We start from the raw sequence: 60,948 nt of genomic DNA, 5'->3' as shown, positions 1-60,948 counted from the left end.
AATTTTTTTAAAATTTAGGGAGATGTCAGAGTAGGGTGAAATGCTACAGGTTCAGGCCGGTTCGCCTGAACCGGTACTTAAAAATGCTACTGGTTTGCTGAACCGGTAGTAAAAAAAAAAGTTCCTTGCTTTTTTGAAAAAAGGTCCTTACTTTTTAAGCATTTTTTACTACCGGTTCTCCAGAACCGGTAGTTAAAAATGCTTTTTAAAAGTTAAAAAAAGGTTCCGACGATCACACACTACAGCTGTGATTGTCGGAACCTTTTTTTTTATTATTATTTATTATTGCAATGCTCTCTACATGGGGCTGCCCTTGAGGTGCACCCGGAGGCTGCAGTTAGTCCAGAATGCAGCTGCGCGAGTGGTAATGGGAGCCGCTCGAGGCTCCCACGTAACACCACTGCTCCGTAGTCTGCACTGGCTTCCTGTGGTCTTTCGGGTGCGCTTCAAGATCCTGGTTACCACCTTTAAAGCGCTCCATGGCTTAGGACCCGGGTACTTACGAGACCGCCTGCTGTTACCGTATGCCTCCCATCGACCCGTACGCTCTCACAGAGAGGGCCTTCTCAGGGTGCCGTCCGCCAAACAATGTCGGCTGGCGGCTCCCAGGGGTAGGGCCTTCTCTGTGGGAGCACCGACGCTCTGGAACGAACTCCCCCCTGGCCTACGTCAAGTGCCTGATCTTCGGACCTTCCGTCGTGAGCTAAAAACATACTTATTTACTCAAGCAGGACTGGCATAAATAGTTGATTTTAAATTGGGGTTTTAGAGATTTTAAATATTTGTAAATTTTTTAAATTATCGGCTATTTATTAATAGTTTCTTTTAATTTCTTTTAATTGTATATACTCTGTATTTTATTTCGGCTGTACACCGCCCTGAGTCCTTCGGGAGAAGGGCGGTATAAAAATCTAAAAAACAAACAAACAAAAAAAACACCTTTTTTTTAAACCTTTTTAAAGCATTTTTTACTATTGGTTCTTTTTGGTGCAAACAGTGCGTGCTTGTCGCATAGCACACATAGCACACATGCGCAGCCAGCGAATTGGTGGCAACCCGGTTCAGATTTCACCACTGAATAGGTACCATGTAATCTGGAATCTAAATCTAAATTCAGAGATGAGGAAGACTGTAGTTTTTCAGAGGAACTGTTCTGCTTGATTTCAAAGCTTTGCAACTGATCCAGGCTTGAAGATCAAGTAGCCCTATGCATGAGGTGTGGTTCACAAGAAGTAATAATGCTGCATTATTTTTTTCCCCATTTAAGTTGCAGGATGCCATGAATTAATATGACCACCTGACCTTGTTCGAAAGAGCTCTTAAAACCTGGTTCTTTCCCAAGGGCTAGAGTAGATATTAGGCCACTTGTATTTTATATGGCTCTTTTTAGAGATTGAGGATTGTATTTATTTCGAAATTTATTTGCTGTCCATCTCATGTCCAATGACTCAGGGCAGCTTACAACATAAAAAATATGTAATGTGCAATGTATATGTAAATATGTATTAGATGCCACCCAGAACAGCAATCGGGTTGGGTGGCCTAATATATATATATATATATATTGAGAAACTGAATGTATCCAGAAAAGATAACCGCTGTGGTGAGAGATAAAGTATTAACTTAGAAGAGCGGATTGAAAAAACTGGGATGTGAAGTGTGCAAAACAGAAAATTGTATATTGTAGCTGATAAAAGATGAGAGACAGATTTCTTTTGTTGGTCAGAGGCACGACTAGAACCATTTGGAGATAAGATTACAGGAAAATGTGTTTCAGCTAAAATCTAAAGGGGAAATTTAATAATGAGAAGTCTATAGTAACAAAGCAGGCTGCCTACCTCCAATCATGCTAGAGATCTACAAGCAGAGGCTGGAAATCCTCTGGAAACCTGGCAAGAAATCCTTATATTGCAATCTGCAAAAAAGAGATGGCTCTCCAAGAACTCTTCCAATTCTATGATCCTAAATTCTGAAATCACCCCATTCCCATTCCCTGTCAAAAAAAGTAACATGTAATTTATGGAAGCCAATGATCTGTGACAAATCATTGCACCTTAAGAGTTGTTCAGATGACTATATGAATATCCAGTGAAATCGGGATGGGTGAGGACCCTGTATGGCCTGTAAAAAAAAGCCAGAGTTTATTGTAAAGGAAACCAGCAAGATCATCTTAAATTATACAGAGACAAAAAAAGACAATGTAGGTCTTAAATCAGATATTGAATGGTTTGAGTGCTTGTAAAAATTAAAGAAGAAAACCTTCAGAAGAAAATCGTGTTCTGTCGAAATGACTTTGTAAAGATCCAAAAGTCAGTCTATTGCACTCTGGATCCATCTCCTTGAAATAGTTAAAAATAATAGAGAACAGTTTCATCCTTCCGATGAACCAATTCCATTATTGCCAATTCTCCTCATCCGCTCGGGATTTACACAACAGATTTCAGTGCCAACGATTTCATCCTTACAAAATAGGATTATGCACGTTTGGATGGGGCAGTTCAGCAAACATTTGAACAAGCAGCCATTGTTGTTATGTTGATAATCCATTCTGTGTAATGGATTAGTCACCCTTTATAGACTGAAGTAGACAATCATAAAAGAAAACAGGCTTTATTTTAAACATGAGCTCCCCTGTGGAAATTTTATAAAATTATCCTATGAAGGCAACTTGAGGAACTTTTCATATAAGTCTCTCTTTCCTGTAGTGACACCTACTGGCAAGTCACTCAAATAACAATATTCAGCTGTTCTATATTGGAAGAGTGCACAACCCCCCCCCACACTTTTTTTTCACCCAAGAAAAGCTCTGTAAAAATTGACCTCAGACTGTACTATAATTGCAAAGTGATCAACAGTGAGCTACTATATTACCAACTGATCCCCTCTACCTATAAAGCATTCACCAATCTGGAAGTAAATCTAAACTGAATTCAGTGTTCCAAAGTGTTGTTAAATTAACTGTCACAATCCAAATAATATTGTCAATTAAGAAGTTTGCTTTTACATCATTTATTCAGTTTATATAACTGGTAGGGAATCATATTGCTTATAAACTCGTCTCTTCACACATTCGGGCAGGAATATTGTAATGTCGGTCATCTTCTGTTATAAGGGTTACCATGGGCCAGGTTTCTTCGGGATCATTGGGATAAAGAGTGATGAATTCTTCTGTTTTGTACTTATACAATCGGTAAACCTGGATGGTGTGTTGCAAAGCATAGGCTAGGAGAAACATTTCAACCTAAGAGACAGGAGGGAGAACAAAATCTGATGTTATAAAAAGACAAACATTGAGGCAGTTTTGATTTAATTGAATAAAGCTAATGGATTTCCTCATGTTTTCAGACTACTGATCTACATAAGAAGCTATACACACAGTGTCAATCATGCAAGGCTCCCCATTGATCTACTTATATGTGCATATAGTTAAGTTTCTAATAATCGCAAGAAGAAACCATCTCCTGTATGTATGTGCCTGAAGTTTTATTTATTTCAAATTTAGGCGAGGCTAAATAACTTGGCGTCTTCTGCCTATTTTGACTTCAACTCCCATCAGTCTAGTGTCAGCATTCCAGAAAACCCCCCAACTCCAAGTAAAAACTCTGAAGCAAGCATTTTTCAAAGTTCCATTTACTAGAATAGGTAAACTGGCACATCTGGGAAAACCCGAATCTGAGAGGTCCGGGTTTTCCTTCAGTAAATCAAACCCCCAAAACCATCCCCTCACTCCTCATTGTGTCAATCACATGCTCCAATCACCATCCGTCCCATCTTGAGACAGCACTCCGACCAGGATCGGCCTGACCTTGACCGACAGGAAGAATGCTATTATGTCTAAAGACAACCCCCCCCCTCCTACTTTCCCACACATGAGAAGGTGGCAGCACGGAAGCTTCTGGCCTAATATGGCTTCCAAAGCTGACAGTAAGCCAATAATGGCAAACCTTTTAGACACCGAGTACCCAAACCACACATGCATGCCCAAACTGAAAGGTGCGTGCGCGTATGTGCTGACATGCATGCATGAGCGGACATGTGTGCAGACGTGCGCATGCACAGCAGAGACCTGAAGACCAGCTGGCCAGCAGGAGGTGGAGCTTCCCAATACTGGCAGCGTGGCAAGAGGTAAGATCTTTTTCTTTTGTGAGCTTCTGTTTCGTCGTTTGTAGGGAAACAGAAGCTTATGAAAGAAATGCCACGGAGATCTGACCTGGGGTGACAGCGCACGTGCCAACAGAGTGGGCTCTGCATACCACCTCTGGCACGCGTGCCATAGGTTCGCCATCACGGGTCTAAGCAATACGCTAAAGGAGAAAAGACTGATAATTTTAATCCAAAACATCTGGTGCAGTGGTGGGATTCAGCCAGTTCGCACCACTTCGGGAGAACCGGTTGTTAACTTTCTGAGCAGATTGGTGAACTGGTTGTTGGAAGAAATCAGTGGGGCAGAGAACCGGTTGTTAAATTATTTGAATCCCACCACTGATCTGGTGGCTAACAAAGCTATCTACCTTAAATTCTATTAAGACTCTATGAACTTCTGAAAGCCAACTCCCCTTCAGTTAACACTCGGATTGGAGACCTTCCCTACAGGGTCTTCTCACCCAGATCTTTGTCTTTCTATAGCTGCAGCTCTGCTGCTTCTTTATAGCTCCTTATGTTGCACTCCACTGATGCTTTTTGTTAACCTCAAGCTTTTCTTTATCAGGCTTTCAATTCTGTGTGTTGTTTAACTTTTCGTTTTCTCTGGCCAAAGCCCTCAATCATTTTTTAACAAGTGGGAGACTGCAAGCTCACTGATCTATTTGTAACTGCCAAGGAGTATAATTAGAACACTTTCTCATGGGCTGACCTTTACAATTCCACCTAGTTGTAAATTGTCTAGAATCCAACAATTTGGCTCCCATTCTCATCCACTGGCTCTCATACAATGCATCATTTAGAAGTAAATGCTTCAAAGGTTTTGTGATAAGCAGAACCCAAATAACTTTATAGTACATAAAGCTACCCTGTTTCCCTGAAAATAAGATATCCCCCGAATTAGGCTTTTGAGCACATGCCCTAAAATAAGCACCCCTGAAAATATTTAAACGCATGCGCAGCCGGTCCCTACCATTTCCTCTGGTTTCCTCCACGCACCGCAAAATAATAAGACCTCTTCGAAAATAAGGCCAAGCGCTTATTTTGGGGTTCAAAAAAATATAAGAGAGGTTCTTATTTTTGGGGAAACACCGTATTGTTAGTAAACCATACAACACTTAAGACAAACAATTCCCACACTTAAAAAAAAAAAGAACTGATAAGCAATGCTCTAATATCTCTTATTCAAATAGGCATGAACACACCAGCTGCTGTTCACACACTGAATAATGGCTTTGAGGTACATTTATACAAAGTCAGGCAGATTGACTACACAGAGGGGGGGAAAAGTTAAATGTACTGAACATGCCTGCTCATTTTGTGTTTGTTTTTACTTCCAATCAATCATGGCAATCTATTGGCAAAACAAATTTCATACTCATATTCTGATCCTTTGCTTTCTTTAGAAAATTTAAATTCACTTTTAATATAATAAACTAATACTCCTGAAGTAGGAACTTTGCTCCTGTATAAATCTTGACAGTTACAGCTCACACAACTACATGCAAAGTCTCCCTACTACAGGCAAGAGAGAGTGCTTCAGGGGTGTCATCAGGATTATCACTCTTTCAATGTTTGGTCCTTCTAAGGTATTTCTAAGCTAATATACTCTTTTGTACATTTTAATCTCTGCAAGGATTTGTGATGATTTGTAGTATTGACTTGTAACCAGCAAGATCTTTATTGGCACATTTAAGTGTAGAAATCTGTGCCAGGCAGTTTTCTTTGCTCTGGTACTCAACGTTATAAGCCTTTGGATAATTTTTTTATCTCTAATCCCGAGAGGGATTTCAACAAGTATCATCTTGTTACAAGTACCGATTTCCCCCCCCTCCCATGAAGTCACCAAGAGATTTAGAGCAGCATTATCAATATGCTGACTCTGTACCATGCAAATATCATATAAATTAGAACCACACTGTGCAGGTTCTAAAATGTCTGATACAATGGACTGGATGGGGACTAGAAACTGAGCCTACTGAAACAAAGACTCAGAGAATGTGCAGTTCCTGAATCTTAACGTTGAATTTGTTCAGGAATAAAAGATATCTAATTTGCAGAATACTCCTAGAATGCCTTGCTTCAAGAGATCCAGGTGGTTACGATGACATTAACACCTTTTACAACACTAAACATATACGCGATGTATTGTCATTCCAAAACGAAATCGCTTAGCTGCAATGACTCCGACACCATAACGTCGCCTCTTGATTGCTATTTTGTGCTCCGTGAGGGGCTGCCTGCATGTACGGTATGAAAATAGGAACAAAAACTACATTCAGCTTGAAGACTGCTGTTCTGTGCACATGGTCACCTTGAATACTGCGATGGATAAAATTGCACTGTGGTCAATTTGCTACAATGTGTAAATTTTTGGTATGAAGTTACAAGGTCTTAACTTGGAGACAGAATATTGGAGACTTCTGCTTCCATTTAGTCTTGCTTATAGTTAGGCCACATCCTGGTATATTTTTCATACCTGGAAACTATCATGTGGTGCTTATTCTCTGGAACAGCATCTCAACAGAATTACCCCATAAGCCAATCTTGTTCTAGGTCAGATGTATGCAGAAGATACTTCTATTCACTCAGCATCTGATTATATTACTCCTGGCCACTATTATATCCTTCAGCTTATACTCATGCTGTATTAATGGTGCTTTTAAACACTGATCCATAAATCAGATTACAGGCTAATCTGATAGAGACTCCAAATCTCTATCTAAACTGGTAAATTGAACTGAATCATCAAATCAAATGTATATGAAATTATTCAGTGACATGGACACACTCTTAGATATATGCTTTTTCTGAACTGAATTGAACTAATTATTTGTATTGGATTAGAAGTGATCTCTACTGAATACTGGGAATATTTTACAGATAGGTGGCATTAATTTGGTGTTTATATAACATTTTCCCCCCTTATCGGACAGAATGGAGAAAAGGCAGATGTTTATAGAATACTCAAGAGGTTATCAAATGAACTAGGCCAGGTGTCAGCAATCTGTGGCTCCAGAGCCGCATACAGCTCTTTGGGCCCTCTGTTGTGGCTCCCTGTTGGGTGATCCCACCCCTCACTCTCCCCTCCCAGTCACTCCTTGCCTGGACTGAGAAGGTAAGGGCAACGGCAGGGTATGGAGAAGCAGCAGCCGGGGCAGAGACAGAGAGATACAGAGAGGGGGAGAGAGACGGGGGAGACAGAGGCAGGGGAGGAAGGGAGGGGGAGAGACAGAGATGTCAAAAGGGTTTTGTGGTTCTCGGTGTGGTGTTTTTTAACAACCAGTTCTCTGCCCTAAGGACCGGCTGGGTAGGTGTGGCTGGGGTGGTGGTGTCATGTGACTGGTGGAAGTGAGTGACATCGAGTTGGCCATGCCCACTCAGGTTTTATGGCTCCCGGTGTTTTCTTTTCTGTGGGAAAAGGGTCCAAATGGCTCTTTGAGTTTTTAAGGTTGCAGACCCCTGATCTAGGCCAATGGCTGTACAAATTTTTGGCAGCTCTTTAGTTTGAACTCTGGTGGTGATCAGGCCTTCTTGGGTTCTGTTAAGTTATTGTCGGCCTCATTAGATGAACCAGACAGGAATCAACATCAGATGAGCTAAATCCGCTTTATCATAAAGCTACACTGACATAATCTGGTAAACCTGAAAGGACAATTCTCCTTTACAGTCTGAAAAATTTTATGTGCGTGTGTGTGTGCATTTTCTGAGCCTTGCCCTACCCACTATCCATCTGCAGACTATGCTGTCTTTTATCTGACTTTTCCCTTGGGATGGCTTTTCACCCATTCTCCCAAGGTCTTTCCCAGATTCTGTTACAGCTATTGACTGTACTAGATTAATCTTTAACGCTATAGTAGGTATTAAATCTTTGATCGATAAATGCAAGGATTGTGCTTACCTGTTCAAGGCCTCCTGTGTGACCAAGTTGATTCAAGTGGTTTTCCATTAATTGGGAAGGATTGCTAGATGTGTCTCGAGCAAACAAAAGCCAAGAAAACACGGGGACCTCTTTGCCCTTCTCACTGTCTTCATACAATTGAATGGCAGTGGTCAGCATAAGAAACTTGACTGCTTCATAGAGCTTGTATTCTTCTTCTTCACTTCTGAAAAGCTCATCACAGGCTGCTTGCCTCTCTACAAAGGTCTTTATGTCACTCATATTTTTCCACTGCAACAGGAAATGAACAGTGACTAAGATAACTGGGATGAAAAGATGCTCCTAGTGAAACTGAGACCCTTCAATACAACTGGTATTCAGACCTTGTTTTGAAGCCCATCAACTACTTAATCTTTCTTTAATCAATTGATACCCTTGAATATTCTCTGAATATGCTGCAGATGAATTCATTTCCGACCCATTAATTAAGCTATTTAAAATGTCCAAACAGAGGAGAAAAGGAGGGAAAACCCTTCTAATTGCAATTTATCCTTCTCCAATTATTGTGAATTGTCGTGATCAACTATAACTACTTTATGAAATATATCTCTTATTAAAAAAGGCAAGTACCTAATATATTGATAAGAAACTCCATATTGTTAAAGACAGCCTGATTTATCATGATGAAATGCAGAAATATGTGTTGCAAAAATATGTGTTGCAAAAATTATTTAACATTTAAATTGTCTATGAAACACATGAGATTGATTTCTAAGCAGTTTTTATGCAGATCTATTTTTATGTTTATACGCTAACGTTATTCACGTTTTTCAAAATGCTTTTCGAGATACTTTCAAAATAAAAATTCAGTTGGATGCACATCAGTTAGTGTGCCATAGAAAATCCAGTCTTGACATTATTTAATAGATTTATATCACCACCATTTCAAAGCATACCTGTGCAACTATCAGTGACTTTTGGTGACCTTTCTTGAACACAAGGAATTTAAAATAGATTTCATTATGAAAAGCCTGCCCTAGGATTGGACAGGAATGTCCAATCTGTGGCACAAACTCAGGTGTTTTTCAAGACAAACATATTTCTACTCAGCAATACAAGAGTGGCTGTAGGACCATGATAAATAAGGAATAATCACCCGTACTTTCTGCATTTCATCTCTCTCTGACAATCCTGCCCTTAATAATTATACTTACTATAGATTTATTAATCCAGAAAAAGACCAAATTTATTAGGATGAAATGCAATAATAATGCAATGTTTGTCTTTAAGGTGCTACACAATTCTGATTTTATTGCTAACTAAATTTATATTTGGAAGAGAATCTAAACAACCATGTAACAAATAAAGGGCCACCCAATTATGTTCAACACATAATATAATTAATTATAATCCAGCTAATTAACTATGGAACTAGTTAATTCCAACTGCTTTACTTTTTACATCTTTTGAAATCAGGTTGTATAGACAAGACCACTAATGTGCAACTACTTTATTTTCATACATCATTTCTCATACCTTTCTTTTTAGTAACATCAAACAATCTTTAATTTCATCCATCAGGCTTTCCACTTTACTTGGCCATGTGTGCCTCAGTCGCCACTGAGTGATCCATTCATGTCTGACCACCAGCTTCTCTGGTAACTAAAAGGTTCAGATATTAAATATTAACATATGTTAGAAAGTTGAAAAATGATTAAGTATCACATTTTTAATTAAATTTCTTCTTCCCAGAAGCCTAAAGCTATTTAATAAGCCATCTAAAAGTTTTTTAATGCATAAATATTCCAATAAACATCTATGGCTGGTGAACAAAATGCCAAAGCAGAAATGATATTAAGTCTGCCTATGAAATAAAGTGGTTGAATCTGAGGCCTACCAATATCAGGTCTTCTTTCTGAAGCCACTGAGGAAGGTGACAAGCTTGGCTGAGTGCTTGAAATAGTGTCGCCCGTAGAGCACAGTAATTATCTCCTCGCACTCTTCTTATTGAAATAAATTTATGTGAAACAGCTTCATAGCCCTGTATTAAAAATAAAAGTCATAATCGGATAGAGAGGATCCTAACTCAACACAATATTGGAGTTGTAGAAGTTACCTAAAGTTCTAAGCCAATCCTCAACATCTGCCAGAAGTTAATAATCACTCATTAGCCTACAACCGCTAACTTGTTCCTGAATACATGCACTATGACTATATCATCCATATGTCAAGTTTGGACACCCTCCTGAAATAATGTAAAATAAAATAAATATTTAGAACTTGGTTGAAATCTTGTGAGATTTGGCAATCTACACAATCTGATTGAATTGTAGACATTTGCATCATTATCATCACACAAATTCAAATCCTGGCACAACATCCTGAAAAGACTACTACTAATGTTACAGCTTCATTTATACAATCATAAACAATAATCTAATTCCCAGTTTAGACTACTGGAAATGAAGCCGGGGAACCCTTAGAATCACATCTTCCCCTCCTACTTCAACTTTTCTTTTTGCATGTAAAGAGAAGATAATGACACGCTTTAACCGCATGAATTCAAAGAACCTGAGCTTCACTCTAAGCTCCTTTAAACAAGGCAAGATAAAGCAGCAATTTGATACCAGTTCAAGTTAGTAACAGTTTAAATATCCTGGAAGAGAAATCTTGTTATGACAAAAACTCTGGGAAGCGATGGTGAGTGAGCTATGCTAAAGAAGTAGATGAGGCTGTAAATAAGCACTTCTGATCAGAGATGTTTGCCTGATCCAGCAAGACTCTTTTTCTATTCCTATATCTTTTTTTTAATCCCATCTTTATTATTTTTTATAAATAATTCAAGGCAGTGAACATAGCCAATACTCTTCCCACCTCCTATTTTGTCTGCAACAACCCCTCTGAGGTGTGTTAGGCTAAGAGAGAGTAACTGGCTCAAAGTCACCCAGCCGGCTCTCACATCTAAGTGGGAATAGAATTCATAATCTCCTGGTTTCTAACCTGGTACCTTCACCACTAGATCAAATTGGATCTCATACTTATTTTACTTGAACAATTGTTCTATAGCTAACTTGCATAATTGGTCTACATCAGTGTTTTACTGAATTCTGGGAGCTGAAATGGGCATATCCTAATGTTACCAAATTTGGTAAATATTGCTCTATATTTTGCCTATCCGCTTCAAATAGAATTACAATTGCTAAAAAAAATCCCCACCCATTTCCAAAACTGGAAACCCCAGAGTTGTCTTTTTACATATTAAAAACAAGATTTAATTCTCATCTATTATGTAAATCAAAACTGATACAATTCTTTATGATGCATTAGCCATTTCCTGTCTTTTTCAAATTTGCAAGATTCTTAAAATGCCCAGGCCAAGATCATGCCTGGATTATTTGTTGGGCCACTTATCTGCAGTTGTGTTTGCCTGTCCCACAAGATCTGGAAGAGTGGCTATACTTCAAACTACCTCTTTAAAACCATGTCATCTGTGTCATTGCACCTGGAATAGTATCCCTGCCCTAAGATTTGGATGGACATGTGCCTGTTGGCTTTTGCAAGGCTTTAAATTCCCACCCACCCACTCACCCCGAGCATTGTGACAGAATTTTGAATAAACCTGTCTGAAAAAATGGTTTTGCTTTTTGTAACTTAAAGTCAGTCTTTGACTCCTGGAAACTGCCTAGATAAGTCCCTGTAGGTTTTTTGGGGGCTAAGATTTCACAAGTGGTTTGCCATTGTTTCCTAGGGATGAGACAGATTGATTGGCCCAAGATCACCCAGCTGGCTTTGTGCCTCAGGTAGTACTAGAACTCAGAGACTCTGAGTTTCTAGCCTGGTACCTTAACCATTATATTAAACTCCCTCTCCTGAAAAATGCTTTGGCCTCAATTTATGTTGTTTTATGTATTGCTTTCATGGTTTTTATGTTCAGGCTCTATCTTTTTCTGTGTGTTTGAATCCTCCAGGTGGCCAGAGATGCAATTTTAAAACTGGGTGGCTACATAAAATAAATAATAAGTGCCTTATAACTCATCTGATCAGAGCAATTTCTCCTTCAAGTCTGAACAAAAGGAATCCAATCACAACCATATCTTTTGCAAACATAAGCCACACCGAAACATTATAATAAGAGCTGGGTGCACCTTGCTATTTGCATGCAATAATTCATATACAGCATCTTTGTACAAAATGACCATATAAATTAGATTAAATCTAAATTAAAGACGATATCTTTTACAACTTCCAAACATAAACTTTATTTTTCAATCTTAAAGGTAAAGGTTCCCCTTGCGCATATGTGCTAGTTGTTCCTGACTCTAGGGGGTGGTGCTCATCTCCGTTTCAAAGCCGAAGAGCCAGCACTGTCCAAAGACATCTCTGTGGTCATGTGGCCGGCATGACTAAATGCCAAAGGCGCATGGAACGCTGTTACCATCCCACCAAAAGCGGTCCCTATTTTTCTACTTGCATTTTTTACGTGCTTTCAAACTGCTAGGTTGGCAGAAGCTGGGACAAGTAACGGGAGCTCACCCGGTTACGCAGCACAAGGGATTCGAACTGCTGAACTGCTGACCTTTCGATCGACAAGCTCAGCATCTTAGCCACTGAGCCAATTACCCAAAATGCAAAGAACTTACCCATGATAAACAATTTATATATTCTGTCTTTTTTGTAAATATTAATCATTGAAGTTTCATTTGTATATGTCTATATTTATTACCAACCGACTCGTTGGTTCTGTCCCAGGCGTCTGATGGACCCAGAGGGGTTTCTGACGGAGCTTGGGCCGTTTCCTAAGGATCTGGCTCACGGCTCGGCTGAGGAACTTGTCGCTGCCTGGGAAAGGGTGGCGACGGGGGCCTTAGACCGCGTTGTGCCTTTGCGGCCTCTGACCCGGCGCCGATCTCGACCAGCCCCTTGGTACTCTGAGGAGCTGAGAGAGATGAAGTGCCGGAAAAGACGCCTGGAGAGTGGTTGGAGGAGAGTGGTTCAGCCATTCTGAATCTGATTGAACACTAGTAAGGTCGCATATTCAGACCTATCTAGTGGCGATAAGAGCAGTGAAACATGAGTATTTTGCCGCCCTTATTGCATCGGCAGATAACCGTCCAGCCACTCTGTTTAGGGTGACCCACTCCCTTCTCTTTCAGGGAGCTAGGGAGGACCCCTTGCAGGGACATGCTGAGGATTTTGGACAATATCTGCACGATAAAATCGCTCAGATCCGGGATGGGCTGGACTCAGATTGGGTAGATTCGGATGGGATGATGGAGGCAGATCTTGGAGACATCATCTGGGAGGAGTTTGACACTGTGGCTCCCGAGGACATGGACAGGATACTGAGGAGGCTGAATGCAACCACATATTTATTGGACCCGTGTCCCTCCTGGTTGGTACTGGCCACACAGGAGGTTACATGAGGCTGTCTTCGGGGAATTGTTAATGCTTCTTTGAGGGAGGGTGTCTTCCCTACCACCATAAAAGAGGCGGTGGTGAGACCCTTCCTCAAGAAGCCTTCCCTGGACCCAGCTGTCTTAGCAAACTATCGTCCGGTCTCCAACCTTCGCTTTGTGGCGAAGGTTGTTGAGAGTGTGGTGGCGCAGCAGCTCCCTTGGTACCTGGATGAAACTGTCTATCTGGACCCGTTCCAGTCCGGTTTCCGGCCTGGGTACAGCACGGAGACAGCATTGGTCGTGTTGGTGGATGATCTTTGGAGGGCCCGGGACAGGGGTTGTTCCTCTGTCCTGGTCCTATTAGATCTCTCAGCGGCTTTTGATACCATCAACCATGGTATCTTGCTGCGACGGCTGGAGGGGTTAGGAGTGGGGGGCACCGTTTTTCGGTGGTTCTCCTCCTTCCTTTCCGACCGGTCACAGACAGTGTTGGCGGGAGGGCAGAGATCGGCCGCGAGGCGCCTCTTATATGGGGTGCCACAGGGGTCGGTTCTCCCGCCTCTTCTGTCAACATCTATATGAAGCCGCTGGGTGAGATCATCCGTGGTTTTGGGGTGCGGTGTCATCTGTACGCTGATGATACGCAGCTGTACATTTCCACCCCTAACCACCCCAACGAAGCCGTTGAAGTGATGTCCCAGTGCCTGGAGGCCGTGCGGGTCTGGATGGGGAAAAACAGGCTCCAACTCAACCCTTCCAAGACCGAGTGGCTATGGATGCCGGCATCCCGGTACAATCAGCTGATTCCATCGCTGACCATAGGGGGCGAGTCATTGGCCCCCACGGAGAAGGTCCGCAATCTAGGCGTTCTTCTGGATGCATGGCTGTCATTAGAAGAGCATATGACAGCCGTCGCCAGAGGAGCTTTTTATCAGGTTCGCCTGATACGCCAGTTGCGTCCCTTCTTGGACCGGGATTCCCTATGCACAGTCACTCACGCCCTCGTCACTTCCCGCCTGGACTACTGCAACGCTCTCTACATGGGGCTCCCCTTGAAGAGTACCCGGAGACTCCAACTGGTTCAGAATGCGGCCGCGCAGGTGATAGGGAGCATCTCGAGGCTCCCATATAACACCTATCCTGCGCAGGCTGCACTGGCTTCCGGTGGTCTTCCGGGTACAATTCAAGGTGTTAGTTACCACCTTTAAAGTGCTCCATGGCATAGGACCGGGCTATTTACGGAACCGCCTGCTGCTACCGGTGGCCTCCCATCGACCAGTGCGCTCCCATAGGGAGGGTCTCCTCAGGGTGCCGTCGGCCAGACAATGTCGACTGGCGACCCCCAGGGGGAGGGCCTTCTCTGTGGGGGCCCCAGCCCTCTGGAACGAGCTACCTCCAGGGATGCGCCAACTCCCTGACCTCCGGACCTTCCGATGCGAGCTGAAAACTCTTTTATTCCATCGCACAGGACTGGCCTAATAGTTTTTAATGGGGTTTTTATTAGTTTTTAGAATTTTCAGCCAATTTCGAATCAGTCTTTTAAATCTGTTTTTTAATTTTTGTATCTGTTGTTTTTATCAGGCTGTAAACCGCCCTGAGTCCTTTGGGAGAAGAGCGGTATAGAAATTGAAATAATAAATAAATAAATAAATAAATAAATAAATAAAACTATGTTTTCAAGAAAAGAACAATCTGGATTTAGATCCTGAAAAGAAAAATTCCCTGTACAGAAAAATAGGAGAACAGACCTTCCGAATACATTCAGCATGGGATGTGTTTCCTCGCCACTCTTCTTGGCAATAATCCATGATATCTACTTCAGGTTCAATACTTAGCTTATTTTCTAAAAAATCTAAATTTAATGAAGACAAGAAAATTACGTTTAAGTTAAACATCAGGAAACTCTACTCCACATTTCTTTCAAAAGTAATTTCCACCGGCTTTTCCATCAGTTTCAGATTCCCTGTATCTGGAAAGTTTGAGCCTCCTTAGAATAAAATACATGCATTTTTCATCTGTCAATGTAATGTCTTCTAAGTGTTCCCATTTATTTGCTAGTATAAGGGTGTTTCTTGCGTATAGATGCAACAAATATTAAAAAAATAAAATGATGGTGCATGCACCAAAAAACATGTCATGATAAAAATCCAGAGTCTGGTTTTAAACATTTCAATTTCAATATTACTCATTTAAAAATTGCAATATTTTATGTATGTGTAGGTATACATACTTTTGCAGCAAGAGTACTAATTAGAAATGGGTGCTATGAATGACAGTTGTGCAGATCTTTGAAAAAGTACTTTCTCGGTATTGAAGATGTTCATGAAATACCTCTTTGAAACAGCCTTGCAAAGCGGTCATTTTTAAACAGTATTAAATATACACGGTGTATTAAAGTCATAGACAATATAAATTAATTGGAATTGTTTTCTCCTACATTTTTATGAGTTTGACACATGACTTTTGAACATTTTTAAGTACAGTAACTTCAAGTGCTATTAAGTCTGCTGTTAAGAAGCTGGACAGCCACTTGTCTGAAATAGGGTCTCCTGGTTGAGCAGGGGGTTGAGCTAGAAGACCTCCAAAGTCCCTTTCAGCTCGATTCTGTAACTTACTTTTTCTCTGACACTGACAAATTCTAATGTGATAAATATCCTTTAGATTAACTACTGACCAATTCAATATACCTTGTATATTTGCCTAGAAATGTGATTATTATTTAATTACCGTATATACTCGAGTATAAGCCGATCCGAATATAAGCCGAGGTACCTAATTTTACCACAAAAACTGGGAAAAACTATTGACTCGAGTATAAGCCGAGGGTGGGAAATGAGGCAGCTACTGGTCAATGTAAAAAATAAAGATAGAGCCAAGTAAAATAACATGAATATTTATTTGAACGAAAAACAATAAAAGTGCAAAAGGGGGTCCCCAAAAAGAATATGGTATCAAAAATACAGTATCTTTAAAAGTAACAGCAACCAAGCTAACGAGCTAAAATCCTCAAAACTGGAGTTCTCCTCCTCATCATCTGTTTGTCCAAACAGAGCTTCAGCTACTTCAGCTTCTGTGATGTTATCCGCATATCGTTGTCGTCATCACTGAGTTCACAGTCGTCATCATCACTGCTGTCACTCTCATACAATGCGCTGTCTTCACTGCCATCCATAGCATTACTAATGCCACATTTCTTGAAGGCACGTTGCACCATGTCCTCTGGAATATCTTCCCATGCATCACGAACCCACTGTGCTATTAGTTCTATGTCTGGCTTTCTCAGATTTCCAACTTTTGTCAGACGAGCTTGACCAGATGTCATCCATTCATGCCACATCCTTCGCACATGGTCCTTGAAAGGTTTATTTAAACTGACATCTAGGGGCTGCAATACAGATGTAAGCCCACCTGGAATAACGGCCAAAGTGACTTGAGATGACTTTGCCAATTTTTTTATGTCATCAGATGTGTGGGCTCTGAACATATCCCAAACTAACAGTGATCTTCTAGTCCAGTCCCCACTCCTCAAGCAAGAGATCCTATACTGTTTCAGACAAAGGATTGTCCAGTCTGTTCTTTAAAAACCCTCCAGGAATGAAGTGTCCAATAAGGTTCAAATTGCAAGTACGGTAGTCCTCAATTTAAGACTGCAATTGAGCCCAAAACATTGTTTTGTTATTTTCCCTAACGTGTATGTATCCCCTGCCCCCATTTCGTCAGGCTGCCATCAAAGCGAAGCACGGCTGAATATTATTATTATTATAATAATAATTATTATTATTATTATTATTATTATTATTATTATTATTATCATCATCATTATTATTATTATTATTATTATTATCATTATCATTATTATCATTATTATCATCATTATTATTATTATTATTATTATCATTATCATTATTATCATTATCATTATCATTATCATTATTATCATTATCATCATCATTATTATTATTATTATTATCATTACTTTTATTATTATTTTATGATGAAGATGATTTTTTTGCATTGGACAGAGCGAGCTACAGTTTACCAAACTTTGTATCTTTTAATGAAACGTGTTAGTCTGGAAGGGACTGTTTGAACTCACAAAACACTTGCAACTTTTAGTTCCGTGCTGAGGATTTTGGAAAGCAGCCCAGCAATATTTATTTATTGCTCGGACTGCTCTTATTTTCACTCCCCTTTTCTTTTCTTTTCCTTCCTCCTCCTCCTTCTCTGCCTCTCTTTCGTCCCCCACCTCCCGGGATCCTTGCGGGTCGAAGGTTCTGCCCTGCCTTACACCAGCCGCCCACCTATGCCAAGGTCTCCTGGCTCTTTCGCTCTCTGTAAGCAGCGGCTTCTCGGCAGCGTCGCCCCCTCCCTCCATGGATCGGCTCCTTCCCCAGCACTGAAGGCATCCTTAGGAATACACCTCCACCTCCAGGAAAATAAAAGAGGCAGAGAAGGTAAATCGCCCGCCCGTTCGGAAAGGAAGGAGAGGACTCCAATGGAAGAAGGAGAGGAGAATTACCAATAACAAACACAAAGCGCTGGGTTAGAGGTGCCTTGTCATGTACAAGGAGATCAGAGAGGGCAACCACCATGAAACAATAATCAGACTCAAAACGGGCTGCTTATTTGCCATTTGCTCTGGGTAGAACGGGTTTTTTTAAAAAATTGGTTTGGAGAAGGAAAGCTAATTTGCTGATCTGCGCGAGGGTCGGTTTCTTTTGCCTCCTTCTTCTTCCTCCTCCTTCTTCCCACCCTAGCTTGCAATGCCCCATCTCTCCTCCTCCTCCTCCTCCTGCCCCCTCTCGGGGAGAAATTGTTTGTTCTTGCCAGATTTCTCCGCTTTCCAAGAGGCTTTTCTTTTCACCTCTTTCTCCCCACCTCCCCAATTTCCATAGGGGAAAACCCTGGGGAAAACTTGGCAAAAATAAAATAAAATAAAAAGTACTGAGTGCAAATGTTTTTTTTATACTGTAGTTGGAGTTTTCCACGCTTTCTTTCACATTCAAGGCAGCATTCTCCCCCATCCTCGCTGCTTTTCCAAAACATGCTTTGAAACCTTTGCATTTTATTGGGATGTATTCAGTGACAACGCCCCTCCGCCCCTCCGAGGCGAGAGGAGGACAGTAAGAGGAGGCGAGAGTGACAAACAAATAAAGAGAGTTCTTCTCGCCTTGGCGTTTGACACACTCGCCGTCCTCTCCAAAAGCCGAAATTGAGTGCGGCGGCAGTGGGGTGGGTGGGTGGGTGGGGAGGCCGCCGTGAAGTGCCGGCTGGGGAGCCGGGATTGAAGTGCCGGCATGCTTTGCCAGCTCGGCCGGCTCGTTTTGGGCGGCGGCTGGCCTCGGCGTTTTCTTCCGCCGCTTTTGATGGCGGCGGCGGCGGCGGTGGTCGGCGGAGGCGGAGGGGCGTTCGACATTTTCGCCTCTCACTCGTCCTCCTCTTGCCCGCGGTGGGGGCGGAGGCGTTGTCACCCTCGCCCTCCTCTCAGCCGAAATTGAGTGCGGCGGCAGGGGAGGCCGCCGTGAAGTGCCGGCTGGGGGCCAGGAGCCAATCCCGGGCTCCCCAGCCGGCACTTCACGGCCTCCCCACCCCCACTGCCGCTCGCACTCAATTTCGCTTTCGGAGAGGAGGCGAGTGACAAACGCCAAGCGAGAAGAACTCTATTTGTTTGTCACTCTCGCCCTCCTCTCCGGCGAAATTGAGTGCGAGCGGCAGGGGAGGCCGCCGTGAAGTGCCGGCTGGGGGCCAGGGCCAATCCCGGGCTCCCCAGCCGGCACTTCACGGCGGCCTCCCCACCGCCGCTCGCACTCAATTTCGCCGGAGAGGAGGCGAGTGACAAACGCCAAGCGAGAAGAACTCTGTTGTTTGTCACTCTCGCCCTCCTCTCGAAAGCCGAAATTGAGTGCGGCGGCAGGGGAGGCCGCCGTGAAGTGCCGGCTGGGGAGCCCAGGAGCCAATCCGGGCTCCCCAGCCGGCACTTCACGGCGGCCTCCCCACCCCCACTGCCGCCGCACTCAATTTCGCTTTCGGAGAGGAGGCGAGTGACAAACGCCAAGCGAGAAGAACTCTATTTGTTTGTCACTCTCGCCTCCTCTCGAAAGCCGAAATTGAGTGCGAGCGGCAGGGGAGGCCGCGTGAAGTGCCGGCTGGGGGCCAGGGCCAATCCCGGCCCCCAGCCGGCACTTCACGGCCTCCCCACCGCCGCTCGCACTCAATTTCGCCGGAGAGGAGGCGAGTGACAAACGCCAAGCGAAGAACTCTGTTGTTTGTCACTCGCCTCCTCTCCAGCGAAATTGAGTGCGGCGGCAGGAGGCCGCCGTGAAGTGCGGCTGGGGGCCCAGGAGCCAATCCGGGCTCCCCAGCCGGCACTTCACGGCGGCCTCCCCACCCCCACTGCCGCTCGCACTCAATTTCGCTGGAGAGGAGGCGAGTGACAACGCCAAGCGAGAAGAACTCTATTTGTTTGTCACTCTCGCCCTCCTCTCGAAAGCCGAAATTGAGTGCGGCGGCGGTGGTCGGCGGAGGCCGCCGTGAAGTGCCGGCTGGGGGCCAGGAGCCAATCCCGGGCTCCCCAGCCGGCACTTCACGGCGGCCTCCCCACCCCCACTGCCGCCGCACTCAATTTCGCTTTCGGAGAGGAGGCGAGTGACAACGCCAAGCGAAGAACTCTGTTGTTTGTCACTCGCCTCCTCTCCAGCGAAATTGAGTGCGGCGGCAGGAGGCCGCCGTGAAGTGCCGGCTGGGGGCCCAGGAGCCAATCCCGGCCCCCAGCCGGCACTTCACGGCGGCCTCCCCACCGCCGCTCGCACTCAATTTCGCTCGGAGAGGAGGCGAGTGACAACGCCAAGCGAGAAGAACTCTATTTGTTGTCACTCTCGCCCTCCTCTCCAGCCGAAATTGAGTGCGGCGGCAGGAGGCCGCCGTGAAGTGCCGGCTGGGGGCCAGGGCCAATCCCGGGCTGGGGAGCCCAGGAGCCAATCCCGGCCCCCAGCCGGCACTTCACGGCCCTCTCGCCCTCCTCTCCGGCCGAAATTGAGTGCGGCGGCAGGAGGCCGCGTGAAGTGCCGGCTGGGGGCCAGGGCCAATCCCGGCCCCCAGCCGGCACTTCACGGCGGCCTCCCCACCGCCGCTCGCACTCAATTTCGCCGGAGAGGAGGGCGAGTGACAAACGCCAAGCGAAGAACTCTGTTGTTTGTCACTCTCGCCCTCCTCTCCGGCGAAATTGAGTGCGAGCGGCAGGGGAGGCCGCGTGAAGTGCCGGCTGGGGAGCCCAGGAGCCAATCCCGGGCTCCCCAGCCGGCACTTCACGCGGCCTCCCCACCCCCACTGCCGCTCGCACTCAATTTCGCCGGAGAGGAGGGCGAGTGACAAACGCCAAGCGAGAAGAACTCTATTTGTTTGTCACTCGCCTCCTCTCCAGCCGAAATTGAGTGCGGCGGCAGGAGGCCGCGTGAAATGCCGGCTGGGGAGCCCAGGAGCCAATCCGGGCTCCCCAGCCGGCACTTCACGGCGGCCTCCCCACCCCCACTGCCGCCGCACTCAATTTCGCCGGAGAGGAGGGCGAGGTGACAACGCCCTCCGCCCCACCGCGGGCAAGAGGAGGACGAGTGAGAGGGGCGAAAATGTCAACGCCCCTCCGCCCCGCCCCTCCGCCGACCACCGCCGCCGCCATCAAAAGCGGCGGAAGAAAACGCCGAGGCCAGCCGCCGCCCAAAACGAGCCGGCCGAGCTGGCAAAGCATGCCGGCAGCATTTGCTCGCCCTGCCGCCCAGCTGTTCCCGAGGGCAAAAAACCCTCTCCCTGGGTCGGCTCTGCAAGGGTAGACTCGAGTATAAGCCGAGGGGGCGTTTTTCAGCACAAAAAACGTGCCGAAAAACTCGGCTTATACTCGAGTATATACGGTATTTATTCCATTGTGGAATTCAATTTGTTTGGCCTTTATTATGTAATTTTAGTCTTTATTCCAAATTTTTACTTTGTCAGCTGCCCTGAGAAAAAACATTGATTTTGAAGGGCAGCATAATCTACCAATTTTTGTTTTAAGTCAACAAATGCTAGGTGTTGAGTTTATGCATTATCCAGCGTAGGCCTTATCCCATAAAGAAATAGCTTTGAAATGTACCTGAAGCATCTGTCCCAATCTCAAGTAACACTTTCTCTCTCTCTATTTCATCCGCATCACGATACAGGTCCTCCTCACTGCAACAACATTGATATATACTTCACGTAACAGGAAAGATTGAATTCATAGATATCTCTTTCTCAGCAAGAGGAGCTAGGCAGCTTTTCCCAGGCAATAGTTGTCAATTAAGGTGGTTGGTGCTGCAAAACTGATTTGGAAGAAAGGCTTCAGAACTCATGCAGCACCCCCACTCTTCTGCTCATTAAAGCAACTGAATCATTTTTCAAGCTTCTGCCCAAACTTGGAAACAAAAAAGAGATGACTTGGGTGACAATTAAAGCAGACCCATCTTTTTTTTCAGGCATATGTATAATTTGGAGTTCTTCTAGAGTATTGAAGAATTTTTCCCGATCCCCTCGTTTAAATCCATGTATAATGGGTATTAGGACAGCACATACTTTGAAATCTATTCAGAAGTGCTTTGGAATGTACATAAATGCAGCACCTCTCTTATCAATATGATATATGTATACATCCGAACTAGACTGTGTTGTTTTTCTGGGTCATATACATGTGTGTTTGTGGGTTATGCGTAATTTTTTATCATGTTTATGTAGTGTATATTGGAAGTGGTTACCCTTTGAGAGCTGAATGCAATGAAATCTCATTTTAATGTATGCTGTTTAGTGTACATTTAAAATGACAGTAAAGTTATTATTCTATTCTATTATCAATTAAAGTAGCAATCTCATTTTTCAACTGCTTCTGAATTATTTGCGAAGTATGCATAACCATAATATATATATGCATTGAAAAAGAGAGGGGGGGGACTCCTTAAACACATTACAAGTACTCCAAATTATATATCCTCAAAAGGAAATAATTTGAAGCCATACCTTTACTCCTTGGGACTTTAAAATCTCTAACAGATTGTTGCCTCCCAGATTAGAATGCATTTTGCTGGTGATTGCAAAACCTTAAAGGGGAATTAAAATTAGATTTTATTAAGAAAGCAGCTAATATCCCACCAAATATGTACAAAAATATAATAATGTTGTCCTAGTAACCTCTTGGCACAATAAAATGCCTTCGATCCAAGGAATGGGAAGGAAAATGATTTCGCGTTTAACTTTAATATAACCTCAAAATCAATACCAGAACATTGGCACTTCTATAGTATATTTGGAAAAGCACAGAAAAAGTACCAACCTAGAAAAGAAGCCCTGGTGTTCCACTCTTAGGGTATTTGATTGTACCCTATAGTGGCTGTTCAGTTAATTCAGAGCAACTGAATTACTCCCAATCAATTAAAATAACTCCCAATCAATTAAAATAAGAATACATGATATTCTGAATGCGGAAGCCAAACAACCCTATTTGTGCATCTGAAAAGCTTTAACAGAATATTGCATAAAGTATTTTCCAGTTTTTACTTTTGGTGATAGTCCTTTTAAATATATCAGATGAAGAAGAAAAAAAACATTCTTATTTAGTTCCAAGGAAGTTACAGGAAGATTAATTTTCCCACAAGTAGATTTAGGGTATTTTGGATGTTACTCTTGCAACGTTGTGTCATTTGAAATCAGTTTACTTCTTAAACTGTATCACCCTATTATTCCTTTTCCCAGTCTCAAATTATGTGATTAGCTCACCAAAAAAAAGAAAAAAAAACTGTTTTACACAAGCATCTCGGCAGTGTCAGTCCCAAACTGGTTCCTTGACTCACAAACAATAACAAATTGCATCCTTAACACCAGTTTAATAACCACCGCTTTAAATAAAACTTTCCCAGCCTGCTAGAAGATAGAATAACTCCCAATAATTTTAGTTAGCATATTAACTTGATATGAAGCTTAAAAAATAACTTGGATCTAGGCAGATAGGATAGAAATGAATACTGAGAGTAATAATTCAAATATTGTTGTAATAACCCACAACAGTGGAGTTACATTGGTATTTTTCTAACCTTCCTCTAAGCTCTCTAACTCTTGTGCAGGAAAACCAATTTTATTTTTGTTGCGTCAAGCTACTGCACAAACTCTTGCATAGCATCCCAAGTTATATGGAGGTCCAACATGCCTGTATCACCAAAAAAAAAAATCTTCCATAGTTCTCAAAGAATACTCTCTAAATATTGAGAAACGTATCTCTGAATCCAATCGTGCTTCACTTCCTCCTCCTCATCCTCAAAAAAGTTAATTTAGCTATTTTCAAAGGGAAAAAACAATAACAACAGCCAACTTGGTGTCAAAGTGTTATCATGTGCATCAGATAGTAAAGGGAACATAGAAACTACTTACAGGAGTCTAATGAGCAAACTGCAAGGATGCTCAAGGGTAGGTGCACCATCACCATCAAAATGCATGCTAAGTCATCCCACTGGGCAGAAGAAGACAGCAATCTGTGATTTTTAAAGACTTGAAAAACAAAAGTAGCTTTTAGGTTTCACAGGCTGATACTCCGCTTCTTTGTCTAAAAGCCTAAACCCCTAAAGAAGCACCTGGGCTCCTTTTATCAGCTGTTGACTTCAGTGTTCACCAATTTAGCATTCTCCCATCCACTTTGATCTTCACTGGAAAATTCAAAAGTTGCAGTCCAATGTATTTGGACGGTTTTTGACAATTTTGATTAGCCAGTTGTGAAGTACACCAGTGGCAGGATGCTCTGATGGTCATAAATGGGCTCCTGTTGCCAAATACCTAAACAGCAAATACATGCCTGCAGGGACACTGTGCCAGGTCATAAAAGCAAGGATTGATCATAAAGTTACATTTTTAATGCATCACAACCTCAAATGGTTGCTAAACAAGACGGTTGGCAATGTGTATTTAGAGGTGTGTGTTTATATCGCTGAATAGACATTACCAACCATCTAGTTTAGCAACCATTTGAAGTTATGATGCATTAAAAAGGTAACTTTATGATCAATCCTTGCATATATAGTCAAACACACACATACACACATATGGCAGTTTGATGAAAGGAACTCTCGGATATAATGCTAGATCAACAGTAAGTATAAGAATAGTGTAAAGAACAGCAAAATATAGTTTTCTTTTGGCAACAGTTAATTCTTGATGATCTTTAGTAAACTGAACATTAGAGATAACAGACTGTACAATAAGTTAGACATATCACTATTGCAGAAATTTTGGCCACAACTGTTTGTGGAGGCTTCACATTGTCTTATATTTCTTTATTTTTGTAGTAATGGCTTTGAGAACCTTTGTATTATGGCTCAATGTTTTGGATTAAGACAAAACAAAAACAAACAGGGTGTCATACCGCAAATCTTTACCATGAGGTGACTACCTCATCCTATATAGCTTTACCAGTCATTAAAATACTAGTAATTACTGAAAGATCATAAAGAATTAGAATGCCAAATAGGCAGACTTACTTAAAATGGAGTTTTCCCCCCCAAGTCTAATCCCAACATAGAGAAATTCAATAAAAGGAAACAAAATTAGACAAATCTAAATCAATTTTAGATTTAAAAACTAGGCTTCAAAGGAGTTAGAACTGCAAGTTAAGAAATAAATACACTTAATAATGGTCTTAAATATAATAATGGGGATGTAGAAAGAATTTATGCAAGAAAGTGGAGACAGAAGCTCATGTTTCTTGTTTCTTTTTTGTAAAACAGCCTGCAGGCAGCCAACATTTTGATCTTACCATCGTATAAACCACTAAAATACTTCATGCATGTATTAAGCACCTGGAAAACCTCCATTAACAAAGTCACAAACTTTGAAATATACATTCAGAAGAAACGTAGGAACTCACAAGTCTACAGAGAACTCCATTGGGCAAGGGATGATTGATGCAGACAGTTCTTTCCTTTTGAGATAATTGTCTTGATGGACTAGAGATGATTTCAAGACATCCGCTTGACCCCTCTGCAAGTGACATGCACTATCTTCATTGGCAATTAATTTGTGGCTGATGCTTGTGCTTGACATTTTATCACAAGGAGGGCCTTTTTCTTTTTTGCCTTTAGAAAACGATAGACTAAAAAACCCTTTTCTCCGTTTCTCTTCAGTAATAACTGGAGGCCCTGATGCCTTCCTTGCCTTTGGCTGTGTCATCCCAGGGCTATGAGAAAAATAGGCATATATGTATGTGCTGCATTAATTATACAATTAAATTTAAGGCAAATGTTAGGCCTCTGAGGAGAGGTGCTTGGCCAGACCTGACCAACTAAATCCCCCAGGTTGATGATGGTCAGATGCTTCTCACTTTGTCACTCACTACCTTGTGACTAATTCCATGCAGGAGGCTTAATGGACATCCATTGTATTGCCAGAAATGACTAAAGGTAGAGACAGAGATATGGCTAGAAAATATTCCATTACAGGAAAGTTTACCATTTTGAAATTTATATGATGGTTACTCTTCATATGATTATTGTAAGAAAAATGGGGAAACGAAAACAAAAGTTTATTACAACTGAATATAATTTGATTGGCCTAGGAACAAGGAACAAACTAGGAACAAACTCAAAGTCTATTATCTAAGATGCCGCTCAAGCTTTGGAAAATTAAACTTGTTTTTATGAGTTTTAACTTTAAAATCAGTGCATATTTTATTAGCCATTCATATTTCTTAATAAGCAAAGCAGCTTTCTCCAACTTATTGTCCTCAGGTGATATTAAACTACAACTCACAAATGCTCAGCCGGTATAGTCAATGATATGTTGGTTAGAAATTTTGCAAACTGTAGTCTAATACATCTGGACAGGAATAGATTGAAGGAAGGTGGCTATAAAGCAGTAATATTAAGAAAAAAGAACAAGACAATAAAAGTAAACTAATCCTGTCATGAAAAAATATTACAAAAGTTTGTTTTCCACATATATGTCCTTCTTTCCTTTGGCTTTCACTTATCCAGAAGAATAAAATAGACCCTTTCTGCTGGATTGGGTGTCCTACAGCATTTTACTAATCCATGATGATTATGCCCCCAAAAAATACAAACATGTTTATGAGAGGGCAATTACTGCACAATATTTAATATTACTATTAAAGCTTTATCCCGCCTATCTATCTAACATCAATTCAAGGCAGTGAATGTATCTAATCCTTCGATCTCCTATTTTACCCATAACAAACACCCTGTAAGGCTGAATTGGACTAAGGGAAAGTGACTTGCTCAAAGTCACCCAGCTGGCTCAGCTGCCATTCTATAAATAAGGGGTCCAAAGAATTCAGCAGATAAGTTTATTTAAATCATTCAGATCTGAGATGAGAAGAAAATCTGATAAAAGAAACAGCAAAAAGTATCCCTTCCCATAAACCCTGGCTGTTGTTGTTTTTTAAAAAGTGGTCACTATCACTTAATGTACATTTCCTCCCAAAGCAGAATATACTGATTTTTTTAGCAATAAAAGCAGAGCTTGTTCTTTAAAGGTACTACTTCATTTAGCTGCTGATGGAGCTTACCTTTCTTGGATGGATGGTACCTGGATGTTACTTAACTTAAATCGCTTAGTGTCATCTGTCACCATGGTACTGTGGGGACCAGCATAAACTCGACTCTCTGAATGAGATTTCTGCTTCGTTAGTTTATTCTCATCTTCTGTCACAGCAATTTTTCCATCGTCAACTATCTTGCATAACAATTCATCTTTATCTGTGCTCATCTCTAGAGGGTTGGCCCAAAGACTAATAGGAGAAGATCGGCAAAAGAGGATTTTAAATAGCTTACAAGGGGGAACAAACCAACCAGTCATAGATATAGGCACAGTAATGAACACAGGGAGTTAACAGGGCTCCGTAAAATAACAACCGTGTAAGTCTTTGGGGAACGTAAGGGAGCCCCAAGAAGACCAATTAAAGTTACTCTAATGGGAAACTGTAAGTAAGCCCCAAGAGGACCAAGGAAAGTTACTATTAAGTAAACTGCGTGTTACTGAAACCGAGGACCTCGTTGCAAGGACTACGCGAAAAAGGAACGAAATGGGACTTTAAAAACTCAAGATCGGAATGGTTAGCTGTTCGTTTGCAAACGTCCCATTAGACGCAACGGGCAGGAAACTTGCAAAAGATCAACGGAGGGGTTCCGAGACCCCGACTTACTCACACGACCTTTAAAGCGCTACCCGAATGGAAACCGCAGCTTAAGCGGAGTATCTGTAATATTACCTTTTATTGCAGTAAGTCTCGTAGTATCGAACGACACCAGAAAGGAACGCACGGGCGTTTTGCGGAATTGCTTTTGCTTCCGTATTCTCTATAGACTGCCGAGGCTAGACATATACATAGCAGAGCTCACTTCCGAGTTCGCTTTGACTTATCAAGAGGGAATTTACTATGTAGTTTAAAAAAAATCACAACCCAGCCACGAGCATAGCTAGAGTAGGAAATATAAAGCGTGTCTGCGATCTCCACCACGACATCGCCAGATATAAATCAGACTGGAATCCTTGATCTTTGCAACAACGTTGTTTTTTTTTAAAAAAAGCTTTCCTGCAAATTACAACGGTCCAATGCACGAACCTCATGTTTTCCTGGGACCGGAAAAGAATGGCATTGAACCCCACTATTAAGTATTAATACCATTATTAATTTTATAATTTATTTTTATAAATTATTATCATTATTAAAATATAAATTATTATAATTATAATAATTTGTGATTATTATAATAATTACTATTAAGTAGTAAGTTAAATAGCGTTTAGTCCAGGTTTAGAGCCTTTAAAATACCGGATTTTAGGGTTTCCTTTTCATTGGCACAACTCCTATCCCCACCCCCCCCAAGAGAAATACAAGTCAGTTTTTATTTTTATTTTATTCTATTCTACAACACAGGATGAGCGTTCCTTTTAAAGCGACCCCTTTGCAACTTTCCTCTTTTCGTGGATCTATATGATTTCCGCATTCACAGCTACCTCTTGTAACCCTCCTTCTCTGACGTCTGAGTTGCAGCTGTGCCAGCTGTTCCTGAGCCCTGTTAGGGTCGGATTTTCCCCGATATAAAGGATTTGATTTGATTTTATTTGGATTTGGGGGGCAGCTGGCACCCTCTCTTTGGCCTTGAATCGCAGCAGCTTTCTAGAACAGGGATCTCCCAGCTTGGCAACTTTAAGATTTGCTGGCTGAGGAATTCTGGGAATTGAAGTCCACAAATCTTAAAAGTTGCCAAGGTTGGAGACCCCTGCTCTAGAGACTGAGTCGGAAAGGAATTTCATTTGGAAAGGCAGCTCCTGGAGGCAGAGTCGAGCGCTAGAAAGCGTTGCCCTTTTCCTGGCAAAATTCTTTACCCGCCTCCTGGAATCCATCGCTTGACCCAGGGGTGAAATCCAACAGGTTCTGACAGGTTCTGGAGAACTGGTAGCGGAAATTTTGAGTAGTTCAGAAAACCGGCAAATACCACCTCTGCCTGGTTCCAGAGTGGGGAGGGAATGGGGATTTTGCAATATCCTTCCCCCAGGAGTGGGGAGGGAATGGGGATTTTGCAGTATCCTTCCCCTGGAGTAGGGTGGGAATGGAGATTTTGCAGTATCCTTCCTCTGCCATGCCCACCAAGCCCACCAAGCCACACCCGCCGAACCGGTAGTAAAAAAAATTGAATTCCACCACTGATGTAAACCAAGAGTATAAAACTCCCAGCAAAGTCACTCAAGATGTCAAGGCCAGCTTGCTTTGCTAAAGGGAGCTTAGCTAAAGGGAGATGGCAATAGTGTTTTTTTGGGGGGGTGGGGGGAGGATGTTGGAGGTGGAGAATCATTTTAGCAAAAACGAAAAAGCATCAATTTGTTCTGCATGGCAAGAAAGCATGCAAACCACTCTTGTATTTTACCAAGAAAGCTGCATAGAAAACTAGGTAGAAAATATAAAATTTCCTCTTTGGATGGCATTCTGCCTGCTGCTTAACCCCCTCAGGTTGGATGGTGCTCTGCCTGCCACTGTGGAAGAGCTGAGGCTCTTAGAAGGATCATAATATTTTTTATGTCAAGGCTGGATTAAAGTAATCAAGATGCCTGGTTACTGATGATGTTCTGAATAAAAAAAAATTGCAAAGAAAACAATAGTGGGAGCATAGAATGTAGGAAGCATGAACAAGGGAAAACTCAACATAGTGAAATATATGAATCAACTGCATATTGATGTTTTAGGGATCACAAGTTGACTGAATACTTCCATGCAAACAGGGCACTGTTTAGTATTCCGGTTATAAAAAACAAGGAACACCATAGCTTTCATAATTAAGAATGGTATAGCAATAGCACTTATATACCACTTCAAAGTGCTTTTACAGCCCTCTCTAAGTGGTTTACAGAGTCAGCATATTGCCCCCAACAACCTGGGTCCTCATTTTCCCTATCTCGGAAGGATGGAGTTAACCTTCAGCCTGGTGAGATTCAATCTGCCAACTTTCAGTCAGCTGGCAGTCAGCAGAAGTAGCCTGCAGTACTGCATTCTAACCACTGCACCACTGTCTATAGCAGGGGTGTCCAAACTACGGCCCGCGGGCCAACTGCGGCCCGCGGGTCAGTTTTTATTGGCCCGCAGCAAATTCTGGAAGTATAATTTAATATGGCCCTTTTAAGGCCAAGTAGGCTCATGCTCCTCCCCATGGGCGGGAATAATGAAGGAGGGGCAGAGGAGGCGGCAAGCGGAAAGAGGCTGCTGGTCGTGCCTGCCCCCAGCAGTTCTACCTCGCCTCGGGCCGCCTGGCGAGGCTCTCGCACCTCCCATGTCGGACACGCGTGGCGGCAGTGACAGCCATCGAGAAACAGGTGAGGAGGCGGCAAGCGCTGAAGAGGCTGCTGGCCGTGCCCGCCCAGCAGTTCTATCTCGCCTTCCTCGGGCAGGAATAACGAAGGGAGGGGAGGAGGCGGCGGCAAGCGCTGAAGAGGCTGCTGGCCGTGCCCGCCCAGCAGTTCTATCTCGCCTTCCTCGGGCCGCCTGGTGAGGCTCCTCGCACCTCCCATGTCGGACACGCGCGGGCGGCAGTGACAGCCATCGAGAAACAGGTGAGGAGGCGGCAAGCGCGAAGAGGCTGCTGGCCGTGCCCGGCCCAGCAGTTCTATCCTCGCCTTCCTCGGGCAGGGAATAACGAAGGGAGGGGAGGAGGCGGCAAGCGCTGAAGAGGCTGCTGGCGTGCCCGCCCAGCAGTTCTATCCTCGCCTTCCTCGGGCCGCCTGGTGAGGCTCTCGCGCCTCCACCCCTTGGGCAGGGAATAACGAAGGAGTTTCAAGTTCATACCAAATACAAAACAAAGTTAAGATTGGTGTCCAAACTTGTCTTTAAGACTTGTGGATTTCAGTTCCCAGAGTTCCTCAGCCAGCTTTGCTGGCTGAGGGACTCTGGGAGTTGAAGTCCACAAGTCTTAAGGGACCAAGTTTGACACCCTGGCCAAGATGAATGAATATGAAACATTTTCCCCTTAAATGAAGATGATATCCACATATTGTTGCTTTTAGTAGACTGACTGTATCCATCTGTATTGTAATGTCCCAGGTTTTCAGGCCTCTAATATAGTCCTAAATATTTACCACGAGTCATCAGAAATGGCAGCATTGAAGAAACGCAAGATAGCAAGTGAGTGTAGAAGATTTCAAACACGGTGGGAAAATGAATATTTCTTTAAAGAAATCAACGGAAAGTGTGTCTGTTTTATTTGCAATGAAGATGTTGCCGTGATGAAAGAGTATAATGTCCGTCGGCACTATGAGACCAAGCATCAGAGCTACGCATCGTACACAGGTGCCAAACGAGCACAGAAATTCAAGCAAATGGCAGCTAGCCTGCAAGCTCAACAACAGTTTTAATTTCGTGCTAACAAAATACAGGAAAACGCCACAGCAGCAAGCTATGAAGTCGCAAAACTTATTGCCCAGCATGGCAAACCGCTCAGACGGTGATTTCATAAAGCAGTGCCTCATCAAAGTCACAGAAGTAATGTGCCCGGAAAAGTGCAGGATTTCAACAATGTGACCTTATCCAGAAATACAGTGGTGCGGAGAATCGAGGACTTGTCAGCTAACCTGAAACTTCAGCTGAGAGAGAAAGCTTGTGCTTTTGATTTTACCGATAGCATGCGATGAGAGCACAGACGCCACAGACACCGCACAGCTTTTAATTTTTTTGCGGGGAGTCGATGATAATTTTTGCTGTACGGAGGAGCTGCTTGATATGATGAGCCTAAAAGGCGCAACGACGGGTGGAAATATTTTTGACGCTGTGTCAGAGGCAGTTGAAAAGATGGAGCTTAAATGGGACAAGCTCTGTGGAGTAACAATGGATGGAGCTCCGGCCATGACGGGTGAGCGCAAAGGAATGGCATCCATGGTGTGCGTCAAGGTAAAAGAGAGCGGAGGTGAGGCTGTTAGGATGCACTGTATAATCCACCAAGAAGCACTGTGTGCCAAGACTGTGCAGCTGGGCAATGTGATGAACACTGTTGTAAAAACTGTCAACATAATTCGAGCTAGAGGACTGTACCACAGGGAATTTCAAGCTTTCTTATCTGACGTGGATGCTGAATACGGGGATGTACTCTACCACTCTGATGTGCGCTGGCTCAGCCGTGGCTCTGTGCTGCAGCGGTTTTATTCGCTGAGATCAGAAATCGACAATTTTTTGAAAGAGAAGGACCGACCTCTTCATGAACTGAGTGACCCTCTGTGGCTGGCAGACCTGGCATTTTTAGTTGATCTTACTCATCATCTGAATACACTGAACAAGAACCTACAAGGCAAAGAACAGCTGGTATCACACCTGTATGCGCACATGAAAGCCTTCTGTGTAAAGCTCCGCCTGTTTGAGACACAACTACGAAGCTTTAATGCTGTACACTTCCCTGCGCTGTCTGAAATCAAGTCTGCTTTTCCAAAGGCAGACCTTTCTGCTAAAAAGGAGAAATATGTTTCTGTAATTACATCTCTCGTGACAGAATTCAACCAGCGTTTTCAAGATTTTTCTGTCATTGAAAACAAATCAAGCTGTTCTCGACCCCTTCCTGGTGGATGCAGAAGAAGTGGAGGAGAGTCTGCAGTTAGAACTGATTGAAATGCAATGTGATGATTCTCTGAAGAGTCAACATCAGCTTCTCTCCTCCTGACTTCTATCAGAATTTGGATCATGCCAAGTTTCCTCTGATGAGACGCCATGCAAAGAATGATGAGCCTGTTCGGCTCAACATACATATGTGAACAAACATTTTCTCTGTTAAATCAGAACAAAAGCAGACTGAGATCCAGAATGACTGATAGCCATCTCTGTGAAGTCCTTCGTGTCTCAACCACCAAACTTTCTCCTGACATCCCAGCCATCCTTCAATCCAAAGGACAGCATCACTGCTCCCACTGAGAGCAATGTTCTTCACATTATAGGCGAGTTAGAAATACACACAGTAATCATGTGTCAATATGTCACCTCTTGTGTGTGGCCCGGCCACACATGAATTTACTAGGCTTATATACTGTTTGTTGTCCAGCCGCATGCCTTTCTGAATAATTATATTTAAAAATATTACATTAAAATCAACATAACACAAACACACACGTACACAAACATAGAGATACACATGCACATATATATAACTCACACATATAGTATACTTAAGCCTAAACTGTGCATAGGGACTACCCAGACGGCTGAAAAAGTGATTTCTGACAGGTTCTCACACTTTTGACTGGTCCTCACACCTACAACTATCTTTACATTTTGCACCCTATCTTGTAACCGTGGTGAAGAGAAGCAGTTGTGAAATGAGTGATATGGTTGTTAAAAATGCTGCAATGGAGGAGCTGCTTGATATGATGAGCCTAAAAGGCACAACGACAGGTGGAAATATTTTTGACGCTGTGTCAGAGGCAGTTGAAAAGATGGGGCTTAAATGGGACAAGCTCTGTGGAGTAACAACGGATGGAGCTCCGGCCATGACGGGTGAGCGCAAAGGAATGGCATCCATGGTGTGCGTCAAGGTAAAAGAGAGCGGAGGTGAGGCTGTTAGGATGCACTGTATAATCCACCAAGAAGCACTGTGTGCCAAGACTGTGCAGCTGGGCAATGTGATGAACACTGTTGTAAAAACTGTCAACATAATTCGAGCTAGAGGACTGTACCACAGGGAATTTCAAGCTTTCTTATCTGACGTGGATGCTGAATACGGGGATGTACTCTACCACTCTGATGTGCGCTGGCTCAGCCGTGGCTCTGTGCTGCAGCGGTTTTATTCGCTGAGATCAGAAATCGACAATTTTTTGAAAGAGAAGGACCGACCTCTTCATGAACTGAGTGACCCTCTGTGGCTGGCAGACCTGGCATTTTTAGTTGATCTTACTCATCATCTGAATACACTGAACAAGAACCTACAAGGCAAAGAACAGCTGGTATCACACCTGTATGCGCACATGTAAGTTTCTGTGTAAAGCTCCGCCTGTTTGAGACACAACTACGAAGCTTTAATGCTGTACACTTCCCTGCGCTGTCTGAAATCAAGTCTGCTTTTCCAAAGGCAGACCTTTCTGCTAAAAAGGAGAAATATGTTTCTGTAATTACATCTCTCGTGACAGAATTCAACCAGCGTTTTCAAGATTTTTCTGTCATTGAAAACAAATCAAGCTGTTCTCGACCCCTTCCTGGTGGATGCAGAAGAAGTGGAGGAGAGTCTGCAGTTAGAACTGATTGAAATGCAATGTGATGATTCTCTGAAGAGTCAACATCAGCTTCTCTCCTCCTGACTTCTATCAGAATTTGGATCATGCCAAGTTTCCTCTGATGAGACGCCATGCAAAGAATGATGAGCCTGTTCGGCTCAACATACATATGTGAACAAACATTTTCTCTGTTAAATCAGAACAAAAGCATACTGAGATCCAGAATGACTGATAGCCATCTCTGTGAAGTCCTTCGTGTCTCAACCACCAAACTTTCTCCTGACATCCCAGCCATCCTTCAATCCAAAGGACAGCATCACTGCTCCCACTGAGAGCAATGTTCTTCACATTATAGGCGAGTTAGAAATACACACAGTAATCATGTGTCAATATGTCATTTCTTGTGTGTGGCCCGGCCACACATGAATTTACTAGGCTTATATACTGTTTGTTGTCCAGCCGCATGCCTTTCTGAATAATTATATTTAAAAATATTACATTAAAATCAACATAACACAAACACACACGTACACAAACATAGAGATACACATGCACATATATATAACTCACACACATATAGTATACTTAAGCCTAAACTGTGCATAGGGACTACCCAGACGGCTGAAAAAAGTGATTTCTGACAGGTTCTCACACTTTTGACTGGTCCTCACACGTACAACTATCTTTACATTTTGCACCCTATCTTGTAACCGTGGTGAAGAGAAGCAGTTGTGAAATGAGTGATATGGTTGTTAAAAATGCTGAAATGGGCATAAATGTGAGGATGGTCATAAGTGTGAGGACTGGTCAAAAATTACTTTTTTTAGCCCTCTGAGTAGTTTCTATGCCCATAGCCACATCCACTCAGTCACATGAGCAGTTAGCCACGCCCACCAGTCACATGACCACCAAGCCACACCCCAAAATAAGCCACGCCCATCCCCCCCCCCCGGTGGCCCGGGCCTTTGCTTATTTTTCTGTATTTGGCCCTCACTCAAAAAAGTTTGGACACCCCTGGTCTATAGCTAGAGTAGTATTGGGCTACGATGCAATTTAATTCAAGGTTATGTTCCAAACATTGATGCAGAAAAAGAGGAGGGGGATGTGTTTTATGGTCAAGTTTAATCAGAAATCGGCAGAACGTTCCAGTAAGATATGCTGCTTGTGGTTGGAGATTGGAATGCCAAAATTGGAAATAATAATGAGGAAAATTGCTGAGCTAACTGACCTAGGAAATTGAAGTGAAGCAGGAGAACAATTTATTGATTTCTGTTATTCCAATGATTTCTTCACAACTAACATTGTCTTCAAACAATTAAAACAACACCTTGATTTGACGTCATTAGATGGTGTACAAAGAAATCAGATTGATTATATTACTGCTAAAAGGAGGTGGGGGAGATAAGTTAAAGCATAAAAGACATGTACAGGTGTTGACTGCGGAACAGATCACAAATTGCTCATGTGCAAGTTCCAATTTAAGCTAAAGAATGCCAATCAATTTCTACAATATAATCGTGAACATGTACCATATTTTAAAGGAAAACACTAGAAATTGCATTGAAATCCTGAATGCAAAACCTATACACCAGGCAGCCATAGTTTGGATAGAACACGGTGAAACAGGCTGATTCCAGGTTTGGAAAGGAATGATTGTATACTCCCCCTTATTTATTCACTCAATGTGCTAAATATATTTCAAGGAAAGCTGGATTGGAAGAAGATGAGCATGGTTTTAAAATTGGAGGAATAAACACCAATTATCTATATTATGTTGATGACACTACTCTGAGAGCTAAAAAGGCATTTTCATTATCTAGTATAATAATACCAATGATATATCCATACTGACCAAAATCACAGTGATGCAGACAATGGTTTTCTTTATGGCAATCTACGGAAATGAAAATTTCACATTGAAAAAATAAATAGGAAGATTATTGGCACTTTTGGTCTTGGAGAAGAGATCTGAGAATATAAAGGACAACTAAGAAATAAACAAATGGATCATTCAACAAATCAACCCTTATTAAAGGCACCAATGACCAGCATCAATGATCATACCTTGGATATACAGTAGTAGTCAAAATTGTGAAAGCTTTTTGGGAAAAGTGTATTTTTGAGGTTTGATGGCTAATAACACCACTGTTTTGGGAGTAGTACCATAAAATTATGTATCAGTGGAAAGATAATTTAATCAAGAGTAAATGCAACAATGTTTGTTTAATAACCAGAAAAAGGAAGCACAACTTGCTTAGATTGATATCAGGTAGCTTTCCTTCATCTGATTGTAGCCAATGAGCATGAGTGTTTAGGGAGCTAATCAGGTATCTTGTTGTTTTGGCAATGAGCCAATCAGATCACAGTAGGATTCAGTTATTGATGTCATGTATTGAAGCTGAGAGGAGGACATTTGTCAAGGTGTTATGTGATCGCTATCAAGTTGGTTGGGGTTTTTTGTGTTCTTTTATTTAGTGAATTTGTAAAACGTAATAAAATTAAAGTAATGGTGCAAAGAGTTATTAAAAGTTATTAAGCCTGTTATTAAAACACAGCTGCCTGCAATTACTGCAGGTTCTAGTCCCACCAGGTCCAAGGTTGACTCAGCCTTCCATCCTTTATAAGGTAGGTAAAATGAGGACCCAGATTGTTGGGGGGGCAATAAGTTGACTTTGTAAATATACAAATAGAATGAGACTATTGCCTTACACACTGTAAGCCTCCCTGAGTCTTCGGAGAAGGGCGGGATATAAATGTAAACAAAACAAAAAAAGAGTTGACTGGTCTCCCAGAAAGCAATATAAAATAGTATTATTAAGTGAACAAGACTACAAAGCCTTGTATAATTTCTCTATATAGAAATTAGGAGAAAAATTGGTGGAAACTTAACTAAAGGTGGCATTTCTAAGTTTTTGAGGACGTACAAGGAGACTCAGTCACAACAAAACCACACTGGTATTGGCAGGAAAAGGTGCACAACAGCAAGTGATGATAGAAGAATTAAGAGACTGTGCCTACGTGACAGAAGAAAATCTTCCTGGTGTATACAAGATGAAATGGTGCAATGCAATGTGAAGTTGAGTGCAAGGACTGTTTAGTGCAGACTGCAGGAATTTGGCTTAAAATCTAAAATTCCATGAAAAAAGACACTTTTATCTCTCAAGCAAAGGTTGAAAAGACTAAACTGGGCTAAAACCCATGTTACCTGGACAGAGGATATATAATTTTATGGTACTACTCCAAAAAAAGTGGTGTTATTAGCCATCAAACCTCAAAAATACTGTACACTTTTTCCTGTACATATGTTAATGAGGGCCTTATATAAATCTAATGTTGCTTATATAGCTGGAAACATAAAAATATATAGCCCACTAATTCAATTTCACCTCTTTCATATAGAGACAGTGGTTTCCCTCTAAAACTGCCAAGAGTAAGGCATTGAAATGAGCTCCTCTAAGGGTCTTTTGTTTAGTAATGCTAAATAAGAGGGAGTGGCCCTTCCCAGCATCCCCAGCACACAGATTCACAGCTATCAAACTTTTTGGATTAGATCTCTGTTCCTCATTGGAGAATTTAATCCTGTTTATTCCGCTAGGGATTTAGAAGTAAAGCTGCAATCTGTACTTTATCTTCAATTGTAGAAGGCCTCAAAACTATGTCATTATGGTTAACAGTGTCAAGACCCAGAGGCTAACATTAAATTAATAATTAAATTACTAGGGTTATACTCAGGGGTGGGTTCTACTTACCTTTACTACCGGTTCGCAACGGGATCACGCGATATTGAAAGAATGTGACTTATTTTATGAAGTCCTTTATGATTAATTTGGAATCTAAGCCTTTGTAAATTTATTACACTGCCTTCCTGAATGCAGTGTAAGCAAAAGCACAAAATAATTATTCAGGCCAACTGAGACTGTATATAGAAGTAGCTGTATGAAAGAGCATTGTTATGGCTCTAAGCGACAGCTTGGGAGAATGGTGCTCATTTTTGTAACTGAATAGAATCAAACCATTAAATTGACATGAAAACCAGCAAAGAGTGAAGTTACAGCCTCACTTGACCTTTTTCTGAATAGGAATTCAAGCAGAAATGCCCCTTAGACGATTGCATTGAACCTGCATGCCGGTTTTATTGTGAACGTTTTTATTAATCGCAATAGTTGTCCTATTGATGAAAAATAGCTCTAGCTTCTGTTACAACCTTTCTCCGGGGATCAAGTCAAATCCTGAGTTCAGATTTACAAAGAATACATGTAATGCCTCTGGGGAGGGTAGAGGGTGCTGGACTGTTTCTCTGCCAGATATAAAATGTCAATCAATCTATTTTAAAGTCCCAAAAGCAAGTTACAAATATGATCTAATCTTGCCATTAGATAAAACAGTATAACAAATTAAATATTTAACAAACATTACATAATCCATTTAAAATACCAATCAATAGAGATTTTTTAAAAAACTATATCTTGCTTTATAGTCATAATTAAAATCAGGCTGTTGCCACTATATTATATGTTTGATTTGTAAGTAACCTTTTTAATTAATCTGATGGATCTCTTTCTGGTTTGGATTTTAAAATAGGACCGATCACTTCTTCCCGAAGAGTCTTATAAAATTCGTAAATATGGTCCATTGTTTCAGAATCAATAACAGTACATGGAGAAAAGCTTAGATAGATGGGGATTTTTTTTTTAATCTACCATATAGCACATTTGATGACAACACATTTAATCTGGAAATTAAAGCAAGGGAAGAGAAATGTGATTTCAAATTTGCAGGATTGTGTTACTGTCATGGTATTGGTGTCTTGTCTGCACTACCTCAAAGGGCTGACACATCTTTCCAGTACTCATATTCTGAGCCACATCTTTCCAGTTCCTTACAATAGCAAAAGTGTAAGGGTTGTGTCACCTTGTTCTCCTTTTGCTTCTCACTGAACAACTGAGAGGGATGAGCAGGTGATATATGAACAGGAAGGATTCGGCCACAAGACAAGTAAAGATTAATGGAATACTAGAGAAAATACATTGATGGAGTTGGTTATAACTGGTAACTAAGGGCAGTGGTGGGATTCAAATAATTTTAACAACCAGTTCCCTGCCCTAATGATTTCTTCCAACAACCAGTTCACCAAACTGCTCAGAAAGTTAACAACCGGTTCTCCCGAAATGGTGCGAACTGGCTGAATCCCATCACTGGCTAAAGGTTGATTTGGATATTGGTTAAGAATGACCCTATAGAATGGGAATTTATTTCCATGCTTATCCTTAGAAAGATCAACATTCAGAACAGTAAGCAAACCTATCACTTTTTTGTAGTCTAGCTTGAGTCTTTCGGTATGCAAAACTTTTATAAATGGCATTAGTAAGTTTGTGTAGGTTTATATGAATGACAATGTATTTCCTCAAGTTATTCTTTCTTGATATCCAAACAAAATAAATGAACCAGATAAAATTTCTAAAAGCCTACAATTCCAACTGCGTCTGCTGTTTCCCAATCAAGCAGGGAGCTATATCAGTCTCTGGGCATTTGACTTGTAAAAGGTTGGGCTTTCTACAACAAAAACATATTTTCTGTTTTCATCTTGAGTCTTTTTTGTTTAAAAAGGCAGAGACCTGACCCCCTCAAGCTGCTTAATTTCCATAATGTTTGGACCATGCCACCCTCATTTTTCATCTACATCAAAGCAGAGAACAGAATGATGATTCTGAGCATGGCAAAGCATCAGTTGATATACAGATGTCATTAAGTCTATATTGTTATATATTGTAAACTATGTTTACAACTATATCGGAGCTCTTCTTAGAATTGGGTCCTTATGCTATTAACTGGAACTTAATGAGGTGCCATCTTGTCCTAGTAAGGTATAGATGAAGTGTAAAAGAAGAAGTAGCCCATATCGGCATTTCCCTTTACAAACTCTGTAAATTGCTAAATACTGGATTCTAGTGCTTGTTCAAGAAATTGTAAAATAACCTATTTTGTAACAGAATACCGGTGAGACACTTTTTTTCTTTTCAAATATGTTTTCATTGTTCGACAATGGCTACTTTTGCTGCTATAAGCCAAAGCTTAATGAGTTTTTTTATTTAGCAATTTTATTTCTTATACTGACTGTTATGTATTTAAACTTTAGGAGGGAAGTTTGGGCGGGAACAAGCACGTTGCTGATTGGCTGATGCCTCAGCCAAAAGAGTATTTAAAGAAGGGTTTTTGCTGTTGGTCTTTTGCTGGGTCACAATAAACTAAAGAGCTGTTGTCACTTGTGTGGTCTCCTGCCTTGTCATTGCCCAAACTTAACATTGGTGACGAAGGTGGGATACTGAGGCAGCGAGACCAGGAAAAGAGCTGAAGGAGTACGGATTCGCAAAACCCAGCCAGTATCGGAAGCGGTTACATAGCCATGTCCAGCTATACACCGCCAGCGCCATTTGACCCTGCCAAGGAGAAATGGGGGTTGTACATGGCTCGTTTCGAGTGTTTCCTCGAAGCAAACGAACTACAGGGAGTCTCGGACAATCGGAAGCATGCTTACTTCCTGAGTCACTGCGGACCAGAGGTTTTCGATACCGCCGAGTCGCTGTCGGAACCAACGCCGGTACAGTCGGTACCATGGCAAACGCTGCAAACGACACTGAAAGCACACTACGCTCTGGTGCCGTCGAAGTTTGTTCAGCGTTTCGAGCTAAGACAGCGAGTTCAGTGCGAGGGCGAATCGATAAGCGTGTACATGGCCGCATTGAGGAAAGCCGTGAACCACTGTGAGTACCGGGATTTGGATGACTCCTTACTGGAACAACTCATTTGTGGGGTCTGGGACATTCGTTTACAGAGGCGGTTGCTGTCCAAAAGCAATCTGACCCTAGTCCTGGCCCTGGACGAGGCCAGGGCACACGAGATGTCCACCAAAGCGTTGGAGACTCTACAGAAACCGAACACACTGAACACCGGCACGAAAGCAGCGCCAGTCCAGAGCGAGGTCGTCGAGGCTGAATCCGGGAGCGAGGAAGAAGAAGAGGTCTTCCATACCGGGAGGTCGGAGAGAGGCAACCGGGACGAGTGTGTGAGCTGTGGAGGCCAACACCAACGACAAAATTGCAGATTCAAGGACGCAATTTGCCGGCGGTGTGAAAAGAAAGGGCACATCGCACAAGCCTGTCGAGCCCCACAACCGTCCCGCCCAAAATTCAAACCGGCCAATCAGCAGAGCGCTGGACCGACGAAATGGCCAGGGATTGGCTCATCCAAAAGAAGCGCGAAATTGAACCAAACAACTGTACGAGTGGGTCACGCATCAACGCGAATCGAAAAGAAGATATTTACACAAACGCACATCGAGGGAGTGCCGTGTAAGATGGAGGTGGACACCGGATCGTCGATCACGATCATGTCCTGGGACACCGTCGTGAGGAACCTGCCAGAGGTCGCAAAACGCCAACTGCAAACCCAAAAGCTGAGAGTGCAAGACTACCAGGGAAACCGGATCCCTGTTCGAGGAGTCACGTCTGTCAAAGTGAGATACGGAAACTTAAAGAAAACTCTACCGATCACCATCGTAGATGGAAACCTTCCAAGCTTGCTGGGCCTGGACTGGTTCAAAGCCCTGGGGATGGAAGTGACCGGGGTCCACAGAAACGGAGTAAACCTAAAGGATGAACTGCTGAAAGAGTTCGAGGACGTCTTCCAGGACTGCCTGGGCAAGTACGTGGGGACCCTTATTTTGTTTAATTTAGATCCCCAGGTGGCTCCCATTAAGTTAAAGGCTAGGCGGGTCCCCTTCGCCCTTAAGCCCAAGATTGACCGGGAGTTAGACAAGCTAGTGAACCAGGGCATACTAGTCCCCATCGACCATGCCAAATGGGAGACACCAATTGTAACTCCAGTCAAGCCGGACGGATCGGTCCGGATTTGCGCTGACTACAAGGCAACGCTTAACAAGGTGTTGCAAAAGAGCGCATACCCCGTTCCCATAGTGCAACATCTGTTACACTCATTGGGACAAGGGCAGGTCTTCGCCAAACTCAATTTGGCCCAAGCCTACCAACAATTGCCCGTAGACAATGACACAGCCGAGGCGCAAATGATTGTAATGCATCGAGACGCATTCAAATGCACTCGACTCCAGTTTGGAGTCAGCTTAGCCCCAGGGTTGTTCCAAAATCTAATGGAACATCTGTTACAAGGAATACCGGGGGTTGTGCCATATTTTGACAACGTACTAGTTTCAGCAGAGAACCTAGATGAGTTAGGGACCAAACTATGGAAAGTCTTGGGCATTTTCAGGTCTGCTGGACTTAAGGTCAAGCTAAACAAATGCCAGATAGGAGTTGAATCCGTAGAATTCTTGGGTTACCAAATAGACAGAGAAGGAATCCACCCCATGGAGAGCAAAGTGCGAGCCATCAAAAAGGCTCCGGCTCCCAAAAATAAGGTTGAGTTACAGGCATTTTTGGGGCTTGTGAATTTGTACACGGTCTTCTTGCGAAATAAGGCAACAGTAGCAGAGCCGCTGCACAAGCTATTAGCAAAAAAGGCTGTTTGGTCGTGGGGCAAGGCTGAGGCTAGGGCATTCGAGGGCGTTAAGAATCTCTTGTCCAGTGATAGCCTGCTAATCCAATACAACAGGACATTGCCACTAGTGCTAGTCTGCGATGCGTCACCCTACAGGGTAGGGGCTTCCTCAGCCATAGGTTATCGAACGGATTGGAAGCCCCTATAGCATATTTCTCACGTACGATGTCAGCAGCAGAAAGAAACTACAGCCAGCTAGATAGAGAGGCCCTGGCCATAGTTTCAGGAGTTAAAAAATTCCACGAGTACCTATTTGGGCGACAATTCGAAATAGTAACAGACCACAGACCACTATTGGGACTTCTGGCGGGGGACCGTCCAACTCCGGTTGCATTATCGCCCAGAATGACCCGTTGGACTATCTTCCTGGCAGCGTACTCGTACAAATTTTCCCATCGTCCGGGGAAGGACTTAGGACACGCAGACGCTTTGAGTAGATGCCCATTACCAGAGACGATCAAAGACCCGACCCCAGGGACGCCCATCCTACTAATTGACTCTCTAGACTCCGGCCCGGTCACTTCTAAGGAAGTGACTAGGGCATCGTACAGAGACGTTATTATAAGGACTGTAATAGGTTGGGTACAGAGGGGATGGCCCGATGCACCGGGAGATCGTTTCAAAGACTTTACAAAAAAACGCTCGGAACTGTCGGTTCAAGGGGGTTGCCTGTTATGGGGGGATAGAGTGGTTATTCCAGAGAAACTGCGAGAAAACGTGTTGAAACTGTTACATGTGGGGACCCGGGAATTGTGAGGATGAAAAGCCTGGCGAGGAGTTATGTGTGGTGGCCACAAATGGATAAAGACATTAGCGAGAGGGTAGGAAAATGCCAGGCCTGCCAAGAGTCAAGGCCACTACCCCCAACAGCCCCCATAAGAGAGTGGGAGAAACCCCAGGGTCCTTGGTCCAGGATCCACATAGACTTTGCCGGGCCATTCCATGGGCAAACCTTTTTAATCGTGGTAGACGCATTTTCAAAGTGGTTAGAAATACTGCTCATGAAATCCACAACAGCCGAAGCTTTTTGTAACACACGGGTTGCCAGACACCCTAGTGTCTGACAACGGCCCGCAATTCACGGCTACCCAATTCGAGGGGTACTTAGCAGAAGAGGGCATCCGACATGTCCTCTCGCCGCCTTTCCACCCGGCGACGAACAGACTTGCAGAACAATTCGTTCGCAGTGCCAAGGAAGCGCTATCTAGAATCACCCCCTGGCAAACCAAAATCGATACCTTTCTAGCAGTACAACACAGAACCCCCTGTGTAGCCACAGGGCGCAGCCCATCCAAACTATTGATGGGTAGGAAACTAAGGTGTCCCTTAGATCGATTAAACCCAACATACTCCCCTGACAGGTACCAAGGCATCCACGGAAAAACCAGGGAAATGACAATGGGTGATTTAGTGTGGGCACATAACTATAGTGAAGGCCCAGCATGGCTTAAAGGAACAATCACTGGAGTGACAGGTCCAAAATCATATATAGTGGACCTGGGGGATGGCCGAGTATGGAGGCGTCACATAGATCAATTACGTAGAAGGGTACAAAACAAACCAGAAACCGCGCAACCAGACCCTGACTACCAAATATTTGAACCAACAGCTAACTCAAACCCGGGGCGATCGGAGGACTTATCTGAACTTGAAGAAGTCCAGCGACGCCAACCGGTTCCTCCTGAAGACTGCAGGGACGACTCTGCAAGTAATCCAGGGCCGGAGGGCCTAGAGGAGGAGCTGGGAGGAACAAACAGTCCCTCTGACCAGCTCGACTTACTCCCAGGGAATGAATTGCGCAGGTCAGAAAGAGTTAGGAGACGCCCTGTCTACCTGCGTGACTACGTGGAAAAATAACATGCAAATTCCATGCAAAGAAGTGGCTCAATGCGTTCTGGGAGGGGAAGAGTGTTATGTATTTAAACTTTAGGAGGGAAGTTTGGGCGGGAACAAGCACGTTGCTGATTGGCTGATGCCTCAGCCAAAATAGTATTTAAAGAGGGGTTTTTGCTGTTGGTCTTTTGCTGGGTCACAATAAACTAAAGAGCTGTTGTCACTTGTGTGGTCTCCTGCCTCGTCATTGCCCAAACTTAACACTGACCATCAGATATGTGTAAAAAAACAAATGCAAATGACTAGATGACTGCAAGAATATAAATTATTCCATTCCCCAACATCATTTAGAACGAAGAAGCAATTGGATGAAAAGTGAAAGGTTTTCAAAAAAAAAAAAAAAACACCCAAGAAAGTCTGGTTGCCTTTTGCAAAAACATCTTTGGGTTCTCAGTAAAATTTGTTTCTGACAGTTAGAAAAATAATTGTTGGAAATACCTATCAGGAGAAGTTTTAAAAAATACATTAGTTTTGGAAGTGCTGTTGCCTTTTCTGCTACTATATATACTGTTTAAAATGCTTAGAAGAATTTTGTTCCATCTTTTCATACCTTTTCTGCTTGTTTTTCCTCAAAGTAATTATTATTGACTTGGCGGTGGTTATGAACATGTCATTGGCAAAAAAAATTCAGTAAGTAATTTTCACTGTCTGTGTTAATTCCCTGCATTTGATCATTTGCATGAAGTACAATAGCCAACAATTCAATGATTAAAATAAACAGTAAAAGAAAAGGGACTTCCCTGTTTTGACATCTTGTGAGAAAATGTTCTTATTAAAATTGTTTTTGAAATTTATTTTAAAGAAGTAGTTTATATTTAATAACTTTCTGACAGGACTAGATATAATTCATTTAAGAATAAAGTGAAATTGATCTGAATATGTAATTATAGCTACAATTAGCCTGGCATAATTGGCTATTAATTTTGATTATAATTTACAATATAATAATGAACTAGATCTATATAAATAACCTATAGATTTTCTTGGCTTTAAGTGTAATTTTAACTTTTCTTTACAATGGAGAGGGTTTCTTCTTGGTATAGTAGATTGCATATTTCTAAAAATTTTAAATTAGACTATTCTAACACTAGATATTTCTTTATAGAATGTATTACTAAATTAATCTGGTCTAGGTGACTTCCTACTGTATTTTTTAAATTTTGGAAAGCTGTTGTTAAGTCAGATTCTGTGAACGGTTAGTCTAAACAATGAATGTCTTGTTGATAAAGCCAATATTCCAATTTATTAAATTAGTTCTAATATCCCTTTGGTGCTGGATTTTTGGGTATATATAATAATCTTACAATTTTAGTATTGTTATTATCAGTGCTAATAATTATTTGACCTTTAGGTTGTTTTCATGAATAATTTTACTTTGCTTTTTTGTGTATCAGTTAATAATGTAGAATTCTTGTTATCACACTCACAGCATTTGTATTTGGAATATAGAAGCTGCAGTGAAATTGTACTGATCTCCAGGATATCTTTTTCAGTTTTGAGTGTTTATCATATTTTGCTACCAATTCTTTAATTTCTAAATGTAGTTTACCAGAGAAGTATTAAGTTTGCTATTTCATTATATTCAAGGGTGAAATCCAGCAGGTTCTGACAGGTTCTGGAGAACCGGTAGTGGAAAATTTGAGTAGTTCGGAGAACCGGCAAATACCACCTCTGGCTGGCCCCAGAGTGAAGTGGGACTGGAGATTTTGCAGTATCCTTCCTCTGCCATGCCCATCAAGCCATGCCAACCAAGCAACACCATGTCCACCAAGCCAAGCCCACAGAACCGGTAGTAAAAAAAATTTGGATTTCATTACTGGTTATATTTCTTTGCTTAATATACTTTCCACTTATTCCTGATTTCATTGCTTTCCATCTCGTCATAAGAACTGACCTTAATCTGAAAGTAGGACCCAAATTGTTGGGGGCAATAAGTTGACTTTGTATATAATATACAAATAGGATGAAGACTATTGCTTAACATAGTGTAAGCCACCCTGAGTCTTCGGAGAAGGGCGGGGTATAAATGTAAATTAAAAAAAAAGTATCTTTCCCTTTTATAATTTAAAAGTCGATTTCAAATTAGCCTGCTAGTGTTTTAAGTGTAAAGGTAGCTGAGTATGCAACAGAAGTGGAAAACTAGAGATTTATAAAAAGAACAAGAAAAGCAGAAATGTTCTCCCCCCCGGCAAAGGTTCTATTGCTTTCTATTAACAAACACAAAACATAATTCAGTTCCACCATCTGTTTCCAATAAAAGTATAATTCTTAGAAATTGCAACACATGTGTTCTAATCCCAAGACAATCTCTCCTCCTTTTTGACTAGATATCAGATTTCAAAAACAGAGATCCTCACACAAAGCTGTATCTTTAATAACAAACCAGAGTAAAATAGTGATTTCCTCTTCCAAGAAATTCCGTCGACTTAATTAAATTCCAGCTTTGGGGAATCCACCAGTGTATGTCTAGACGACCAATGTTATTCTTTCTAAATTGCTTTCATATAATGTCATGGGGAAAGCAGAATGAGCAAACATTGCTATTGTATGTGTTTTAAAAATTAGCTTTTCCCTTGAGAGAGTTTGGAACTGTAATTTGTAATCCAAACTGTTTGAAATACATAGAATCTTCACATGATACCAGTCTCAGTTTGCATCTGAGGTTTTTAAGGCTAGAGAGGAACCATTCTAGCACAGCTAGAATTCTGTACCTGTATGCTTATACAAGAATAAATATGGTGAGTGCTTCTCCAGTGATAGACAGACAGACCGATGATGGATGGATGGATGGATGGATGGATGGATGGATGATAAGATAGACAGACAGACAGACAGACAGGCAGATGATAGACGGATGGATGGACGGGCAGACATATTACTGGGTAAACACAATTTTCTATAGTTGTATAGTTGCCTTGTAACTGTGGGCCATGTACATTGGTCTGGTTTAGATCTAGAATTAAGCTATGGTTGTTATTATATACATAAGCTTCAGTTTTCCATGCTTCTGGATCCTTTAATAACATCAAAGAAGATAGGTTTTTGGTTTGCTTTTGTGTTGATCTGTTTTTATTATTATATCCATAATCCAAATTCTAGTCATTCTTCTCTTTTGTTTCCTTTTTTGTTGTTTTCTCTTTTGTTGAAATAACTCAAGTTGTTAAACCACTGCTTGGGAATAGCTTGCTTAAATAAAGTGTAGTTAAGACTCAGTAGTTTTTGCAACATAAGCCCAGTCTATAATTAACTAGTAGAGACATTTCTTCCAGTTAAACTTTAAACTATCTCTAGCATTTAGAAATTTGTTTACTGCATATTCTAACCATCTTCTCTTTTTCTCCCTTCTTATCGCAGAAATGAAATGAAACAATTACACACATCCTCCGTTGGGCAAATCATTATTTGTCAGTGGAATATGGCTCACCATCTTTTTAAGATAAAGGACTTTTTATTAATTACCCACATATTCAGTATGGGAAGATCAAAGAACCTTCTTCAATGAACCTTAATTTATATTTATTTATTCAATTCCTATAGCTACCCATCTCAAACAATTGACTCTGGGCACTTTACAATTCTAAATTCATAAAACAGTCAAACAATAAAACCAGTAAAACGCTAAGGCATGGCAAAAAACAACAACATACATACAGCAGCCAAGGTAGTTAACCAACTAGCACTAAAGCCAAAAACAACACATTTTGAGCCCCAGGCCCAGGTACATAGTCATGTTTGTGAAATCATAATCTAATCTTCAAAGGGAGAAAGCAGGGATTATAGCAAAGAATCCCGTCTTCTAGTTTCCCACCAATCAATACTCTTGACTGACAGGATTTGCAACATGTCTAATCTGCTGGATCGAATGGGATGGGTAAAGACTCTTAGTATTTACCAAAAATCTTGAATAAAAAAATAATTTGTGCTTTCAAACATAACATTTTTTGCTTTAAGTTGTTTAGTTAATAGTTCCTTTATATTTAATTTTCCAGTTATTTCATACTCTATTGTTATTGTGGCAAGTCCAACAAGCCTTGTGTGCATCAGTGTTGCACTGATTTGTTTTTATCAGTTTTACATTTAGGAAGGTATGAGCTACAGAACCGAGCAGAATTAAAACAATCCATTGACTGACTGTGAGCTTATTTTTACACAAACACTTGCTTCTCGAGGAAGGAAATGTTTCCTAGGTCATTTTGAAAAAGCCCATAACTCACTATAGTCTCAAATGTTTATGAATTCCCAAGAGTTAATCCCATCTCCAGTTTTATACAAAAATCTTGTTTGTTTTTTTCTTTAATAAATTATGAATATTTTAGAAAAAGCCAAATATAAGTCTAGCAACTACATCAGGGTGAAATGTCCTGGTTCGGACCAGCTCGCCCGATCCGGTAGCAATGGTGGCTGGTGGTTCGGAGAACCAGTAGCAAAAATTCTATACAAATAGAATGAGACTATTGCCTTATACACTGTAAGCTGCCCTGAGTCTTCGGAAAAGGGCGGGATATAAATGTAAATAAAAAAAAATAATCCCTGGCCCCGCCCCCTGACCCTGCTGAGCCACGCCATCATGAGAGGTTTGGGGTTTTTTACTTTTAAAAGCATTTTTTCTTCAGCCGAAAACATGCCTTTAAAAGTAAAAAAAAAAAGCCTTTGATGATCCCACAGCTCAGCTGGGATCGTCAGAACCCTTTAAACTCTTTTTTTAACAACCTCTTCGGCCGAAGAGGTTGTAAAAACAAAAGGTTTTAAAAGGCTCCTCTGGCGATCCCACTTGAGTTGCCTGATCACCAGAACCTTAAAAAACATGTTTTCTACAAGCTCTTTGGCCGAAGAGGTTGTTAAAACAAATCTTTTAAGAGGTTCTGGGCTGCGATGAGGCAACTTCAGCTGGGATCGTCAGAGGAGCTTTTAAAATCTTTTTTTCCTCTGGCGATCCCAGATGAGTTTCCTGATCATCACAGGCTTTTAAAATCATTTTTAACAACCTCTTACAACAGCCCCCGCCCATGCCCACCCAATCCCCCTCCCCATTTACCTAATTACTGCTCCTTTCAGGCTGGCAAAGCCATGCTTTACCTTCAGCTACTGCAATCAATTGCATCAGCTAGCAACTGAATTTGCCTGCCTAAAATCCATCTCCTCGGTGAGCAACTCAATCTGCCTACTTTGCTGGCTGAGGAACTCTGGGAGTTAGCCCACAAACCTTAAAGTTACTAAGGTTGGAGACCCCTGATCTAAAAAATATAAATAAAATAAAATATTTGTGCAGCTTTCTGAGATTTGGTGTGTTTCTGTAGTGTTTCACTCTACGCAAACACACAAAATCTCACAAAGTTGTATGTGGTATTTTGTGTGTGTGGGTCTGTGTGAGTCAGTTGTGTTGTGTTGTGTGTGTGTAAAGTGTGAAAGTTTGAGGTTCCTGCTTTTGCAGGGGCCATTTGGGTGAAGGGCAGCTGCTTTTACATTGTGTGTGAGTCAGTTGTGTTGTGTGTGTGTAAAGTGTGAAAGTTGGTTTTTAGTACCTCTTATTGTTTTGCATACTTTATTATTTTTATTATTTATTGTTATTGGCCACGCTCATCCAGTCATCTGACCACCAAGCCATGCCCACCAATTTAGCCACGTCCACAGAACCGGTAGGGAAAATTTTTAGATTTCACCCCGAACTACATCCATTGAAATCTTTCATCAACTGAGGGAACGGCAATATTAAATTCATTTTGAATCTTTGCTTGGGGTTCTGAATGGGTGTATTGCCTTCATGTGAAAACTGTTCATTTTGGATGAATGTGGATTGTGGTTCAAATGTCAGAAAATGCAGTTCTTTGGCAAGCCTACAATAATCTGTCATTGTTCTTTTGAATTGCATCACTCTAACTTTCTCTAAAAAAATTTAAAGTTGGCTGCATATTTTGAATAGTAGAACGTATGTTCCAATTCTTTTCCTTCTTAGGGTAAGTGTAGAAAAGATAATGAGTGAAGACATAAATCTGGACTTGGAAATGCTATCTGCTCAAGAGCTTGCTGTCTCTGAGCATACTGTATTACTAGATGATCCAATAAAGATACTATTATTGGAAGTTAACGTTTCCAAGTTTCTAGGCTGCAAAGTCTCAATGAAACTTTCTTATCTTGTTTATTAAGCCAAGTTGGAGAATTCACATGGTGAGTCACAATGTCCCAATAGTGTACTGAGATTTTCTCATCTCATAAACACACTGCATTGAGTAAAACATACTGCTTGCTCCGAAGCAGCATCTAACTGCTTCATTGACAAGCAGATTTAGGAAACTCACATTGCAAAAAACGGGGGGAAAAAGCTCTAGAATCAAATTCCACGATACTTCTTTGCATATTATTATCTTTACTTTTCATATTGCTCTATTATCATACCTTTGGTTACTTAGGTTGCCCATAGATAATAACACTGTGGAATCAAATCAAAAGAAAATTTTATTACTTCTGAGCAGCAGTAGAAAGAAACCAACCAACCAACAAACACAGCCAAGTAATTAATAGAGAATAATATTTAGGGCTGATTGGCCATGTTCTTGAAGGTAGGAAGCAAATTGTCAGAGAATAGCTTCCGTTCTAAAATTTCTAGAAATTCTAGAAATCCAAAAAAAACAACAACAACCCTTTATGAGCATTTATGTATTATTTTTTATTTTGAGAATGATCACCATCAATTGTTGAAGGCAACCCACATCTGTATAGAGGCCAGAACTGACTGAAAAATCTTGAGTAGCATGGAATGTTCTTAAAATACTTTTTTAAAAAGGCCCTTGCTAGAATTTCTTCATATTATGTGTGTGTGTGTGTATTTCTGGAACCCCTATTGCTTTTGTTTTTGACATTGTCTACCTGACAGGGCTGACAGCAGATGAAGGGGAGTGAAAGTTGCTATAAATTGTTGCAGGGCAGAGTTAAATCTCTTGTCCTCGATGGTAGGAAAAGACACAGTCCATTGACAGCGCTTTTAAGTAGTTCTCCCCTCCTTTATTTTTCACTCCAGAAAACTAGGGCAGGTCCTTCTGAGGCACTTTCACACCTGTGAACATATATCTGTGTGCTTGGGGAGGAGCCAACAACTTGTCTTTTGCCTTAAGGAGCAAAAAGATTAATAATTTTGTTTTGCTTCATCTCTACTCCTAGTTATATAAAAGGCTGCCACTAATGTACAGTTTGACTGGTTTTCCACAACAGCAACCTTTAGCACACCTAAGTTTTATTGTGACAATAGAATGAGTTGATACCATAAGAAAGAATTATCTGTGTCACTTTGCTACCCATTGTATTTTGTAATTCACTGGTGTTTTGCAGCACAAAAAGCAGCAGAACAAGGATGTATAAATCATAAATTGGAAACAGGTAAAGTTGGGTGACCGTGTTATTCCAGTGCAAAAGAATCGGAGCTAGCCTAGGGGAAAAGATGAGAAGCCATTAAGGATTCAAACAAGAGATTCAGAGTCCAAAGATAGAAAGAAGCATGAGAAAGAAACTCGAAACAACCCCACCTTGATTTTATTTATAATGAGACCAAAGAAACTTGGAAAGGCTTTCAAGTTTCAGTTAATATATCCTACAACATAAAAGGAGTATTCCTGGAATCCATGCATTGCCTTTTCTTGATCTATCTTACTTTGAAGAGCTGACATTCAATGACATTGTAAAAAACTAATGAAGAGAACTCTTGAGTCTAGTTCTGAGTTCAATGGAATTTATTTCCTTTAATAATACATTTACACACTTCGACAGCATTTTCTTCGTACCTTTATTTAATGAATTAGTATCTTATGTTTTTAGAGGTTTTTTTCCAGGATTTGCTATATAAATAAACAGCAGAGGAATCCTTATTGCTAGTATTCTGGAGATTATGAGATATTTTTGTAAATTTGGAAGAATTCAGTTTCTCAGCAAATAGATATGCGTGCTTGCAATTTTGACCATACATGAATCCAATACTTCTTTCCAAAGAGCCAAATGAGAAAAAAGTGCTGTATTCCTAAAGTCTGCCACTAGATGTCAATAACTCTTCTGTGGATGAACAAGGATGATACAAGGTAAGCATACTGTTTAGTTAGAGAAAAAGATAAAGAAAACTTATTTGTATATACAGCATCAACTCTGTTTTATTTTGCCTTTTGAAATCTTGAGCAAATCTTGAAAATAAGTTAGCCATAATTACTTTTAATCTAATAAATAATGTAAATCTTGACATAGTTGTATTGTTTAATTCCAAAACAATGCACAGAATAAACCTTGTATGAAAATATTTATATTTATTTCATGATATTTGATTATGTGCCATTAAATTGGAATAGACTATTAGCTACCACATAGACAGAGCTTCTCCGGATGCTCTGTCCCTAACCTACCACTTCATGTATTGAATGTTACACCCATAACTGCTGTAATTGTATCCACATGATTTGCTGCCATCATCTTTCTTTTCCATCTATTTTTCTAATTACAGGCATCTCAAGAAAGCTAGATCATATAATATATCCAAAAATGCAATAATCTAATCCTGCCATTTGTGCTTGAAGTGAGAATTTTGGGTTGATTTGTTCTATATTCATTAGTTTGTTTACTTGGCTATCCATAGTATTATCAGAAATCTTACCCAACACTAGAATTCCAAAACATCAATGCTTCTGTCCTGCTTCTTTAAGTCCAACTTTCACTTCCAAAGAATATCACAGGGAAAACCATCCCCTGTATAATTTTATAAGAATAGACACATCCTGGTGTAGGAAGTTAACACCACCCACTCCTAGGAAAATGAAATATTCTGGGGAATACTAAGAGGGCAGAATATTGTATTTCCCTGGATGGGAAGTGTAGAAACATGTTTTTAGGCAGGAAACAGACTCACTTTTAATAGCCTCCACCATCTCAATAGCCCACAACAGATGTCCACACTTAAGAGATAAAGAGATAGCTAGGTCTATTCATAGGCAAATGTCCTCACCCAAGATCCAACAAAGGTAGGATTAGCCTTTTACCCATCTAGCAATAGAACTCACCACATTGGAGAAATTACATCACCCAGCTTGGGACTCAGGACAGCCAACAGAGTTGGTCCTGCATGGCCCCATGGGAATCTGACAACCAATCAGAATACAATCTCAAATTTAAAGCTCAACAGAGGGCTTTAAACCCAGGAACTCTCAGCATCTCTGCCCTATTTTCCCCTTCACCCAACATCATCAAGGCATGTGATCCTGTCCACCATTAAAAAAACATCTTTCCAAGCAGTCTCCGTGTTTCCGGTGTCTTTTTCCCCACTTGGAACTGAACCCAGATGGACATTTCTTCCAACAATGACAATATAATATCTTTTCTAAGGCCTTTATTTTTAATCTACCAAGGGAGAGTCTGAGGTGTATTTCTTGGATTGGTTGTTCCTTTACAGTTGAGGGATTAAATCCTGAAAAGTAGAAATTACCTACATCTTCAATATTTTTCTTATAACACCCCCCCTCCCGCTTAGAGTTTGTTCCTCACAGTCTGAGAGCCCTCCAGGTGGGTTTTTTTGTTTTTTTGTTTTTTTGCAAGCTCCAAGCAGGCTTTCATGTGTTTTGCATTGAGGAGAACCCTCAATCTAGCCACTCTGCCATAAAGCCCAGATCGGTGGAGGGCTGCAGCAATGGTTGCCCTTCTGGAATTCTGTCCCATCTCCACACAGGATCTCTGGAGCATTCTTGGTCACTTCTCTTACTAAGGCCCTTTTCTTCCAATTGCTTAGTTTCTCTGGGCGACCAGCTTTTGGAAGAATCCTGGTTGCGCCAACCTTCTTCCATTTGAGAATTATGGAGGCCACTGTGTTCTTAGGAACCTTCAGTGCAGCAGAAATTTTATTGTAGCCTTCCCCAGATCTGTGCCTTCCAATAATCCTGTCTCAGAGTTCTGCAGGCAGTTTTTTTTAACCTCATGGCTTTTGCTCTGCTACAGTATGCATTGTCAGCTGTGACTCCTTCTATAGAGAGGTGTGTACCTTTCCAAATCATGTCAAATCAATTTAATTTATCACAGGTCGACTCCATCCAAGGTGTAGAAACATGTCAACAATGATCAAGAGAAATGGGTGGCACCAGAGATAAATTTCATGACTTGTTGCAAAGGGTCTGAATATAGAATAGAATAGAATAGAATAGAATAGAATAGAATAGAATAGAATAGAATAGAATAGAATAGAATAGAATAGAATTTATTGGCCAAGTGTGATTGGACACACAAGGAATTTGTTTTGGTGCATATGCTCTCAGTGTACATAAAAGAAAAGAAAAAGAAAAAAAAATACCTTCATCAAAGGTACAACATTTGCAACACAAATGATGGTCATAGGGTACAATTTAACCCTTAATGATAGCAACAAAAAGTTACAGTCATACAGTCATAAGTGGAAAGAGATTGGTGATGGAAACGATGAGAAGATTAATAGTAGTGTAGATTTAGTAAATAGTTTGACAGTGTTGAGGGAATTATTTGTTTAGCAGAGTGATGGCCTTCGGGAAAAAACTGTTCTTGTGTCTAGTTGTTCTGTTGTGCAATGCTCTATAGCATTGTTTTGATGGTAGGAGTTGAAACATTTTATGTCCAGGATGTGAGGGATCTGTAAATATTTTCACGGCCCTCTTCTTGATTCGTGCAGTATACAGGTCCTCAATGGAAGGCAGGTTGGTAGCAATTATTTTTTCTGCAGTTCTAATTATCCTCTGAAGTCTGTGTCTTTCTTGTTGGGTTGCAGAACCAAACCAGACAGTTATAGAGGTGCAAATGACAGACTCAATAATTCCTCTGTAGAACTGGATCAGTAGCTCCTTGGGCAGTTTGAGCTTTCTGAGTTGGCGCAGAAAGAACAGTCTTTGTTGTCCTTTTTTGATGATCTTTTTGATGTTAACTGTCCATTTTAGATCTTGCGATATGATAGAACCTAGAAATTTGAAGGTTTCTACTGTTGATACTGTGTTGTCAAGTATTGTGAGAGGTGGAAGTATGGAAGGGTTTCTCCTAAAGTCTACCACCATTTCTACAGTTTTGAGTGTGTTCAGTTCCAGATTGTTTCCAGATGTAGCCTTGCATCACAAGGCTAGTCATTCGACCTCACGTCTATATGCAGATTCGTCATTGTCTCGAATGAGACCAATCACTGTTGTGTCATCTGCGAACTTCAGTAGTTTAACAGATGGATCGTTGGAGATGCAGTCATTAGTATACAGAGAGAAGAGAAGTGGGGAGAGCACACAGCCTTGGGGTCCCCCTGTGCTAAATGTGCAGGTATCTGAAGTGATCCCGCTTAGCTTTACCTGCTGCTTCCTGTTTGTTAGGAAGCTTGTGATCCACTTACAAGTCTGTTTAGGTACTTGTAGTTGGTTTAGCTTAGTTAGAAGAGTGTCTGGAATGATGGTATTGAACGCTGAACTAAAGTCTACAAAGAGGACCTAGGTCTTTGGAGATTCAAGATGTTGTAAGATGTAGTGCAGAGCCATATTAACAGCATCATTTGTTGATCTATTTGCTCGGTATGCAAATTGCAAGGGGTCTAACAGCGGATCCGTGATAGTTTTCAAGTAGGAAAGCACTAGCCTTTCAAAGGCTTTCATGACTACAGATGTTAAAGCAACTGGTCTGTAGTCATTCAGTTCCTTGATGGTGGGCTCCTTTGGCACTGGGATGATGGTAGAGCGTTTGAAGCAAGAAGGAACATAACACATCTCTAGTGATTTATTGAAAATATGGGTGAAGATGGGGGCCAATTGGTCAGCACAGACTTTTAAGCAAGAAGGAGTTATCTTGTCTGGGCCTGGAGCTTTTCCTGGTTTTGTCTGTGAAATAGGTCCTGCACTTCCTTTTCTGTGATCACTAGAGATTGTGAACCCAATGGGATGGGGTCAGTTGCAGGAAGCTTGGCTGTTGTTGGTGTATCTGAGATGGGGGTTATGGAGATAGGTGGCTGTAGTTTCCTTTCAAACCTGCATTAAAACACATTCAGGTTATCTGCCAGTTGTTGATTACCTTCAGCCTGGGAGGGAGGTTTGCCATAGCCCGTGATATTTTTAAGAGTTTTCCACATATTTGCTGGTTCAGTTTTTTCTTTTTAATAAATTTACAGATATTTCTAAAATTCTGTTTTCACTTTGTCATTATGGGGTACTGAATATAGATTAATGGGAAAAAAAGATGAATTTCAACAATTGTAGAATCAGGCTGCAACATAACAAAACTGTCAAAAATGAAGGGGGTCTGAATACTTTCTGAATGCACTGTATGTTGAATAAATAAGAGGAGAGAATATAGGTTTGTCTCATTGCTTTGTTAACCTGGCATCAGTTTGTTTTGCTAGGTTCCACCCCAACTGTGGCTTTCTGACCTATGTATAGGTTTTGCATGATGACAATGATATGTTCTAGGATTTTCATTTTCCAAAGCACATTCCACAGCTTGACAAGATCAACGTAATAAAAAAAAAAATTCTATAATTAATGAAGCAGATATTGTCTTATTTTGAGTATTCTTTATTCTTTCAATTATCCAGCATATATCAACAATAATGTCTTCTGTGCCTTGGCCTTTTCTAAAATCAGCTTGAACATTTGACATTTCTCTTGCCTTATGCTGCTCTAATCTGTGTTGCATGATCCTAAGCATTATTTTGCTAGCATGCAAAAGGAAGAATATAGGTATAATAGTTAGCACATTCTGTTCAGTCTTCTTTCTTTACTACAGATATATAAAATGACTTTCCAGCCTCTGTGTAATTTTCTGGATTAACTGTCATTGTTTGGTTACAATGTTTATAGTTTCTCATTTTGTTCCTTTCCATAAGGCATTTTGATGCTTAACATCCCTATTGTATCGAATTTTAATATATTCTTTCCATTTTTGTTTGTCTTGCTTTGATTCAGTTGCTATGTGTCTATTTGGAAGGCTTTCCTATTTGTGTCCACTTTCAGTGTTTTTGTAGATGTTCTTGCAGTACAGTACTGCTTCTTGTCTCATCTAACTGTTCTTTGGAATTCTTTGTTAAGTTCCTGCATGGTAACTGTGTCTTTCTTGACTTCGGCTTCTTTCTTTCTTTCTTTCCACCATTAGTTTTATATCCAGCTTGTTCAAGATCATATTGGTTAGTTTTCTTCTTATTGTTGTCTAGCTTAACTTTGAACTTGCACACCGGGAGTTCACAATCTGTTTCATAGTCAACGCTAGTCCTTCTTCACTTTTATAACTGAGCTCTTCCTTATACCAATAATGTAATAAATTTGATTTTTAAAAAATCTGATGTTCTTGCACATAGATGGAATTTTGATAATTTCAGTTTTTAATACATAGTTGATTCATTCATTTTTCTGCCTTTTTAACTTGGGAGTTTATTTTCTTGTATGGTAACATCAACAGTTAGAGATCCTGAAGACCTTAATCCAGCCACATCTGAAAGACGCTCAGTTCCTCCTTAAGATGCTGAATGCCAGGCAACCTGCTTGGCAATTTATTATCAGCCACTTCATCTTCTCTATCCATTTGATTTTCTTGGTGGAGAAAAAAGAAATGGTTTACAATTATCTTCTCACATGCAGCACAGTGTCTTTGTTGCCACTAAAATGATCATCCACTTTTGTATCTAGCATCTTGTTGTATCATTGTTGCCCAATATAGGTACATGCTTGCTTTAACTAGGCAGCTGGGATGACATTCATGCCTTGGCTGAATTTGCTGGAAATATATACTCTACTCTTTGTATATGATCTCAGGATTCATTGCTCATCCCTTCCAGGAACTCCCCGTTGATACAGTGAGGTACTACAGAAAGGTTTTAGGGGGACTTTATGTTTAAATATTTTTTTTTCGGGGATTAGTGGGTACTTGCATATATAAATGTTGAGAAATAAAAATCAAGAATATGTTTTAAAATTTGCAGACCCAGTACAACATCAGGTTTGAAGTCGTCACAATACATATTCTCTTTAGCACGTCCCTATTCTGGGACTGGGACACACACATGCGCGCGCGCACGCACACACACATACACACACACACACACACACACACACACACACACACACACACACACACCTGTTCTGGGATTCAGTGCAGCTGCATAAACTGCAACTCTCTTAGACAAGCTGGCCTGAATGGACCAGCTGAGATAGTAGAATTATTGATGCTCACCAATTTTGTTTTGCCTTCAGGCACTTTGTGCCTGAGTATGATAGTGGATTTGAGCTTCTAAAAAATAATCCCACAGAAGCAAAATATAAAACAAATTTTGAATGGGAAGAATGCATTGAAGTGAAGTTTTGTATCACTGGGCAATCTCTCTGTCTTAGCAAGATGACCTGATATCAATAACCACATCCTTCTGTTCTGATTCACAGCACAAAACTGTTGGGGCTCTTTGAGATAAGATTTACTGAGCAACAGGTTCCTAACTGAATTTCCCCCCCTTCCCATCACCACTTAGTTAAATTTCACTTGCTGTGAATCAGAGGTGGGTTTCAGCAGGTTCTGACCAGTTCTGGAGAAAATTTTGAGTAGTTAGGGAATCCGGTAGTAAAAATTCTGACTGGCCCCACCCCCATCTATTTTCTGCCTCCCAAGTCCAAGCTGATCAGGAGGAAATGGGGATTTTGCAGTAACCTTCCCCTGGGTTGTGGGGGGGGAATGGAGATTTTACGGTATCCTTCCCCTGCCATGCCCACCAAGCCACACCACGCCCACCAAGCCATGCCCACAGAACAGGTAGTAAAAAATTTTGAAACCCACCATTGCTGTGAATATTTTCTTACAAGGTCACTTTAAACAATTCACATGTATTGTGTGGAGGTATTTGAGCATCTCATAGGTTTAGTAGCAAATGCAGCTCATATGTGAATGGGAGGTACATTTTCCCACCACATTATATTGCCTCTAATTTAAAAAAAATCTCGGAGCAGTTCCAGAATAGCAGTCTAATAGTTGGGTATAGCTCCAAACAGCTTTTTCAATCTCTTAGATTTTAGAATCCAGCTGCTTTGTATGCCATGAAGATTTTCCAGGCTAAATATTCAATTAATTAATTGAATTTGACCATTACACTGCCAAAGAACAGCATTCTTCATGTTATATTAAAATCAAAATTATGCTCGATTTATAAGAAGGGAAACATTTATTTCTACCAAATAGTAGGTCACAGTTGCTGTAATAGCTGTCTTTCTAACTCTTACTGCATTAAGAGAAGTAGGAAAGGTTAAGCTGAACATAAAAGGATTTGTAGGATCAATAAGAATAAATTAAGAATATGAATAAATCAGCAGTAAGGAGGAAAAAGAGGATATATTCATTGAGAAAAAGGTTAGAAATTGTCATTTAAGGGTAAGACTGAAAAATCATCTCCATGCCCAAGAGCCAGGCATAATATTCTGAATGATGTTGTGGGTCTCAAAGCAGGTAGAGATTACACAACAGATTTATTTATTCCACCTAAAAGTAAAATTTCCCTGAAGGGATTAGGCAGAAAGGAATAAACAAATATTAATATACAAGTAAAATTCTGGAAATACAAATACTGTCCAAATTAAAAGCAATGCAACCTATATGCCAGGAAATATTTGGGAAATATATTAAACACTGAGATGCTATAAACTTTTTCAATTGAATGGAAAAGTGAGGTGGAAATTTCTGGATTACTTTAGGAAAACTTAGTTGAGTTCTTATAACCATTTATGAATATAAAATTGTTCTGTCCAGCTTTTAATTATTTGAATTGCTTGGTAGCAAACTGTCTTGTGAATCTTTCTTTCCCTCCTATAAAAGCAGCTTATAGAAATAATTAGAATGGTACCCAGATGTCTTGCTTATGTCTCATCTGCCCAAAGTCAAGTAGAACTTCATTTGGAAAAATGACTTCTGTTCACAAATCACACCAAAATAAATACCAGAAGTTAATATTTCTGTCTGTTATCCAGAACTAAAGCCAGCTGCTGAAAATCCAGATGTTATGAACAAGGAAGCAGAACAGCTGTAGATAACTGTACTTCACAGAAATTCTATGCACTAACAAAAAATTAGCCTTCTCCCTGGGAAACTCCAATATCCCCTCCCTCCTCCTTCTTCAGCTGCACATTTCATCACATGTAACTTCTGACTAATGAGCATACTTAGCTATTTCTTCTCTTGGATGATACTTAAACTAGATTGCTCTTATTTCCTGGGTTGACATGGCAGGACTGCTTGGTGGACATACCATGCTATTCCAAAATAATCTGCTTCTCCAAAATAGCATACAGCTTCTTCTGTCTCCAGTGAATATTTTTCTTCATGCTAAATTTTGTAAGGTTTCTCCTAGCTGCATGA

At 41.3% G+C, this 60,948-nt stretch overlaps 1 protein-coding gene across 2 annotated transcripts; it reads right to left on the bottom strand.

Moving 5' to 3' along the window:
* Nucleotides 1-2,990: 2,990 nt before the first annotated feature.
* OTULIN (OTU deubiquitinase with linear linkage specificity) lies at nt 2,991-27,784 on the bottom strand. 2 transcript variants are annotated; one of them, XM_058176771.1, is made up of 9 exons: nt 27,683-27,784; nt 26,981-27,202; nt 25,325-25,633; nt 21,539-21,615; nt 15,165-15,268; nt 9,918-10,061; nt 9,557-9,682; nt 8,042-8,311; nt 2,991-3,241 (listed from the first exon to the last, which is right to left on the bottom strand). In XM_058176771.1, the coding sequence occupies exons 2-9, from the start codon at nt 27,178-27,180 to the stop codon at nt 3,047-3,049; spliced, it is 1,425 nt and encodes a 474-aa protein (XP_058032754.1). In that variant the 5' UTR covers nt 27,181-27,202; nt 27,683-27,784; the 3' UTR covers nt 2,991-3,046. The 2 variants fall into 2 exon arrangements, with proteins under 2 accessions (XP_058032754.1, XP_058032755.1); XM_058176772.1 differs by lacking the exons at nt 26,981-27,202; nt 27,683-27,784 and adding an exon at nt 23,839-23,955 and having other exon boundaries at nt 25,325-25,462.
* Between the last annotated feature and the right edge of the window lie 33,164 nt (nt 27,785-60,948).

The sequence above is a fragment of the Ahaetulla prasina genome, chromosome 3 (genome assembly GCF_028640845.1).
Source record: "Ahaetulla prasina isolate Xishuangbanna chromosome 3, ASM2864084v1, whole genome shotgun sequence".
In the NCBI taxonomy this organism is placed as follows: domain Eukaryota; kingdom Metazoa; phylum Chordata; class Lepidosauria; order Squamata; family Colubridae; genus Ahaetulla; species Ahaetulla prasina.
This window is presented reverse-complemented; position numbering and strand designations above follow the sequence as displayed.

Bases quoted from the DNA above. Each gene is read 5' to 3' on its own strand.
- OTULIN (XM_058176771.1), bottom strand. From the start codon at position 27,180: ATGAGCACAGATAAAGATGAATTGTTATGCAAGATAGTTGACGATGGA. The intron at 25,634-26,980 runs GTAAGCTCCATC...TTTTTCTCATAG, and splicing joins GTACCATCCATCCAAGAAAG to CCCTGGGATGACACAGCCAA. The intron at 21,616-25,324 runs GTGAGTTCCTAC...ATGTTGTTGCAG, and splicing joins ATGGAGTTCTCTGTAGACTT to TGAGGAGGACCTGTATCGTG.